The sequence below is a fragment of the Sapajus apella genome, unplaced genomic scaffold, assembly GCF_009761245.1.
Source record: "Sapajus apella isolate SASKATOON/1434 unplaced genomic scaffold, GSC_monkey_1.0 scaffold5, whole genome shotgun sequence".
In the NCBI taxonomy this organism is placed as follows: domain Eukaryota; kingdom Metazoa; phylum Chordata; class Mammalia; order Primates; family Cebidae; genus Sapajus; species Sapajus apella.
In genome coordinates this window covers 41,171,102-41,239,252 of record NW_022436945.1, presented here as the reverse complement: position 1 = coordinate 41,239,252, position 68,151 = coordinate 41,171,102, and the positions used below count along the sequence as shown (strand labels likewise).

General features: G+C 41.0%; 1 protein-coding gene and 1 long non-coding RNA gene across 5 annotated transcripts; both read left to right on the top strand.

The window, feature by feature from the left end:
* The first annotated feature begins 13,719 nt into the window (after positions 1 to 13,719).
* Positions 13,720 to 62,331, top strand: KDR (kinase insert domain receptor). Of its 4 annotated transcripts, XM_032274228.1 has the most exons (30): positions 13,720 to 14,082; positions 19,033 to 19,126; positions 21,404 to 21,600; positions 24,829 to 24,959; positions 25,198 to 25,366; positions 25,989 to 26,128; positions 26,766 to 26,943; positions 29,411 to 29,525; positions 29,613 to 29,776; positions 32,248 to 32,404; positions 33,320 to 33,443; positions 34,186 to 34,294; positions 35,127 to 35,468; positions 37,623 to 37,769; positions 38,102 to 38,233; positions 41,290 to 41,396; positions 41,822 to 41,957; positions 42,324 to 42,428; positions 43,844 to 43,957; positions 44,520 to 44,608; positions 45,222 to 45,375; positions 47,794 to 47,891; positions 50,399 to 50,521; positions 50,982 to 51,093; positions 51,317 to 51,416; positions 51,821 to 51,926; positions 53,062 to 53,213; positions 58,161 to 58,260; positions 58,753 to 58,838; positions 60,641 to 62,331. In XM_032274228.1, exons 1-30 carry the CDS (start codon positions 14,016 to 14,018, stop codon positions 60,861 to 60,863), a joined length of 4,071 nt encoding a protein of 1,356 aa, XP_032130119.1. In that variant the 5' UTR covers positions 13,720 to 14,015; the 3' UTR covers positions 60,864 to 62,331. The 4 variants fall into 4 exon arrangements, with proteins under 4 accessions (XP_032130119.1, XP_032130121.1, XP_032130120.1 ...); XM_032274230.1 differs by lacking the exon at positions 58,161 to 58,260 and having other exon boundaries at positions 13,957 to 14,082; positions 60,641 to 60,974; XM_032274229.1 differs by lacking the exons at positions 58,161 to 58,260; positions 58,753 to 58,838; positions 60,641 to 62,331 and adding an exon at positions 54,855 to 55,138 and having other exon boundaries at positions 13,957 to 14,082.
* LOC116548749 lies at positions 46,162 to 47,472 on the top strand. Its single transcript, XR_004267528.1, has 3 exons — positions 46,162 to 46,532; positions 46,590 to 46,657; positions 46,727 to 47,472. It is a non-coding gene; the product is annotated as an uncharacterized LOC116548749 (long non-coding RNA).
* Positions 62,332 to 68,151: the final 5,820 nt, after the last annotated feature.

Here is a 68,151-nt window from a genome sequence, read left to right as displayed (position 1 = left end):
CCTGGGTTCAGGCAATTCTCCTGCCTCAGCCTCCTGAGTAGCTGGGACTACAGGCACGCGCCGCCATGCCCAGCTAATTTTTTGTATTTTTAGTAGAGACGGGGTTTCACCATGTTGACCAGGATGTCTTGATCTCTTGACCTCGTGATCCACCCGCCTCGGCCTCTCAAAGTGCTGGGATTACAGGCTTGAGCCACCGCGCCCGGCCAGGTTCAAAAATTCTTAACAAAACATCAGCAAATCAAATCTAGCCATATATTTAAAAAAACAAAAGCACATTATATCTAAGTAGTTATTTTTCCAGCAAGGTTGACTCAACATTCAAAAATCAAGCAATGCAACCTGACAAAGCAGCAGATAAAAAAGAGCAACTATACAATTATTCCAATAGAGTCAGAAAAAGCATTTGACTAAATTCAACATCTATTCATCAAAACTTCCAATAAGTTAGAACTTCTTCAACCTGATAAAAAGTATCTATGAAAATCCTATAACATCATACTTAATGATAAAAAGCTATATAGTTGCTTCTCAAGCTCGGATATGAGCCAAGGATGTGCATTCTCGTTACTTCTATTCAACATTATATTAGAGATCCTAGTCTATGCAATAAGCCAACAAATAAATAAAAGGCATACAGATTGGAAAAGAAGAACCAAGACTGTCTTTATTCATAGTAACTTTATTACCTACACAGAAAAGGCCCAAATCTGTCAAAACCCACTAGAACTACCTTGTGAGTTTAGCAAGAGCACAGGTTACAAGGACAATATAAAAATTAATTGTATTTCTATGCAATAGCAAAGAACCATTGGAGATTAAAACTTAAAAATGATACATTTCATATTCTTTGATGTCATTGTAAATGACATCAAAGAATATGAAATACTTTGGGATACATCTATTAAAATATGATCAGGATTTGGATGTTGAAAACAATAATACACTAACGTAAGAAATTGTAATCAACTCCAAGAGGGCCCCAGTGGTCCTTGCCCCTGGTGTGAAAGTACTAGAATTACTGTTCTCCCACACTGAAGAGGGCTGAACTGTAAACTAATAGGATATTGTGGACATGGCAGTGTATGACTTCCAGGTCTAGGAAGGTGTGGCTTCCACCTTGCTATCTTGGGTCATTTTGCTGTGTGGAAGGCAGCTTTCATGTCATAAGGACACTCAAGTAGCCTTATAGAGACTCCCAATATTCGGTGAAGACCTGAGTCTTCTTGCCAATAGTCATGTGAGTGAGTCACACCAGAAATGTATTCTTCAGCCGCAGTCAAGCCTTCATATGACCACATCCCTCACTGACATCTTGACCGCAAGCTCATGAGAGACTCAGAATCAGAACAACCCAGTCAGACTGCGCTCACTGACCTGCAAAAATTCTGAGGTGATAAACTGTCATTATTTGAGCCACTAGGTTTTGGAGTCATTTGTTATGCAGGAATAGAAAATGAACACATGTTTTGGTACCTGGAAGTGAGATGCTGCCATAACAAATATTAAAAATATGACAGCATTTCTGTTCACGTTCTCTTACCCACCTGGGCAGATGAGATATTAATAAAGACACTTCCCAAGTGGAAAGAATGAGTGTGGTTTTAATGGCTCTTTTAAAATTCACAATTTTTATCATATGTTTATTATTTATAATTTTCAATTATAAATTATTAATGAAAATAATAATATGAAAGAATATAGAGTAATAAATGAAACCTCTTCCATCATTACTGCCCCATTCTGGTTCTCAGGAGTAATTAAGTTTCATGGGAGCCCATAAAAAGTATTATGTGATTCTTGAAAAAAATTTGAGTCATTCATATTTTTCTTATTGGGGAATAATCACTGCTAAATTCTGATGGGTATGTTTTTAGTGTGTATTCTGTACACAAGCACACACATGCAGATATTTCAAAACTTTTTGAAACACAAGCTTACAAAGAATTTTAAAGGCGGCTATAGTCTCGGGTACTCATTCTAGATCCTAATGAATTATTTTAACTGGATGGGTTAGATCTACATGTTACTCTAGTTTATTAGAATCTGACTTTTGATTTTAGGAGCTAGGAAGGTCAAAAGACGACACCACATATTCCATTATGTTCAGCAATATTTCTAGATCAAATAAACTGATTTAGATGATTTACCTTTCTTGAAACTCAATTTTGGTGTCTTCCTCCCACCCAGCCCCCATCAAGCAGTTCTTCTTTCATTCATAGTAGCGTTTAATAAAAAGCATAACTCAGAAAAAAAGAGAGCGTTGCCTCAGCACACATTAGAAGCTTATCTTCTTTTTGAAGCTAAGACTTGGAAAGCTGTAATTCCTATCAAAATGAATTATTAGTACCAGACTGTTGACTTCAGACTTTTTTTTACTTCTACTCTTTTTCCAGTGTTAGCTAGAAACATTTCATCTAGTCAAATATTAAACAGCAATTTGAAATACTCAAGAATGCTTTAAGAACTTGTTATAAGTGTCCTTACATGTGGAAGACTCACCCTGAATCACGCAAACACCTTAACAGTCACTCATATGAAACAGATTATGGGGGGTAAAAACTATTTAAAAGTATTCTTCATAATTTTGAATTTGTTAGGAATCAATTATTTTGCTCTTACGTGTTATGTTTTTCAAATTTATCATGTATTTTTGGTGCTCTTTGGAAAGCTCACTGCCGCTCTTGAACTCCAGGACAGAATCATCCTGAAGCTATAAAGTTTTTACTTCTAAATGTTGGAAAGATATTTCTGTCCTCATGAACCAGAGTTTAACATGATGTTTCTCTACTATGGCTGCACAGCAGAATCACAGTAGAAAACAAATAAACAACAACAAAATAATCTATTGATCAAATCTTCCCGCCCTCCTTCCCCCGCCCGCCCGGGAGATTTTGATTTATGGTGTAGGAAGATGCCAGGTACCAGGTTTTCAAAGCTACCCAGACCCTGCAGATTCTAATGTGTAGCCAGGATTGAGAATCACTGATTTCACATTAGTAAATAAATTATCTAATATATCTCAAATAAATAAGTAATAAAGTTAAAACTTAAAAATAAAATGATGCATATCTCCACCGGGCGCGGTGGCTCACGCCTGTAATCCCAGCTCTTTGGGAGGCTGAGGTGGGCGGATCACGAGGTCAACAGATCTAGACCATCCTGGCCAACATGGTGAAACCCCGTCTCTACTAAAAATACAAAAATTAGCTGGGCATGGTGGCACGTGCCTGTGGTCCCAGCTACTCGGGAGGCTGAGGCGGAAGAATAGCTTGAACTGGGGAGGCGGAGGTTGCAGTGAGCCGAGATTGCGCCACTGCACTCCCGCCTTCAGTCTCAAAAAATAAATAAATAAATAAAAAGCATATCTCATAAATACTCTAAGAAAAGGAACAATATATCTAGTGCATAGGTAATACTTTTCAAACATCTAAAATGCTGGTGTTTGCCTAGACATGTTATAATTACCTTGCTATTAGAAAGCAGGGCAGTGAATGAATAGAGACTGCTTAGCAATCTGCGATGTGTGCTCACGGAGCAGACCTCTGGCACTGTCGCAGGCTGCTGGGCACAGAGCGAGGGGTGAAACCTCATGGCGTGCCCCTGTCACAGTCACGCGCTGGGAGGAGAAGTTCTGGATTTCGAAGTGTGGTCGTGGAGAATCTTTTCAATGTCTCTTCAAGATGCTAATAATCAAGATTAATCTTTAGTGGTTGATGGATTCCTGACTGAAGAGAAGGCACTGGATTGTACAGTCTCTGAAGGGTTCCCACATTTAAATGAGTTCCATCTCAGAGGTGGACAACATCAAAGGGTCAATTGCCATGCTGTCCCATATGTCTTGTTGTCCCAAGTCACTATAGATGTTTAACCTCTGATGGTCTTATTTTCTTCTGATTATAGGCTGAAAGACGTTACACCTTTAAGATTGAAGATCAGGTCAGGAAGAAAAATACTGAGGCTAGGATTAGAGTTTGGGGTAAGAATACGAAATGGATTGATTCTTAAATATATAAGTCTAGAATTCTAGCCAAGAGATGGTCAGAATTTGAATGGTCAATTTAATGGAAGAATAAACCATAAAGGACAGATACATTGAAAGAAAGAATTGGCAAGATTGAGTAATAGTCTGAATGGTGGGCTGAAAGATAAGTAGCTTTTTAGTGATTGTTTTACCAGGAGATACGCTTTATTGAGATTAATAAATATAACCAGCTTAAGAGTCAGCTTCAGAGTGTAGACTTTGGATTCACATTGCTTTGGCTCAAATCCTAGATTCACAAGCTACTTGGGATTGGGCAAGTTACTTAACCCCCCTCAGCCTTAATTTCTGCATCTAAGAAATACGTAGGTTGATGGTGAGGTTTAAGGGAGTCAACACATGTAAAATGCTTACAATAGGGCCTGACACATGGTAACTCAATACATGTTAGCTATTATTACGATGATACTGTTGGATACAGGAAAAACTATTTCAGAAGAATGAAAAGCTTGTCATCAATTATTTGGAAGTTTAGAGAAAACAATTATGTAAACCACACTAAACTTGTCCTTCATCTCACAATATAATGAGAGAGACAGACACATCTACTCAAACCTGTTATAAGGCATAATATCCTGTAGGCCACAACAGATATTCTTGGAGCATGGGGAATATTGTGATCATTGATTGTTTGTCTCTTTAACATCCATTTCCCCCTGCTTCCTAGAAAAATACTTAGATTTTTTTTGAGGACTAGTTTTTTCTATTTTAATTATGTAGTTTTGCTGTTATTGAGCCTATTCTTAATTGCAAAGGTAAACTCTGATTGACATAGCCTATTAGATCCTTCCTGCCTCTTGGTTTAGAGATAAGGCAATGAGATGTAAGATGTGCTTAGGTCAAAGGATCTTCCCCTTTACTGCTCAAGAGACACTGTCTTTCTGTGGACAGTGTGGAGTGAGAATGTGCAGCCATTTGTTTTTCTATTATGAGGACAGCCTGAAAGCAGAATTGAGAAAATCACGAAGAAAAATAGCAGGATGACACAATGAGACTCTGGACCAAACTGTCTGAAGCCAGTCTGTAACTTACAGCAACATGATCCTATACATTCAAGCTAAAGTGAGTTGGTTTTCCTGTTGCGTACAACTTAAGGAACCCCAACTCCTACAGGCATGGAAAGAGTAAGTCAGAGGGGGTGAGGCGGAGGAGTAGGGATTCCAGAGATTTCTTGGGGCCTCGTTTTAAAGAGGGGCCAACTGCATATGGGCAGATATTGGAATAAAGCACATTCAAGGCATAGAGAATGCACTGAGCAAGAGACAAAGAAGTATAAAGCGTCTTCTGGAGGTAGCTAGTGAAATCTAGAAGGTTGAACTAAGAGTGTGTCCATGGTATACTGGGAGGTAAGTTGTATAAATAGGAAGCAGCAAAGAACAACACCTTTAAACACAAGGCTTAGAATTTGGGGCTTTGTGCCGTATAAATGGTCAACTGTCCAAGGTGAGGGACAGATGAACTTTGTGTTTTAGGAAGATAACTTTGGCAGTGGAGTGATGAATGGACTGGCAAATTCAAAGAAAAAGGTAAACTGGTCATGAGTCAAGGCAGTCTGATGAAGGAAAATAGGAGATGGAGATGAGGGAAGTAAAGAATGTAGATAAAATCAGATTTGAGAGGCAAAGAAAAGGCAGGGGAATACCATGGTTCCATGGAATGAAATATAAGCATTCAGAGGGACTTTCAGCTTGAGAAGGCTGAAGGAGGCAGGGTAGGTGTAAAGAGACAAAAAGTTCGGTTTTGGGCACTTTGAATTTAAGAAATGGGTGGAATATACACAGAGATGTCCAGGAAGAATTAGACATTAAAAGCTGGAGCTAGGGTAGAAAATCAGAGTTGGAGAGCACAATTTTTCAAGTTTTCTCCATAAGGAAGATAGTCAAAGGCAAAAGAAGAAATAAAATCCCTAAGAAAGTCATGGAAGAGTACAAGGGATGGTGACCAAGAATGGATGTGGAGATGCCTGTGTTTAGGGTTGAGCAAAGGAATGTCAGTCAGTGAAGGACATTGGCTGGTAGGTAGGAGTGTACCTATGAGTGTTTCGAGCTTCAGCAAAGACAGAGGTTCAGGAAGAGGGTGGACAATGGGATGGCTGTTGTGGAGATGCTGGCAGAGTCAAGACCAAGAAGTTATTGCCTCTGAGGAGAGAAGGTTCTTTATCTTTCAAGAACTTGTCTGAAGGAAAGGCCAAAGTACCAGAAGCAAAGTACCAGACTACTAAAGCTTGCTTTAGGGAGCAGTAAGCTCCACTTTTCTTAGGATAAGGAAATACATGCATTTTTGCATATACAAAGACCATTTTAATGATGAATATTTTTGATGTGGTGCTTTGTTACTAGAATCATTTTCTCCACAGCTGGATCTTCTATTTATATTATGTGATCAGATGCATGAAATGACTCCCTTTCAGCCTTTCATCTGCCTATAATCAGCCTGACCAATTTTGGATGATTATCAATTAGATCTAAAGCTGTATTTTTCATTTTATTTTAAAATTTCTCTTTGTGAGCCATTCCTTGGTGAATTTTTTATATTATTATTATGTGGAGCAAGGCAGTGATATATTAGAAATGAACGTTCAGAAACACTGCTCAAAGAAAAAAATTTTATTTGTGCCTCCAGGGACTTTTCACCAATGTTTTGGAAACTCTGGAGACTAAATTTAAATTTCAAAAAACATAAAACTTTTCTGCTGTCATTGACTTGCTATCAACACTGGTGAAGTAGTATCACTGGGAAACATTATCTTTAGTCCATAAAAATGTGAACAGTATTGCAAACTAATACAACTAACCTGGAAGTATATACATTCTTCTTGTGAGGGAATGGTCATCTTTAGCACTCCTCTGGGAACCAAGAGTATTTTTTGCACTGCAAATGACACAGATGCAACATTTCAATCACGTGTTTCGTACTAATCTTATCGATGCTTCATTTCTTTTTCTTCATTGTACTAAAAATCAAAAACAAAAATCTCCAGTCCCCACTGCTTAATAAATTAAGAACTAACTCTTTCACTCTGTTGCGTCTATGTTGACATTGTATTGTTCCATTTATTCCCACAAGTTGCTCTCTGTAAAGACAAAGGCATTTGTGAAGGATACCCAAGAGGCGTGTGATTCTGGAGAGAAAAAAAAAAAAAAGCAAAGAAGGAACAAAGAGCAGCAGAAATGGAAATGACAAAAATAACTTGGGCATCATTAATGTGCTGAGAGGTGTGTATGCAGAGGGACTGTGATAGGCCCTGGGAACACAAAATCAACGTGACCTACTCCCTGATTTGGGGAAGAAACCTTTGCACAAACGTGTGATTATGTTATCAGATGTGCATGAGTGCTATGTGTATACAACAAAAGGAAAAAAATTTCCTACTTCTGTGAATAACAAAATAGTCCACATTAATCTGTCAATGATAAAGTCTAAATTCAGTATAACTGGGTGTATTTATTAAATGGACGACTATTATCTAAATGTGGATTTAAGAATAGTCATATAAAGTACATTTTATATAGCTAGTACATATAATATTAACCCCAAAGTATCTTTATAGTAGTTTTATTTAATCAGACCTACCACAATAAGTCTATAGTACGCAAAATGGATTTTATTAGTAGGCATCATCAAGTCCTTAACTATTTTTATTAGACCTTAACAACCATCCTTCCAAACTTAACTATTTGCTCAGGTAAGATTTATCTTTGCCTATTTCTCCTAGGAGGGTCTGAATTGAGGAAGACAGCTGAATAAAAAACAAAACATATCACTTGGGACAGGTATTTGCACTGGGTATGGAAGGAGGTCCAGGAGGACAAATGGCAAAAATTCACGGTAGAAAAAAAATGCCCCAAATACGCAAGTGATTATTTGTATAGAAGCAACTACTTTTTTTCTTTTGGAGAAGATCTGTGGTTTGGGGGTTGGGTGGAAGGTGGATATCCAATCAATGTGGCTGGGATTCTGCAGGTGGGGAGGGCAAGATCTAATTACCTGCTTTACATTCTTTCATGGTCAGCCATCTCAGAGTGCCTCTTCTAAGTCACTCAGCCTTTCTTAGGAAAATGGAAGCCATTGTTATGGAGAGGCAGAGGAAGTCAGTGGCATCAATTCACTCATGCCTTGAATGAGATTAGTCCTCAAAAAAACAAAAAAACAAAAACAAAAAGCTATTTGTATGTGCTTGGAGGGGTCTGTTTTGGATGCTTAATACCTCTCTGTGTTTAAATCCTGATCCGACCACTTACAGTTATGGGACATTGGAAAAGTTACTTAAACTTTCTAAACCTCATTTCCCCACTGTCCTTAAATGGGAATAATTATAGTATCTTTTCTACTAAGTTATAATGAGCATTAAATAAAATAATCCAAGGGAAATACCTGACACATAGTAAGTGCTCCAAAAATCTACCCCTTCTTTTTATTATTATTGAAAAATGCAAAGAATGCCCTGCCTTTTATCATGTTGCTAATTAATGATGAAAAAACTTCATTGATTATTTACAGAGCAATATAACAACTTTTTTTTTGCAAGACTTTTAGGAAGGCAAAGGGCTATTTACTTAAATTAAGAATAAATATTTTTTCTTTTGCTCCTCTTCTTTCTAACGAATACTAATAGCGCTTGCCACCTCATAGGATGTTATAAGAAATGATGAAATGAGAAATAAAGTATTCAGAACAGAGCCTGCTCACGATGTGCTAAAAAAGCGTCGGCTCTTATTATTTTTTAGCATTCTTCTCTGGTGCTGTGTGGGCTTTCGGTTGATTATTTAAATTCTTTGCATCTTATACATTTAAAAATTATTATATCCATTCTTATGTAAGCTATTGCAAGAAACTATACGGGAGAGTTTGGGGCTGGAACATAGTTATACATATTTATAGTAACAGAGTTTTTTTTCCTTTGCAGGGAGCGAGTAATCAAGTTCTCTTCAATCTCTTTCATAAAGAGGATGGAGAGTTTGCTTTCTGTTTACTGCAATATAAGGCTTTAAAATAGAATCAAACACTGTTGGACACATTCAAGGCAGGCCTGGCTTTGCGGTGACCTATCAACATTCTTGTTGTGATGAGATATTCCATTCTTTTTCTTGAATACACAAATATATCTTAAGTTAAATGTATAAATCACGCAGGGAATAAAATAAACTTAGGCGTGTGAAGAAGGTAGATAATGAGAAGCAAAGGTCTGCTCATGATCTCCCAAGGCACAGCCGTTTTAAGTATGGATGGGCTGTGAAACCGAGCCAACATCTGGTGAGGTAGTCAGAGGCTCTGGTAAGTTGAAAATAAATGAATATGGAAAGTGAAATAAACACGAGAAAGTGTCATGCAAATATGTAATCAATAAATGGTCATATTTAAAATATAATAGCCCCTAGAAAAGAGAGTTGATCTCTTTTATAGTATTTTTTATTTGTAAACCTAATACTTTCTTGGTTTGAAAAAAATTATAGACGTATATGAAGCAAAAAGTACAAGTTCTCATCCCCCTGCCTCTGTGCCTCAACCACTTCCCAAAGGTAGGTATTTTTTTGGTGTGTATCCTCCTAGATATTTTCTGCAAAATTTTCTATTATGTATATATATCTCCATGCATCTCTTCTCTATTTATATAGCTATTTCTATATCGATATGTCAAAGAAAGATAGGAAATACTTTTTTTTTTTAGTCAGAGTCTCACTCTGTCACCCTGGGTGGAGTACAGTGGTGCCACCATAGTTCAGTGCAGCCTCAGCCTCCTGGGATCAAGCAAGCCTCCTGCCTCAGCCTCCTAAAGTGCTGGGATTACAGGCATGAGCCACCATGCCTGGCTACGAAATGCTTTTGAACAGTTGATATTCTTAATGTTGAAAACAATTTTCAGGTATGTGTGGAAGCCACCTGATTAAAGGCCTTGGTAACAAGTACTTTCAGGAAAAAAATTAAACATCTATTCACTCCTCATTACTTTTACAGTTTATAGAGCACTTCCATGAAGTGATCTCATTTGAGTCTCTTAACAGTCCTTGAGGTAGGCTAGGTAAGAATTATTTTCATTTACAAATGATGAAGCTGCTGCCTGAAATGACTGAAAGCTGCTCAAGGACATTCTAAATCCTTATTTTCACGATATCAAGGAAAAGACAATGGAAAAGTTAGTGTTATATTGGCCCGGGCAAAATGACTTTGATTATAGTCATTTGGAACAGATTTTTTTTTTTTAATTATGGAAACTTTCAAACACGTGAAAGTAGACAGAATAGTCAAATGAATTTTTAAGTACCCACTGTTCAACTGCCACAGTTGTTAACCTTTGACCAATCTTCATATTACTTGTTAAGTCATGGAGTCCAAAATACTGTTGGTAATGTAACCAAATTTGGACATCATGGAGGGTAATTTATGCAGTGTGCTTTGAATATGAACAATGTATATTATGTATGTACAAGCCCAGAAAAGTAACTGGAGACAAGAAGTGCTTAAAAATTAAATTAAATTCGTCTCGGGGAGGCTGTTACAATGATTCCTCATTTAAGCTCATCTTGCCATTCTTTTCACCATTGTAACCCCAGTTCCTGGTACAGCGCCTCGAATGTAGTAGATGCTCAAAAACTGTTGTTAAATGAATTAGCCTTCTTTGCAGTTTAGATCTCAGCAGCACAAAGAAGGCCATGCATTGTAGAATAACTAACCTTTGCAGAATCTTTCTTAATGTGTATCTGGTACTTACTGTGTCCAAGATCTTGTGCTTACTAGTTGTTGGGGCTTATTCCAAGTGCCTTACATCCAGTAACTTCTTTAATTTTTGACGGAACTCTATGAAGAAGGTATTATTATAACTTTTTGTGTGTTTCATAGTTAAGTTACTAGTAAGTCGGTCAAGATCACGCAGATAGTAAGTGGTAGATAAGGGAATAAAATCCAGGCAGTGGCCCCAGAGTCTATGCACTTAGCTACTACTCTGCTGTTCTCTAGTGAATGTATCTTAATAGCATCTGTGGAACATTCAACACGTTTGGGGCACTTTTGCTAGGTGGTTGCCGTACTGCTGGGTTAACTCACAAAAGTCGCTCCTTTGCAATGCCAGATAATGAGAGGTTGCTGCACATGGAGCAAACTAACTTTCTTTTTTTCTTTTTCTTCTTTCTTTCTTTCTCTCTCTCTCTTTCTTTCTTTCTTTCTTTCTTTCTTTCTTTCTTTCTTTCTTTCTTTTTTTCTTTCTCTTTCTTTCCTCCCTCCCTCCCTCCCTCCCTCTCTCTCTCTCTCTTTCTTTCTTTCTTTCTTCCTTTTTTTCTTTCTCTCTCTCTTTCTTTCTTTCTTTTAAATAGACTTTGCCATGTTTTTGTGAACCTAAGGTACTTCTAAGTGCTGTGTGGGAGGGAATGTGGTAGACTGATTTCATCGAAACCCTGCCAAATTCTGGCCTTGCATCCATCAAAGACTGCATCATTTCCTCCAAGACTTCTAAAGGGGGCTATTACCATGGGCCTGCAGGTTCTGGTTTGCATTCACAGGAGACACTATCTTCCTAAATGAGACATGGAAGAGGAAGTGTCATGAATTGTAAATAAGGCTGAGAGGGAGTTGTTTGGTGATGGAGATGGAGAAAAACTGCCTTCTCCAAACCGGGTTCCATCTCCCACCTCTTTGTCCAACTCTGCCAGAATCCATCCTGTTTTATTTGCTAAGTTTAACAGCAGGAAGAGAGGAGTTTCTTTAAAGATTCTCTCCCCTCCCCAAATAAATACCTCCCAGATAAATATGAGTACATCTATGCAGTGGAGCACCATGCCAACATTGAAAAGATGGAAAGATGGAGCTTTGTTCACAACCAGCTTGGGCAACATAGTGAGACCCTGCCTCTATAAAAATGAATGAATGAATGAATGAATAAATGATGGAGCTTTAAAGGCTGATGTAGAATGAATCTCCAATGTATATTATAAAGTGAAGACTGGGTAGGGTGGCTCATGCCTGTAATCCCAGTAGTTTGGGAGACTAAGGCAGGAGGATGGATTGAGTCCAGGAGTTGAAGAGCAGCCTGGGCAACAGAGTGAGACCTTGTCTGAAATGAATAAATCAAATTTAAAGAGAAAAAAGCCAAGGCTCAAACAGCATTGATATCAAGCAGCTGCGGAAAGAGGAGGGTGATATATCTACATACTTGTGTTTAAGAATCTGCTTGGGAAAAAAGGAAACACAAAAATACCTCTCCGAAAAGAAAGTCTTTTCACTCTAAACCGTTTTGTGTTTTTCCAAAATACTTTTTGCCATGCATATTCATTATATTTCAGACGGTGTTAAAATATTTCAGCTGTCAACCTGGCAAAGTGGAAGCGTGAATACAGTAAATATTTAAAAACAGATGAAGATAAGCAACAGGCTACATTAATTGTATACAATCAATCTAGTTTGAATTAGGTGTAGAGATAATAATTCTGTGTTTATCTTGGTGAAGGATGGTCCTTTAGGTTGTCATTAAAAAGCACCCCTGGGAGGTAGGAGACATAGGAATCTGGAAGATTCATATTTAATGAAGTTAGGGGACATTTGATGACACTCCCCAGGTGTGGGGAGATATGTACAGAAAACAAGAAGGAACGAATTTGGTCAGGAAGGAATTGGAGTTCCCCTCCAAACAGCTGCCTTAAATTAAATTTTGTCTGGGGTGAGACTGCCACAAGAAATCCACACACGTGGAGACAGTGTTGCAGTTTGGTCACAGAGTGTCCTGGCTGCTTTTGCTTCACTGCACCTCCACTGAAGCTTGCGGGCAGCTGGCCTCCTTCCCCTGGGCCTAAGGGTATCTTAGCTGGAAGCTCTGCTCGGAAAAGGGGCCTGGCCAAAATTTCACTAGGGCTCTTCTTTGAGGAACACGATGGACAAAAGCCCTCTCTCACGGAGAGCCTCAGGCCAGGGACGGGCCCTGTATACCTCCAGTTCCCTGGAGCCCTGCTACAGGTTTTCTGGCAAGAGCCAGGCAGGGGTCCCAAATGTAAATGCCTTCTTGGGGCTAGGCAGGTAACTTCAAAATATTTGGAGCCGCCAAATATTGCGGGAAATAGCAGGAATGTTGGCGAACTGGGCGAGTGCGTTTTCTGATTAAGAGCAACCAGATTCAGCTTTTTAAACTACGATTACGCTGGCCAAACAAAACACCCTAAAACAAACACTCTAATACAAAAAGCAAAACTGCCGGCTGGAGTCTCTGCCAGTTTGCGACCCGGCATACTTGGCTCAGTATCCGCTTTTCCCTCGTGGCTCCAAACTGCAGCAGATTCTCGGCCACTTCAGACGCTCGCGATGGCGAAGAGGGTCCTGCACTTTGACACACCTGGTGAGGGCGCGGTGTCCCTCGCTGCGGTCCCGATGATGCTCCCCAAATCTCGGGGGCTAGCAAGCGATTGAACCCTGGAGTGGCTCAGCGCCCGTTACCGACTACTTTTTATTTACACCAGAAACAAAGTTGTTGCTCCGAGATGTTCTCTCCTGGGCGACTCGGAGCCCGGCGCAGTCCCGGGCGTGTGGGGGAACTGCGGAGATGTAAATGGGCCTGGGGAGCTCTAGATCCCCGCTGGGTACCCGGGTGTGAGGCGGGGCTGGCCGCATGGGAGAGCCCCTCCCCTGCCCGGTCCCGCCCCACATGGCCCCGCCCCCGCACTCTAGAGTTTCGGCTCCAGCTCCCACTCGGCACTGAGTCCCGGGACCCCGGGAGAGCAGGCGGTGTGTGGTCGCTGCGTTTCCTCTCACCGCGCCGGGCATTACTTGTGCGCTGCAGAAAGCCCGTCTGGCAGCCGGGGTATCCTCTCCTACTGGCACCCGCAGGCGCCCCTACAGCCGCGGTAGGCGCCGGGGCTCCCTCGCCCTGTGCGCTCCGGGGTCCTGCGCTGCGCGGTGCCGCGCGTTCCACCTCCGCGCCTCCTTCTCTAGACCGGCGCTGGGAGAAAGAAGCGGTGCCCGAGTTCTGGGCATTTCGCCCGGCTCTAGGTGCAGGATGGAGAGGAAGGTGCTGCTGGCTATCGCCCTGTGGCTCTGCGTGGAGACCCGGGCCGCCTCTGTGGGTAAGGAGCCCACTCCCAAGGAGGAAGGTGGACAGGTCGGGTGCGGGCGGAGAGGATCTGGAAGCCCGAACTAACTCGGAATCATAGAGCTGGAGAGTTGGACGCGACTTGACACTTTGCGATCTTTCATTTACCAGTGGGGAAACTGAGGCTCAGAGACTGGCCCAAGATTACCCAGGGAGTCTGTGGTTGCCTGTGCTCTCTAGCCAAGTTCCTTTTCCAGGACTCTGGTCTCCGACTGGGACCTCGGCTGGAGCGCGTCTTGAGATGCCGACACACCCTCGGGCTGTCGGGAGGCGGGAGTGGGAAGGCGACCGGGGCTGGCAGGCAGGAGGTGCCTCAGCAGCGAGAACGGGCGGTGAAAAGTTGTCTGGCTGCGCGCAACATCCTAGTCCGGGCCCGGGGAATGTAACCGTGCAGGGACTTCAAGCCGGGTCTCCCGGATCGCACTGTACACTCGGTTCTGCCTCTTTGCGAGTAGAGCCGAGACCCGGCTCGCTGTTGTCTTCATGCCCGAACACAAACGCACACCCGCTGTGTGAAGTGGGATCTGGTGAGGAGAGAAAATTTTGTCCTTCCTTGGTGCAGGACACCAGTCTTCTTGCAGTGAGAAAAAGGGGGAAATAGGGACTTGTCCTAGGGGCTGAGACAGCTTCTCCAAGTGTCCCCAAGTAACAAGTCAACTGTCCTGCCTAAAGCATTGCACATCTTTCAAAGCGCTATGGTCCTTGGAGTAAGAAGCTCAAGCTCTGAAAACCTTTCCCGAGGGACTTGGTACCTAGGTTTAGCGCCATTCCTTCCTCTCCCTGCCACCTAAAATTTCTGTCTCTTTCAATTAGGAACACACAGGCTCTTGGTGCAATAGCTGCCGGTCTTGTCTTCCTCAGTTCCCTTTCTCTCCCCATCCCTTAGATAATTATTTCTTTTCTGCAGCCAGTTTGCTGATTTCCAGATTTCCACCCTTTGCAGGGCGAGAAAGGGGAAAAAGGGTCAGAGAAAAAAAAAAAAAAAGTCGAATAATTCAGGGAAAAAAATTCTTATTTCCTAAGACAAGAATCTTATGTCTTAAGAGACACTCACACCCACATACAGTACGAAGATCATCTGTCCGGGGTTATTGAATTTTCTTTATAATGACTTGGTTCATCGGGTCCAGTTCCACCATGGACACTCATTTGTCCCTGACAAACCCTCTCTCTCCCCCTTTATGGGAAGAGAGTGAAGGTCTGGAACATGTGGTTGCTCTGTATTCTACAAACAAGTGAGTTGCTTTCAAGCCTGGGGTGTTTCCTAGCGCAGTAGTAACGGCACTGGGGTTGCCTTGAATGTAATGGTGAACTTGCCCTTTTGGAGTGCATTACTTGCTTAATTGGATTGGGCTGTAATTGGTGCCATCAAATTCTGGAGACAGAGGCACTGTTGTTTTTCCTTCCCGTCTTTGAGCTGGAAGGGTAACAGTGCACAAATTAATTAATATTGGTTATGGGATTTGAACATAGAAGGGCTTTTTATTGAGTAGTAGCATATGTACCTCTTATAGTTATTTCTTTAGAACTTTCTGAAGAGTCCAGCTCAAGCTTGCCAATGAAAACTAATGAAGTTTAATGGAGAAAAAAAAACAAAAAAACCCAGTGTTGGTCTACAGATATGAATTTGAAGTTATTGAGAATCTTGTTGAATAGATTTTTGTTGTAGATGTGTCTCTAGAATAAAACATGAGATACAATTCACACTACAATCCAAATGAGAAAGAGCCTATTATTTGGCCACATTCTTGTGAGAAAAAAATGGCAGTAAAAATGACTCAATAAGCTATGAGAGTCATTTTAGAATAGTTTTAGTATTAATCTCAGCTTCCTATGAATGAAGGACATACCTTTTCTTTTCTTTTTTTCTTTTTTTTTTTTTTTGAGACGGAGTTTCGCTCTTGTTACCCAGGCTGGAGTGTAATGGCGCGATCTCGGCTCACCGCAACCTCCGCCTCCTGGGTTCAGGCAATTCTCCTGCCTCAGCCTCCTGAGTAGCTGGGATTACAGGCACGCGCCACCATGCCCAGCTAATTTTTTTGTAGTTTTAGTAGAGACGGGGTTTCACCATGTTGACCAGGATGGTCTTGATCTCTTGACCTTGTGATCCACCCGCCTCGGCCTCCCAAAGTGCTGGGATTACAGGCTTGAGCCACCGCGCCCGGCCTTACCTTTTCTTTTCTTTTTTGAGACAGTCTCGTTCTGTCACCCAGGCTGGAGTGCAGTGGCATGCTCACTGCAACGTCCACCTCCCGGGTTCAAGCAATTATCCGGCCTCAGCCTCCCGAGTAGGTGGGACTACAGGCGCGTGCCACCACACCTAGCTAATTTTTGTATTTTAATAGAGATGGAGTTTCACCATGTTGGCCAGGATGGTCTCAATCTCTTGACCTTGTGATCCGCCAGCCTCAGCCTCCCAAAGTGTTGGGATTACAGGCGTGAGCCACTGAGCCTGGCCACCTTTTCTTTTTAAGAAGATTTGTTACTTAGGAAAGTGTGTCTAGAATGTGACCTGTGGCAGTGAATTATGAGGGACCTTCAGGAGTTTCTCATTTTGGTAGCAGAGTGGGCATAGCATATTGAGAGTCATTTTTACTGCCATTTTTTTTTTCTTATAAGAAGTGGCCAAATAATGGGCACTTTCTCATTTGGATTGTAGTGTGAATTGTATATCATGTTTTCAGCGTCTTTCTCAACCTAGGGTTCCCCAGTCAAGTTTGAAATCTGTGTTATGCAAATGAATTGTTTTAATTTTCCTTTTCTTAGACAAAGTGAGACTCCATTACTGGAAGGTTTCTATTTTGCTTTTAAGCATTTTGGTTTTTTGTTTGCCTGTTTTGGGGGGCAGTTATTTGCTTCATATTAAAAAGCACAGTGGCTCATTGCTGTAATCCTAGCGCTTAGGGAGGCAGAGGAGGGAGGAACGCTTGAGCCCTGGAGCTCAAGAAGTGCTAGGGCAACATAGCGAAACCCCATTTTCTATTTTAAACTTAAATAGAACCCCCCTTCCACACACAAAGTACTATGCAAATTAACTAAACATGATCACCCAGACCAGCAGCTGTCCAAGAGTGGCCCATAGACCACTGGTGGCAGGGTAACTTGAAATGCTTGTTAAAATGCATCTAAAGTCGAAACGATCTAAAAGTCTCTAGATCTCAAAAGATCTAAAGTCTTAAGAACAAAACTGCCCCAAATGTAAGTCAGTACCAATGCCAACTAATTTCTGAGATATATTGATATCACTTAGTCTCCAGTTTTAAAAAAACCATGTTATTGATCAACAATCTATGGTTATGTCCGCACCCTGGTTTGCACATCTGTGCAGGTGTGTGAGAACACGTGCAGTCACTTGTTCATTCTGCCTGCAGTTGTTCACATTGGGGTCCACAGATTCAAAGCATTGGATGTTTGCACTGGATATTTATTTATACGCTCTCTATTTATACTGTCTCATACCTCCTTTTATTTGTTCATACTCTCTGTTATTTGCCCGACAACATCAATGCCAGTTTAGGCCTAGAAAGTCAGTTTTTCTTAGTTGATGTGACTTAGAAAGCTTGGGTGCCTGCCCAGCATCAATTACTTTTTTAAAGCTGGTATTTTCAAGGTCTTAATATGTGTTAAGACCCTAGCATAGTGGACAGGTTTTCTTTCTCTCATGCTTTTTCAACATCTCATAGCTCTTCACATTTAGCCGCAGAGAATTAAATCATCTTGCTGTAGAGTGACCCATGGTGAGGAATCTATGCCACAGTTCGTTCTTACTGCTTTTAGGTAAAGACAAGTTTCTTGTGTCTGAAATTTGGTGTCAGGATGAGCTCAGAGCGTTGATGAATAAGTTCAGATCTCTCAATGCTAATTCATTAGCATTACACTTAAAAATTCATACACTTTTTTAAAAAAGGGTAATGCTAATGAATTACAATAGAGAGAAAAGTATATTAATTTGCATGTATGTGTGAAATTGGGGAAATTTCACACATACAGAAAAGTATATTAATATGCATGGCTGGGTGTGGTGGCTCACACCTGTAATCCCAGCACTTTGGGAGGCCGAGGAGGGTGGATCACGAGGTCAGGAGATCAAGACCATCCTGGCTAATACAGTGAAACCGCATATCTACTAAAAACACAAAAAATTAGCCAGGCTTGGTGGCAGGAGCCTGTAATCCCAGCTACTCTGGAGGCTGAGGCAGGAGAATCTCCTGAACCTGGGAGGTGGAGGTGAGCCGAGATGGCGCCACTGTACTCTAGCCTGGCAACAGAGCGAGACTCTGTCAAAAAAAAAAAAAAATGCATGTATGTGTGGAATTGGGAAATGTTTTCTCTTTCTCAGTTCCTCTCCCTTGCTTTTAATGTACAGTCTTTATAAGCGTATTTCAGCTGTGGCAGTTTGGTCACCAGAGGAAGCGCACTAGAAAGTAGATAAAGGAAAATGAGACAAGGTCATAGATTCTTTCACTCTCTTCCAGTATGTACATAGATGAACTGTATAGAAATCCCTCTAAGTGGGATTCATTAATCAGCAATTTAGTCAAATGTGTACATCCTATGTTTTATAAGAAATGTCAGTGGGTCCTTTCCCAAGGGAGTGAGATCATCAGATGAAGGTTCATTTGGTTTCAATGTCCCATATCCTTTTGTAAGACCTTGAAGTTGGCAACACAGGAAAACAGGAACTCCACCCTAGCTCCACGAATTGCAGAACTGTTGTGTTGGTTTATGACCATCTGCCCATTCTTCCTGTTATGACACAGCTTGTGAACTTTTACTGTGAATAGTGAAAAGTAAATTCCCAGTTTTATACAATGAATTGCTGAGGAGGCCTTTTAAAGTATGGAGTATGCATTGTTGATGGAAGGTGTTTCCTATGAGGTCTAACTCAGTGGCAACTACATTCATTTGTTTAATTTGTTTCTAGGTTTGCCTAGTGTTTCTCTTGATCTGCCCAACCTCAGCACACAAAAAGACATACTTACAATTAAGGCTAATACAACTCTTCAAATTACTTGCAGGTAAGGATTCATTCTAGATCTAGATTTCCTGTGTTAAGTAACTCATTGTTTATTGAATGAAAATAATTTCCAGTAGAGCAGAATTGTAATAGAGCTTGTAGTAATTGTTCATAAGTGGTGAGGTTTCTAAGAAGTGATGTAATAATGAAAAATGAGAAGCATCTTCTCTCAAAAATTCTGTACAATTTTGCTGGTGTTTTTTATATTATTCTCTGCCAACATGCATACACACACACATACACATGCACACACACACATGCCAATAATCAGTATAGCCACCTGGCATATAGTAGACATATACTCAATAAATATGAATGAATAAATGAAGCTGCGGGCTATTCCCTTAATACTCCAGATACACATTTAAGGAATAGAGTTGAAGAAATTTGGAACCATATTTATTATGCTCAGTATGACTCTTGGACATCTTAGCCCTTTCCAAAAACCTTACTTTGTAATACAATTATTACTATAATTTTAATATTTAGGCAGTAATATTTAATAGCAATTTAACATTTAGCCAGTAATATTACTGAGTGCATAATCTGCATAAATAATGGACTTCGGGCTCTGCCTTGATATTCTGGAATGCCTCTTTCTCCACTTGCAGGCAAGAAGTCATGCTATTGATTTTTGATAACTGGAGAAATAGACTTCTTTGTCAGGAAGAAGATGTAAATTTTGCCTTTCAGTCCTTCCCCCAGAATGAAAGACAGAAGACTCTTGAGTTTAATGTAGTGATCACACATGAAAGGCATAAAGGTGTCTTGGGACCTGTGTGTTTTTGGCAGAGGCTATGACAAGCGGAGATGATGTTGCCTCCTGGAAGAGTGCTGGGGGTCCACAAAGGACCTTGGGTAGCTTATTGCCATTGCTTCATACTTGATGAATACTAAGCATTAAATAGAATGACACAGATCTATTTTAGACTGCAGTATAAAGGATACTGTAGTCCCCTTACCCATACCCAGCCCTTTGGGAAAAACACAGTAGCAGGTGCTGTTTCTCTAGCTTTACTAGTTCAAGACACATTTCCCACTAGATATTCCTTTTATCAACCCTCGATAACAAAGCTTATTTGAAATCCCCAAGGATTCCACTATCCCTTTTTTAAACACTGCATAAACATTTCTTATGTTCTGAAAAAAAAAACATGGAGTGTGTTAAAAGTAACTTGATTGATGTAGACAGAACTTCTTGGAAATTTCAAGTTCTTTGAATGAAAGGCCAATAACGTTACATTCTTCTTGGTGTCGACTATCTTCTCATCTTCCTTGGGGCCTTGTGGAGAAATGCTGCAGTACAAGCCATCTATGTTTTAATGTGAGGTCCTTACAAGGTCCGACGGAGTCTAGTTCCACCTCTTTCCTTCCTAACCTCACTTCTTACTCCCCTTTGCCCACTCTTACCTGGCTGCTCTGGCTTCCTGGCTCTTCCCTTAATTCTCCAGATTTGCACCTGTCCCAGGGTCTTCACATGTATTACTGTTCTTCGTGATGTTCATATGACTAACTTCATCAAGACCACCTCCTGCTAATTCTTTACCCTTTTCTTTGCATCTTCTATATTTTTCTCCATAGCACTAAACGCCGTCTTTCATACAATCAATTTTACTTATTTTTTAATTGCCTGTTTTCTCCAGTTAGACTGAGGTTCCATAAAGGCATTGATGTTTGTCAGATTTCTTCACTGCTCTTTCTCCAGTCCTTAACAAGTTTGGCGTGTAGTAGATGGTTAATATTTGTCGAATGAAAGAATGTATTAATTAATAGAAAACTCAGGAATCTCTGTAAGTGACTTCTGAGTTTGTAACTTTTCATCATATGTCGATCCAACTTTTTGTTGGTAGAAGACTTTTTTTTTAAAATTGAGATGGGGTTGCCTTGTCACCCAGGCTGGAGTGCAGTGGCATGATTTTGGCTCACTGCAATGTTCACCTCTCTGGTTCAAGCAGTTTTCATGCCTCAGCCTCCTGAGTAGCTGGGAATACAGGCATGTGCCACCATGCCCAGCTCATTTTTGTATGTATAGTAGAGATGGGGTTTCACCATGTTGGCCAGGCTGGTCTTGAGCTCCTGGCCTCAGGTGATCCGCCTGCCTCGGCCTCCCGAAGTGCTGGGATCACAGGCCTGAGCCACCATGCCTGGCTGGTAGAAGACTTTGACTATGTCTGGTGAAGAGCTTATTTAAGTTTGAGAACCAAAGTTTCTCTTTTCTTAGAAATAGCCTCATAGTCTGGCACTTCACTTTAATACGTCCTTGAAATTATTTTTTCAGGGGACAGAGGGACTTGGACTGGCTTTGGCCCAATAATCAGAGCAGCATTGAGGAAAGGGTGGAGGTGACTGAATGCAGTGATGGCCTCTTCTGTAAGACACTCAAAATTCCAAAAGTGATCGGAAATGACACTGGAGCCTACAAGTGCTTCTACCGGGAAACTGACTTGGCCTCGGTCATTTATGTCTATGTTCAAGGTAAGTGGTGAAATAAAATTCATTTCCCACGTCTCTTTACCAGTTATAAAAGACAATAGCCTCAAAGAAGAATTGAGTACAACAAAGGGCTTGCTCTAAAGGCTGTTAGTCAAGTGGAATACACAAAATTCTTCTCTCTTGAGGCTTCCTCTGAGAAATGAGACTCTTGATTGATTCCAGAGCTTAGGCAGTGTTACCTCTCTTCTGCCCAATTCGTTTGGGATTGATCGTTGTTTCCAAGGTAAATCTGTGTTCACTATTGGCCATTGAGACTTATAAAAGTCTTCTTATGTTTGAGAAGACAACCTAAAATTCTTGAAATTGAGGAATATTTGGGGGTGAATTATGAAGAGATTCCTGTGGAGAGACAAGTTATCTGCAGCAGAAGGAAAGATTTTCCCAAGAAATCATAGGAAAGCATTTTTGCCAAGACCCCTAGAGTTTTTTGCACATAGGAACTTTTTTTTTCTTACTAATACTTCATAAAAAACAATTCCCATATTCATGTGCAAATAAAGACATTGCTTCAAAGAGTCTTCTGAGGACAATGTTTCTTTCCTTTGCTTGTTTAGTCTGAGATCTTGGATGATATACCATATTTTTCTAGGATTTGCAACTTGGAGTTGATACCATGGAGGCTGATTTAACAACCATATAGTATAAAATAAATGTCACACATATTCAATATTTATAATGAGTTATGCATTCTCTTGTGTTTCAAAAATCTTATACTATCTTATATTTTTCTGTGAAAACCTGACTTAAATGATGAGATCCCTATGATATAAATTTGAGGAATGTAAGGGTTGCATCATAGTTTGCTTGGATGTACCAAATATTTTTCTTTTCAGTGACGACAAACAGACATTTTATGTATTCATGTATATGCCTCTTTACGTCCCAGAATATTTGAGACAGGTGAAGATGACCTAGACCTTTTTCCCAGAAACAGCTTTTACAGGGCAAGAATTTCATCAGCTTTGGGAAACACACTTGCATATATCTGCTTACATCTCAGTAGTGTCACATATGGTCAGTGCAATGAGAAAGTGGAGACCACATCAAAGTAACTTATGCCACTGGATTCATGATGTTTGAGAATTATTTTTGCCAGAGTAAGCACTGTGCAAGATAGAATGCTGTGCCCTCCTCCTCCCCTCTGCAGGATTTGAAAGAGACAAGGCTCAGATCTTGGAGAATTTCTGACTCCTTTTGATCTGGCAGTCTTGGGAGATGCAGCTCTGTCAGAAGAGTGCAAGGATTTCCTGCTTTTAGCCTGTCTGGAAATACTGCAAGATGAACTTCCCCTGTAATATCTCATTATTTACTTCTCCTTAAGTCAGGAAACTTGGAGACATGTGAAAATTCATTTCATGAATTTCAGTAAATATTTTATTTTGAGAGGATGGGTGGTTGTTTGGGTTTCTTTTGTTTATTTCCTTCTTTTGAGATACTGAAATAGAATTGATTTACTAAACAGGTTTACTCTTACGTCAAAGGGTTAATTTAACTTCCAAAGGCTTGCTCTGTAAGCAAGTTATGTAATATTTCATAACATGTGGATGAAAGCTAGGCAATATTAAGCAGTAGCAATCCTTAGCACTGTTTACTGGTACACTGCCTGTCTTTGGGTATACCATTAAATTCTGCTTCCTGTCTAAGCCTAAAGTTCTAGGAGTTGGGCTGTCCAAGATTTTGGCCCTGAAGTTAAACAATGGGAAAGGAAACACTAAAGTATTCTCTATGGATAGGTATTTAATGTCCCCTCCAATCCCCACCTTACTTCCCTAGTCTTCTGACCCCATTCTCTTCAGCAATGGATGGAGCCAGGAAGGGAGCCCTGGCCTTATAAGATAATGGCTATGGCATGTGGTGGGCTAGATTGGCTGCTTTTCTGTGCTTTCCAGCTGGGAAGGAAATCAAACTTCTGCTGTTGCAGGGAATTAGCTGCTTTTGTCCCGTGTGGTTTAATTAACTCTTTCTTCTCTTTGACTCACTGTTATGAAGCACTCTGAAAATGCTTGATCAGATGTGTTGGGCATAGCAATGTGAAATGTTAACTCTCTGAGACTTCAAGCATGACTCCATACCACATCATCTCTATCTCTGGACAATGGACAAGTTTTCCAGCAGTGTGTTAACATTGGATGAGTAATGTTTGAATGGCTTTAAAATCTTTTTTTTTTTTTGAGATGGAGTTTTGCTCTTGTTGCTCAGGCTGAAGTGCACTGGCACCGTCTCAGCTTGCTGCAACCTTGGCCTCCCAGGTTCACCTGATCTCCTGCCTCTGCCTCCAACATAGCTGAGATGATAAGCACGTGCCACCATGCCCAGCTAGTTTTTTTTGGTATTTTTAGTAGAGATGGGGTTTTGCCATGTTGATCAGGCTCGTCTCAAACACCTGACCTCAGGTGATCTGCTTGCTTCAGCCTCCCAAAGTGCTGGGATTACAGGTGTGAGCCACTGCACCTGGCCAGAATCTCTTCAGTTTTCTTCTCAGTCTTTGGAATGATAGCTTTTCAGATGTTTGCCATTGAAGATATCAATGACTGCTAAATGTTAAACAAAATGCAGTCACTATTAAACATGATTTTTAGAAAGAATCATATCCCTAGTGTCCAGAATCTTAAAATGCTCACATAAAAGGTTATCTTGAATAACTGAATTCAAAATTGTTAGTTGTTTCCTGTTAATCTAAAGATCCTTTAAGATCCATTCATTTATTTTCATGGCATTTACATTATTTACCTAAAGAGACAGCGTCTGAGTTTTTTAAGCATCAGTAAAACTTGTTGGTAAAGTGTATAGATTTAACTTTAAATTTTAAAGTAAATATTATGCTTCATTTTGAAAAAAGTATAATGATTCATCTTTTAAAATGTGAAATTCATAAAAATATATCCTACTTGTCAATAAACCTTGTGAAAGGAGTCAATCTCAATTGGGAGTTATTTCAAAATTTTTATATACACAAATATATACACATGCATGTGCAAACACACACACGCACACACACACACACACACACACACACACACACACACACCCTCCTGTAGCACATACTTGTAGCCAGGTGTCTATCAACAGAATAATCTGTGGATGCCTTTGCTTGTGTGAGGTGTTACTTCCAGTCATTCACTTGTCTGGTTAGAGTTTAGGAACCTGAAAAATGGCCAACTTTTCTAGTAAATACCTTTAACTCACTAATGGAACTAAATTTTCTTCCAGATTACAGATCTCCATTTATTGCTTCTGTTAGTGACCAACATGGAGTTGTGTACATTACCGAGAACAAAAACAAAACTGTGGTGATTCCATGTCTTGGGTCCATTTCAAATCTCAACGTGTCACTTTGTGCAGTAAGTTGCATCTTCTTCAATTGTCTCTTAAGTTTTTTTAATTTTAAGCTAATATTAAGACGGGTAGGCTGTTTGTAATATTTACAATGAGTTTTAAAGATCCTTTAGGAAGGGTCAAATACAATGAATAAAATGAATTGGTATTCTTAAAAATAAGATGAATTCTTCAGCAGTCGTTGTACATGGCTCTCATTTTTGGTACTGGATTAAATATTTGGTATTTCTTTTTATTACCCAGAGGTATCCAGAAAAGAGGTTTGTTCCTGATGGTAACAGAATTTCCTGGGACAGCAAGAAGGGCTTTACTATTCCCAGCTACATGATCAGCTATGCTGGCATGGTCTTCTGTGAAGCAAAAATTAATGATGAGAGTTACCAGTCTATTATGTACATAGTTGTGGTTGTAGGTAAGAGGACAGTTCCTTTCCATATCATTAATAACAGACAGTAAAGAGTAACTCCCTGTATTAAGATCTTGGAGATTAAGATGTACAATGAAGAAGGATATTGAAAAGTATAAGAACTCAGGATATGGTGCTGGGCAGTTCATCTGCCCTTCTCTGCCAAGTAAACCCATGTGCAATTGAGTTTGTCTCTTTTCTTGCCAAGATCAAGAATGAAAAGGAATTTTTTTTAAAAAAGGATGAAAATGAATAGTATTACTGAAGCACATTTTATGAAAAATCAATGTTCAGAACATTGCTTACTACCAATGATCTTAATTATGCCTATTTTATGGAAAGTTCAGCAGTTTGCTAAAGCTAGCCCTACTGACCTAGGGCTACTGACCACTGAAAGTTTACTACTTTTCTATCCACTGGGTTACAATATCTTTGTGGTCTCTGAAGACAGTACTTTGTAAAGCTCTGCTGGCCTTTTTGCTGGGAGCTACCAAGTATTGGTGAGGCCTGCAGGGAAAAATAATGTGTCACATTTTAAAGTTGCATTACTTTAAAAAATAACTTTGTGCAAAGCTATAGGCTTACTTTCTCTCTCATCTTCTGTTTTTTTTCAATTTTCTTGCTCTAGGATATAGGATTTATGATGTGGTTCTGAGTCCATCTCATGGAATTGAGCTATCTGTTGGAGAAAAGCTTGTCTTAAATTGTACAGCAAGAACTGAACTAAATGTGGGGATTGACTTCAACTGGGAATACCCTTCCTTGAAGGTAGCACTAATGATTCAAAGCCAGACCTCCAAATACTTAGATAATAAGCCCCAGTGAAGTTTGCTTGAGAGATAGGGGCCTCTTTAGCTAGATAAAATATAAGAGCCTTAAAACACACACACACACACACACACACACACACACACACACACACTTTAAGGGAATTGCAGAAGAGATAGCACCCACAAAAAGGTGAAATACCAGGAATTTTGTCCTATTCTACAATAGTCAGGCTGTGAATATTAGTTTTCTCTGGGTGATTACATCCTTCCACATTCTATCATTTCTCTGTTCTCCAAAGTTTTTTATTTACATTCCCTTTAAGGGAATTTCCCTTTAAGAAGTGGCATGAGATATGCTGCGCCTTAAACATTGGTCACATTTGCAGGCGTTTCTGCAGTGTATATCCATCTCATTTTCACCATGTGAGGTTTTAAAAATCATAATTCAATTTGTTCCATTTATTTCTCCTGAAATCAAATATATTTCTTGTCTGCACGAGGTTGAAAGTTCTGGTGTCCCTACTTTTAGCATTAAATAATCTTTACCAAAGGCTAAGATTAAATTCTGTGGGTAACTAGAAGCTATTGGTTAATGTGATGCCATGCTTTGGAAGTTCATTCAACTCTTTTTTCAGCATCAACATAAGAAACTTGTAAACCGAGACCTAAAAACTCAGTCTGGGAGTGAGATGAAGAAATTTTTGAGCACCTTAATTATAGATGGTGTAACCCGGAGTGACCAAGGATTGTACACCTGTGCAGCGTCCAGTGGGCTGATGACCAAGAAGAACAGCACATTTGTCAGAGTCCATGGTGAGCTATGGTCTCCTTGGAAATTATTCTGTGCCTTGACAAGTGAGATAATTTAAATAAATGTAGGTCACTTAGTGATTCCTATTTTGTTCATTTGGAAGATACTTTCGAGTTCTTCTTGTTAGGGAGGCCACATGATCCAGAAGTCAAGAGCATAGCTTTGTCGTCAGGAACTTGGGTTCAAACCTCAACTTTGAAGATGAGACATGCTGGTATATATTAAGTGCTCACTTAGTATTACTTGTTATAGTTGTTGCTGCTATTAGGTTACTATAATTAGTATTAGCTAAGGTAGTTCTAAAATTTTCATTTTATTGCAAGGCTGAGAGGCCTACTTAAATAAGCATGATCTTTGCAGACTGGGGAAACATTTAGCAACATACAGTTGATCTGTGAATAACTCAGGGGTTGGGAAACTGACCCTCTTTTGCAGTCAAAAATCCATGTATAGGCTGGGCGCAGTGGCTCACGCCTGTAATCCCAGCATTTTGGGAGGCTGAGGTGGGTGGATCACCTGGGGTCAGGAGTTCAAGACCAGCCTGGCCAACATGGTGAAACCCCTGTCTCTACTAAAACTATAAAAAATTAGCTGGGTGTGGTGGTGGGCATCTGTAATCCCAGCTACTTAGGAGGCCGAGGCCGGAGAGTTGCTTGAACCCGGGAGGTTTCAGTGAACCAAGATCATGCCATTGCACTCCAGTCTGGGCAACAACAGGGAAACTCCTTCTCAAAAAAAAAAAAAAAAAAAAATCAAGGTATAACTTTTGACTTCCACAAAATGTAACGAAGAGCCTACTGTTGACTGGAAGCCTTACTGATATCATAAATAGTCAATTGACACATATTTTGTTTATTTGTATTATATACTGTATTCTTTCAATAAAGCTAGAGAAAAGAAAATGTTTTTAAGAAAATCATAATGAAAAAAATATATTTACTATTCATTAAGTGTGAGTGGATCATGATAAAGGTCTTCATATTGAGTAGGCTGAGGAAAAGGCGGAAGAGGAGGAGATGGTTTTGCTGTCTCAGGGGTGGCAGAGGTGGAAGAAAATCTGCATGTAAGCAGACTCATGCAGTTCTAATTTGTGGTGTTCAAGGGTCAACTGGAATTGAACTGGAACTAAATTGAACTGGCTTTGAGTAAATCATCTTAATTTTTTGTTTGCTCTCTTTCATTTACATAAATATCTGAGTTTACCTGATAATTTGTGTGGCATCCTACTTACAAGGCTTGGAAAGGATTTTGGATTTTAGGAGAATGCCTCAATAAAATGAAAATTTTAAAATACCTGAGATAATACTATTTATTCCAGTTATAATCATAGAAGTGGCAGTAACAAGTATGATTTAGTGAGCACTTACTTTATTAGCTCATGTCACCTTTGAAGTTGACATTGGAACTCAAGTTCCTGACTACAAAGCTGTGCTTTCGACCTCTAGGTCATGTGGCATCCCTAGCAAGAACTTCAAAGTTTCTTCTGAATGAACAAAATAGAAATCACTGTGTCCTAAATTTATTTAAATTATTTCACTTGCCAAGATGCTCTTGTCAAAATGCACAGAGAGAGTCATGCTCTGGCTTATGTTTTTATAGAATTACTCTTGTCCTCCAGAATACTTTAGGGAAATAGGGGCAGAAATAAGGAGGTCAGTTGGGAGGCCAATTGAAATTATCCAGGTGAGAGTTGAGGGGTGGCTTGGACAAGGGTAGCTGAGGTAGAGGTAGTGAGAAGTGGCCTGATTCTGGATGTGTTTTGAAAGTAGAGTCAAAAGGATCTGCTGATCAATTCATTGGTTGTGGAGTATAAGGGATAAACGGTGGAAGATGACTCAATTGTTAGCATGAGCAACTGAGTAAATGGTGGTGTTGTTTACCGAGATGGCAAAGGCCGAGGAGGCAGTGAGATTTAGGGAAATAGTGTTAGGTGTGTTTACCTGGAGATGCCTGTTAAACATCCAAGTGGAGATACTTAATATATCAACCTGGAACCCACGGGAGTCAGGGCAGAAGATACACCTTTAGGAGGTACATGAATGATACTTTAAACCTGAGACTAAAGGATGGTGTAGATAAAGAGGAGGTCTGAGGCCTATGAACACTTGGTGGAAGGGGTGTGTGGAGGGTATCATGGGAGCACAGGAGAAGGAGCATACAGGCATCCCTGGGGCACTTAGAGAAAGCTGCACAGAGGAACAGGTGTTTGAGCTGAGACTTGAGAAATCACTAGGCTTGTGTTGAGAGAAAAGCAACACAAACACAAGAGATGTGGGAGAAACTCGAGAGGTGTGGGAGAAGCGCGGGAGGCGGGGGAGAAGCTGGACTGTGACCCACAGGAAACCTTGGAACTGAAACTGCTCAGATCTTCGAGGTCTTTGACTTCTCACTTAAAATAAAAAACGAAACCAAATGACCATTTGCAGGAACTTGACATTTATGAGAATAATTATTTTTATTTTCTTCCAGAAAAACCTTTTGTTGCTTTTGGTAGTGGCATGGAATCTTTGGTGGAAGCCACGGTGGGGGAGCGTGTCAGAATCCCTGTGAAGTACCTTGGTTACCCACCTCCTGAAATAAAATGGTAACTACTGGAAATAAATGCAAAGCGTCATTTCTTGTGAGAATAAATCCTTCGACTGTACTAATTCCTGAGAATTCTTGTTCATAGGTATAAAAATGGAATGCCCCTTGAGTCCAATCACACAATTAAAGTGGGGCATGTACTGACGATTATGGAAGTGAGTGAAAAAGACACAGGAAAATACACTGTCATCCTTACCAATCCCATTTCAAAGGAGAAGCAGAGCCACGTGGTGTCTCTGGTTGTGTATGGTGAGTCCATTCAATTTTCCTCTCTGCCCAAGATTTGTTATGATATGTTGTCTTCCTAATCAGCCAAGCCACCATTCCCCTGCCTCCTGCTGCTTCGCTCACACCATGGCGGGGCCTTTGTACAAAAGTCATCTGGGGTGGTGAAGCTGAAATGTAGGACCGTGTGTTCTGGCCATGTTTGTTTAAGATGCCATGTAAATGAGCTTCATGGTGGTCAAATGCAAGATTAAAGTAGTGATACCCTCGACAATGAAACGTTGTGACATAAGAATGCCCATAGGGACAGTTGTCAATCTAAGTTATGCTACCATTGTTCCCCTCTCATGGAATTGCCCACCTGGTACGCAGATGTGTAAAACCCTTCTCCTTGGATTTTGTGCAAAGCTTCTAGTTTGATATTGTAGTTGATGTATCAGTGATGTACAGGTGGATTCCAACTCTGAAGGCTTTTGAAGTTGACACTGTTGGCTTGGTTGGGATCTTGTTTTCTTTTTTGATGGGAGTTCAGGATCTGATTTTGAGTCTATAAAGGAAAGCTGGTAAGTTTTTGATTTAAAGATGATTTGAACTTTGTTTTCGGGAACCAAATGGTACAGTGTTTGGAATGGAGTGGGGAGAAGGGTGCCATGGTCAAGTGAGTGTGAGAGGTGCCAAGGTGATGTGTAGATGTTGAACACGTTTCTTCATTGCAGGACTTCTCAGAACCTAATGCATATTGGTGTTCTCTAGGAGGAGAGACATAGAGAATTCAAGATATAACAAACCTATTTGTCCCCAGAGCAAATTCGTTAATCTCTCACTCCAAACAGTTTGAGAAATGCTTCTCTGCTGTAATTCTTTGTTCTCCCTTCTGGTATGACATATTAAAACTTCAGGATGATTTCCCATGACATTAAGGTGCTTCCATACATGTTCTGATACTCCTCTCTATGCCTGCTGAGCTTGGCTTTATTTAGTTTTTCAGGGAATATTTTAAAGATAACGGGTTCCAGAAAGGTTGCTTAGAAGCAGTGTAGGCGTAGGGTACTGGGGAGAGGAGGAACTGGGAAGTGTATAAGTAGGATGAGAGGAGGAAATGAACAAGAAATAAAGACAAAACATGGACAGCAAGGGGCCCATTTTATCAGTTTACAAAGCCACTAAATATTTGATTCACTTTAGCATATACTCTGCTATATGAAATAAAGATAAATAAGAAGTCAAATCTTGAAAGCATCATCTGAGGCTTTAGGTTGACAGTAATAAGGAAATAGTTTTGACTTTGCAGCCAAAAAAGACAGAAAGGAGACGGGGCATGGTGGCTCACACCTGTAATTCCAGCACTTTGGGAGGCCGAGGCGGGCATATCACGAGGCCAAGAGATCGAGACTATCCTGGCTAACATGGTGAAACCCTGTCTCTGCTAAAAATACAAAAATTAGCTGGGCACCGTGGCACGTGCCTGTGGTCCAAGCTACTTGGGAGGCTGAGGCGGAAGAATAGCTTGAACCCAGGAGCTGGAGGTTTCAGTGAGCTGAGATTGCGCTACTGCACTCCAGCCTGACGATAGAGCAAGACTCCGTCTCAAAAAAAAGAAAAAAAAAAAAAAAGACAGAAAGGAAAAAGGGAGTGAAGGAAGGAGGACTGGAGAGAGAGGAGAGGAAGAAAGGGGAAGAGGGAAAGGGAATGGAAAGGGAGGGAAGGAGGAAGAGAGAGAATGAAAAACTCAGATGATGGTGGCAGGAATGCATTCTTAGACCTCCCTTTAACATGAGGTGGTTTAAGCATTTGGGTTCAGAAGTCAGAGTGTCTAAGTTTCTTCGAGGTTTTGCCGCTTGTTAAATGAGTGACCTTGGGAGAGTCATTTAACTTTTCTGTATTTAATTTTTTCTCATGTATAATAAAGCTGGGGACAGTAATAGTGGTTGCGAGGATTAAGTGAATGAATTCATGCAAAGCGCTTTGAACAATGCTTGGCACATAACAAATGTACTAATTGTGCTATCTCAGCTATTTTCTGTAGCCTTGCCTTGATCTTGTGAACTTGAGGGGGCAGAGAGAACTAGTTCTGTAATGCAGATGAGAGACACAGGATTTCAAGTCTTGCATGAAGCCATTCAGCTTGTTAGTTTATTATTATTATTAGCTTATTGTAATTTTTATTTTAATTTTTTTCTAGAGATGGGATCTCACCACGTGGCCCAGGCTGATCTTGATCTCCTGGGCTTAAGCAATCTGCCTACCTCAGTTTCCCAAACTGCTGAGATTACAGGCATGATTACAGGCATGAGCCCTCATACCTGGCTAGTTATGGTTTTTATGAGTATTGCTAGAACTCAGGTTTCTTGTTTCCATGTTTAGGTGTTCTTTGAAAAAGAAAGTGGAAGCAAGATCATTATACTTAAACAAAGTCAGCTTTAGCTCCTGAAAGCCTCTGCTTCCCATTCTTCAAAGTTGATTGACAATTCAAAAGTTATTTTTCCTAACTTCAGTCCCACCCCAGATTGGTGAGAAATCTCTGATCTCTTCTGTGGATTCCTACCAGTACGGCACCACTCAAACGCTGACGTGCACGATCTATGCCGTTCCTCCCCCACATCGCATCCGCTGGTATTGGCAGTTGGAGGAACAGTGTCCCAGCAAGCCCGGGTGAGTGAAGCCACACGCTATTTGCTTTCCTGCCATCTTGCATTTCTTACAGCTGGGCTACGATATGACTCCATCCTAAATGGCGAAGCCTAAACCAAAGAAAGCCTTCTCTCAAGGGGTACCCTGAATCTATCCATCTTCCTCTGTGTCTTACATTTTAGGAGATGTCTGCTTACAGTATCCTACTTTGGGATTAGCTAAGCTCAGCCTTATTAGGTCAGCCCAGAGGTGCATTTCTCCAAACACGGGCTATTTGCTCAGTTTGCTAATTGCCAATCTTTGGTTTTTCTCCCAATACCAATCAATTGGTGAACACCACATCGCTCTTTCTTATCTGTGAGATCTATCTCTCAGAGGACGTGCCGATAGATGAGAGGCAGTGATTGACCCAGCCCCAGTCCTCAGGGTCTCAGGCCCAGCTTATCACGATCGGACACAAGTCCAGACATCCTTAGGGAAAAACACAACGGCAGCAGCCAACCTACCAACACCCTAAGCAGTCCACTTCCTGTTGTTGTTTTTGAAATGGCCACTACGAGCTTCTTCCTCAGCTACTGATCATTTCCTTCACAGAGACCATCGTTCCAGAGAAATTACTTTAAGGAGCCCAATGGCTTCTAAGTTTCCTTGCCTTCCTTTGAACTAAATTAACTTGAATTGTCTTGTTGGTCCAATTTATGAATGAAGGTTTGTTCCCAGAATAGCTGCTTCCCTCCTGTATCCTGAATGAATCTAGGTAGAATCTTTTCCTTGTCAATGCCTATTTTTAAGTGGCGCCAAGTCTTCTGCTATGGTAGGCTGCGTTGGAAGTTATTTCTAAGAACAGAGTAACCAAAGTCTGAATCTTTTCCTTACTCTTGATGTGAATGGAGGAAAAATTAAATCATAACACGCTCTGTTATCTCTTTCTCATAGCCAAGCTGTCTCAGTGACAAACCCATACCCTTGTGAAGAATGGAGAAACGTGGAGGACTTCCAGGGAGGAAATAAAATTGAAGTCAATAAAAATCAATTTGCTCTAATTGAAGGAAAAAACAAAGTGAGTTTGAAGTTTTTAAATTTGAAAATTTGTCTCTCTTTAATGGAAGGATGGTACAGTCATGTGTGAGGCATATTGGAGATTAATAATCAAATAGCCTGGATGATAAAATAATAGCATGTGAAGTCACTTTGAAAATACCATTGACTTTTAGTAGTACCGTTAACTTATTAGTAGCTTATCAGAGAAAGATAAAACATCTATGACATTAAATCTATGCATCTGTGTAAGGTGATTCTGATTTTGTAAACATAAGAGTAAAAAAATGTGGATCGTGTCATATTAAAACACATCATTAGTTTCATGGTTTCCAAAGCACTTTTTATATGTGTGAGCTCCACAGCAGCATAATTATACAAATTGAGTAAATATTCCAAATCTGAAAACCCAAAATCCAAAACGCTCCAAATTCTGAACCTTTTTGAGTGCTGACATAATGCTCAAAGGAAATGCTTGTTGGAGCACTTTGAATTTGATTAGCGATGCTCAACTGGTAAGTATACAATGCAAATATTCAAAAATCTGAAAAAGTTAAAAATCCAAAACACTTTTGGTCCCAAGCATTTTGAATAAGAAAGACTCAACCTGTAATTGCATAAATTCAAGAATGTCCAATCAGTGCAGCAGTGGGAATGGCACAGGCAGGTTGGAGTGACTGTGGAGACTGCTGGACTTCAGTCTGAGTGCTTGTGCACAAACAGCCTGCATTGTTTATGGCCTGGGATTTGTTTTTTCACTACAGACTGTAAGTACCCTTGTTATCCAAGCGGCAAATGTGTCAGCTTTGTACAAGTGTGAAGCGGTCAACAAAGTCGGGAGAGGAGAGAGGGTGATCTCCTTCCACGTGACCAGTAAGTACTCTTCTCTGGAGGGTTGCGTTGGATCACTCACACAGCGGTTACTAAGCTGCGTAATTCCCTCTTATTTTTGCCATTCATGTGAGTGGCATGGCATTTAGAAAAAAAGGACTTGGACTGGTCATTGATGGTTTCATTCATGAACCAAAACTCCTCAGGTATCTCCTGGGTTTATGTGAAGTCAGTGCATCCAACTTCACTGGAGAGAGAATGGTTTCACAGATGCTTTAAACCATGTTTACGTCTCAGTCCTCAGAGTCTGATGCAGTACATGACTTACTGAGTTTCAGTACATATTGATGGGCCTGCTGTGGAACAGTTAATGAGGGTGGGCTTTCCGGAGGCAATTGGAATGAGAGAGGGGCAGTGCCCTTCCAATGCTGCTGATTTTGCCTGTGCATCTTAACTTTATGGATAAGCTTTAGCTGACTCTCCTGAATGGAATATTTTAGTTAGGGCGAATTTGTTGGCATAAATGTAGCTTTCATGTCGCTGAGCGTTAGTGTTGATTAAGACCTAATTGTTAAAATTCTTTTAGGATTAGAGATTTTGCTTTGTATTTTTAAAATCTTAAACATTGCATAGAACTCATAGTGGAGATGTGGTAAATATCTGAGGAATTTATTTACATTTTCAACTAATATATTTTGGCCAAATAAGATATTTTGGGACCTGAATTGTCTAGTTTGTCAAGTTGTAGTACATCATCTGGGACTGACAGAGCTTTATTTCTCTTGGTACTTTGTATTAGTCCGAAAGCAACAAGATGATAGTGAGCTGTACCAAGTTAAATCACCATTCAATAACTCTGGCTTTTACATTTTAGGGGGTCCTGAAATTACTTTGCAACCTGGCACACAGCCCACTGAGCAGGAGAGCGTGTCCTTGTGGTGCACTGCAGACAGATCTACGTTTGAGAACCTCACGTGGTACAAGCTTGGCCCACAGCCTCTGCCAGCCCACGTGGGAGAGTTGCCCACACCTGTTTGCAAAAACCTGGATACTTTTTGGAAATTGAATTCCGCCATAGTCTCCAACAGCACAAACGACATTTTGATCATGGAGCTCAAGAATGTATCCTTGCAGGATCAAGGAGACTACGTCTGCTTTGCTCAAGACAGGAAGACCAAGAAAAGACATTGCGTGGTCAGGCAGCTCACAGTCCTAGGTAGGGAGACAATTCTGGATCACTGTGCAGAGGCAGTTGGAATGCCTTCAACGTAGTGCAATTCAAGTGTGATGCAAAGGTTACTGTCCTCTAGGAGATTATGTTGTAAACCGGTGCACACTTCCTCACCAAAAGTCATTGAGGCAGGAAGAAGCTAATAATAATGAAATGATGTATTAAAAAGAGAAAATAACATGGTTCTTTTCAACCATGGTGATGGAGTAATTCACTAGTATATGTAAGGGACTAGCTTGAACCAGGAAAATGTCTACTTTATCTTGGGCATCAATTTATTTAAGTAGACACATATGTGTGGAATGCCTGCTGTGAGCTAGGAGAGTGTCAGAAATTCACAGTGGTGAACATGAAGGACAGGAGGAGAGCACAGGCAACCACTGGGAAGTCACAGCACAGTGAGGTCGCTGTGTCCATGAGGACAGAAATTGTTCTCTCTTTTGCTCCCTGCTGTAGCTCTAGTCATAGAGCATAGCAGCATACACTAAGTGCTCAAGAAGGGACCTGCTGCATGAAGAGTGGGATGATGGGCTGAGTTTAGTACCTAGAAGATTCCATGAGAAGGAAGCTACATTCACTATCTGTACCTCTGGGTTGTCCCACGTGGTTCAGCATAGCCTAGGGTCAATGGGATGATCACTTCAGTGAGCAGATAGCTCTGTAAATTCTTCATAGAGGCACTGTCTACCTCTTGTCTAACCTCATGTCTTATGCAAAAGCTGGGCAGCCATGGCTCTGTCTGTGGGAAAATCCCAGGGCAAATTTGGAGAGCGTCTCTTTGTGCCACTTCTCTCCACCTTCTCCTCCTTTTGGTGTGCCTTTTCAATTCCTAGGATGTATGTGCCCTCAGTTTTCTTACTGTTAGGAAGGAAATTGCCCAAGTAAATTAATCTACACCACAGTTTTAGAGGGATAACGTCGTCATCAGAGGCCTTGGCATATTTGAAGAGGTACCTTCTGGCAGACACTAGCATAAAGTTTGCTAGTTTTAGGACTCAGGTGTTATAAGAAGAGATACTTTGGGGTCAAGTCATCCCTGGGACCCTTTTAGTCACACCCCATAGATGACCATGGATTTTCTGTTGGCTGGTCTGGCTTCAAGGTTATGGAAGAATTCAGAAAAAGATGTGAAGTAGGCCCCTGGCCTAGCTGTGCTCAGAAAATATGTGCTCACAGTTAGCTGGTTTGCTTCCCTAAGGACTCCTAACTTGTTTTCCTAAAATCTGTTCTTAGAAGTAGGCTGGAGTCCAGTACATTTGCTTAGACTTCAATGTAGTACGCTGTTGAGGTAATCTCATTTTGCTAAGTGTTGAAGTAGATTTTTTCAGCATGATCCCTTTTGATGTTTAGTTGGTTTGGACAAGATATTTCCACAGCACTTTAATAATTTGAAGAAAGAATAAATCTAAATTTTTCTTGTACACTTAAACAAATACTCATGGGCTTCATTTTCTTTAAAGCCATGACTTTCCTTAGGGTATTGTTGTTTTATTTGTGTTTCAGTGGAAATAGCACTGAACTGGTCTTTTAGCCTCACTAGATTCAATAACAGTTCAACTGTTTACTTAGTTATAGGGACATGGACAAGTCATTTAATGTCCCTGAACATCATTTATTTCATCTGTAACATAATCCTAATAGTCCTATTCTGTTCATTACATAAGATCAATGTGAGGCACACAAATTGTAGCAATGAGTTTTATAAGAATTGCCAAATAAATGCAAGGCATTATTTGTTGAATGATAATAAAGTTTGGCACTTCCAAGAGAAATATGAAGGGATTCTACTGTATTATTGACTAGAACTTTCATGGGATGGGAGTATTCCCCTGGAAAGGCTATGTCTGATTAGAGGAAAAATCCATAAAGGTGACTCTGAACCTTTCTTTTGTGATGGGATTACCAGCTAGTATCACTAACATGAATGTTAAAAGCCATTAATCTGTTTGCAGTGTCCCGACTGACTTGTTTCACTTAACTTTACCCAGTGACGAGTGGTCCTGTTATCAACTTCTGCGTATTTTTAGCTTAATAAACCAACAAGTTCCTTTTCACTAAACTGTTTAAAAGTTTGCTGACACTCGAACCATTTCAAAAGTTATGACCACATGTTCTGTGATTTTCTTTTTGTATGTTTAGAGCGCGTGGCACCCATGATCACAGGAAACCTAGAGAATCAGACGACGAGTATTGGCGAAACCATCGAAGTCTCATGCACAGCATCTGGGAACCCCCCTCCACAGATCATGTGGTTTAAAGATAATGAGACCCTTGTAGAAGATTCAGGTAAATAGAACTTGGCTACCACTCTTGGGTGGCAGAACTTTCCCAGGTTGCTATCTAAAATGCCATATTATTTCTTGATGTAATGTAACAAAAAAGCAGTATTGGTGTCCATGGCCTGGCTCATTTCACAGACTTAGAATTGGAATATGGGGCCTTGTTGAATTCTCATGAAAGCCTTATAGGAGATTAGTCAGCAATATATCCCACATGACTTTACAGAGTTAGATAATAGACCAAGATGAAGGGCGGCATTTATATTTGCTAAATTTCCTGGAAAAACTTCACAGACCACATAATCACAAATGAGAATGATCATTTTCTTCCTCTCTTAGGCATTGTATTGAAGGATGGGAACCGGAACCTTACTATCCGCAGAGTGAGGAAGGAGGACGAAGGCCTCTACACCTGCCAGGCATGCAGTGTTCTTGGCTGTGCAAAAGTGGAGGCATTTTTCATAATAGAAGGTCAGTGGGATAAAGAAAATGTGGTACATATATACCATGGAATACTATGTAGCCATAAGAAGGAATCTGATCATGTCCTTTGCAGCTGCATGGATGGAGCTGGAAGCCATTATCTTCAGCAAACTAACACAGGAACAAAAAATCAAACACCACACGCTCTCGCTTATAAGTGCGAGCTGAACAATGTGAACACATAGACGCAGGGAAGGGAACAACACCCACTGGGGCCTGTTGTGGGGTGGGCAGAGGGAGAGCATCAGGAAAAATCGCTAATGCATGTGGGACTTAATACCTAGGCGATGGGTTAATAGGGGCAGCAAATCACCATGGCACATGTTTACCTATGTAACAAACCTGAATATTTTGCACATGTAACCTGGAACTTAAAAGAAAAAAAGAAGGTCAGTGGGAGGTCATAGATACATCCTGCAGTTTTTAAAGATTAGTTTATATCTTATAGACACACATTCACTTTGAGCAGGGCAACTACAAATGATTTTTAATATTATTGGTACTTTGTAAATTTTCTCAGTAAGCATGTATTCTTTTAACCAGCAAACGTAATTAATACTGTTATAATTCTGCTTCATCACATTTACTATTCCTGTAGTTCTTACGGTGGAAAAATTCGTAGCCAGGCAGAATAAATAGCCTCCTCTCCCTGATTCTGTTTTTGTGTGAATGGCTTGATTAACTTATAGAAATGATGCCTTTATATTTATTTGGAAAAACATTAGAATTGCCGCCTAATCTTGGCAGTCAGTGCTATCCAGATAGTCACAAGAGTTCAGAGTTTTAATTGAACTAGAGATAATTAAGATTCACTTGTGAACAATCGACTATTGTTCTTCTGACATGGAAAAGTTTTGATTTTTATCTAAGTATGTGTGTATGCAGGAGTGATGTGGAATAGGAAAAGTAATTTTAGCAGAATATTTTATCCTAAGAAGTACATTCCTATGGCTTCTTTTTAATAGCCCACCAGGGGAAGAATAAAAAACTGTGGCGTGTGGGTAAAGGAATGGTATTCAAGGGTAAGAAAGAAGTATGGTGACAGAAGGGAGAATCGATGGATTTCTATGAACTCATTCTAACTTGTCTCTCAAAGCCTAGATTTTGGTCTCTTTACTCTGCCAAATCTATGATGCCAAGTATTGCATCCAGATATGTTGACATATTTTCAAATGTATGAGCTTATTAGCATTTCATAAACCTCACTTGCAAATAAAGATTTCAAAGATCGTGATAGTTCTGTCATTTCCAAAGTGATTCATGTTTTAGGGCAAATCCGCGGAGTGACCTCTAGATCCTCTCTGATGCTCTGCATTCTCTCTTGTTAGTGGTCTGCAGCTGGTTACAGATGCCTAACTAGACAACACTGACACAGAGATAGTAGTTACTTGTTACCTGGAGTGAATGCTAAGAAAGGCAGAGCTAGATATTTAATACTCCTGCTAGGTTCCCAAATGTTATGTGAGAATATTAATATACAAACACATAGAATATAGACTCTTGGATCTTTTCATCCTCTGTATACAATTGGACTTTTAAATCTGTGTGTATAAATAGAGAATTACTTCCCTAGGACCACCAGAAAAACAAAATCTACTCCAAGCATACTTGTGCTTGCTCTCAATGGTTAACTTAACTTTTATTTTGCAAACCAATGTATTACTTATTTTGCAAACCAGTTTATCACTTGTCTTCTGCTCTCTCTAGGCTGTAGTGGGCCATCTGCACAGCTTGTGGCCCGGTTTGATTCACCTTGCTCTCTTCTGATGGGAGGCCTCAAGTGTTGATTGCTTTCTTATCATCTCTTTGCTAATCACTCTTGGTGGAAAGCCTGCTTCTGCATTTTGTTTCTCCCCCTCAGAGCTGTTCTCTGAAGCCCTGAGCATCTGCAGCTTTCCTTGCTGACCTCTAGTTTTCTCTTCTCTTTCTTTCATGAGTGGTTTGAAACTCCCATTACCACGCTCATCTTGGCTGCTTCTCTTTTCCTCACTCAGGCCCCTGACACAGGGACGGGGTAGTGTAGGTAATAGTTAGCTCATGTTGGACAGACCTCTTTATCTCTTGACTGAACCATTGACTAGCTATGTGCTCTCAATCTAGTCACTTAACCTCTCTGATCTTCTGTTTCTTCATCTGAAAATTGAGAGTTGTCAGAGATTAAGTGGAACGGCATATTTAAAGTGATGAGTGCATAGTAGATACGTGGTCATTAGTAGCTCTCGGGTCAAAAAACTTGGTTTATTTCCCTATTTGGTTTCTTACATGATCCTTTTCAGACATCGACTATCAGTTTAAAAGCAGACTTTTGTTTTCTTTAAATACAATTTTTTTTTCTCTGTAAAGAATGACCTGTTTTCTTTCCATCAAAGACTGCTCTTCCTCTAAACACTTCCTAAATTTGGCTCTTAAGACATTACTACTCCCATGCTTAATTACTTTAGAATTGTATTGTTGTAAGTTTTCATGAGCAATGTTTTGCAAGCTTTAAATTTTTCACTGACAATTCTGTAGGCCAGGTGTGGTGGCTTATGCCTATAATTCCCGCACTTTGGGAGGCCAAGGCAGGGGGAAGGCTTGATACCAGGAGTTTGAGACTAGCCTGGGCAATGTAATCAGACCTTGTCTCTAAAAAAATAAAAGAAAAATTAGCTGAGTTTGGTGCTATGCACCTGTAGTCCCAGCTACTTAGGAGGCTGAGGTGGGAGAACTGCTTGAGCCTAGGAGTTGAAGGCTACAGTGAGCTATGATTATGCCATGGTACTCAAGCCTAGAACATAGAAAGACACCCTGTCTCTAAAAATAAATAAATAAATAAACATTAGGTTTTTTTTTAAAAAAAAGAATTCTGTAGACTCCATCCAAGTTAGGGGTGTGTGACTATTGTCCTCTAGGATTTTTCCAAGTTGGCAAGCTTGAGATCTTGCTTTAGTGCTAAAATTTGTCATCTTACCAAAAAGAAAAAAATATATATCTATATCTATATATTATATATGTATGTATGTAAGTTTCCACTGGTTGATACTCATTCAGTTGTGTCTTTCCAGGTGCCCAGGAAAAGACGAACTTGGAAATCATTATTCTAGTAGGCACAGCGGTGATTGCCATGTTCTTCTGGCTACTTCTTGTCATCATCCTACGGACCGTTAAGCGGGTAACAAAATAATTTTCCTTCTGCCCATGTCCACTGGTTTTCATGATTAATGAAAACTGACTGGGGTTCTTTGAGTTGTTTCTTCCCATTGTTATTGGCTCAATGGGAACATTTTTATTTCAATACAATAACATTCTTGCCCACTTTCTTTTGGCTGGATCTCAGGGATTTAATTGATAGAAGCCACTAGAGGGGAAAAGGGCTTGGACTGTCTAGTGTAATTAGGCTTTAAAAACTTAATTCTGAGCTCCTTTGGGGGATAAGGGGACACCAGAAGCAGGGTTATAATAGGACCACTCTCAAACTCCATGAGTTTTATAGGAAAATAAGACAGGAATGAGGATCCAATAAACAGCAATAACAAGCCTAGAAAACAACAGCCAAACAACAGTGTGAATATGACTGGAAGGATTGATGCTTTCCAGGCCAGTGGAGGGGAACTGAAGACAGGCTACTTGTCCATCGTCATGGATCCAGATGAACTCCCTTTGGACGAACATTGTGAAAGACTGCCTTATGATGCCAGCAAATGGGAATTCCCCAGAGACCGGCTGAAGCTAGGTGCATTTTCAGTTGCTATTAATTTGATGTTGTGTTTACCAGGCCATCTCTTCCTCCATTAGAATGATGACAAATGTGGTCTATTCAGATGTTGGATTCTGGTTTAGAAATATTAATTCCATCTCTTGAATTTGGATAATCATTCATTTAGCCACTTAGAGGTAGGGTCCCTGTGTAGTCATCCGAAGCAGGACATTTGGCGAGCGAAGGAGAATTATTAAGTAATTAAGCCAGGACAAAGGAGTAAACTGGATTATCCATGTTAAATTGAGATGCATGGTCACCCTATCTGGTTGACACCTCTGCATATCACTTTGGTGGTATAATAATCCAAGTCCGTTTTCTTGTTGCTATTGTTGATTCTAGGTAAGCCCCTTGGCCGTGGTGCCTTTGGCCAAGTGATTGAAGCAGATGCCTTTGGAATTGACAAGACAGCAACTTGCAGGACAGTAGCAGTCAAAATGTTAAAAGGTAAAAACAAAATTATATGGTGCTCTATCTGTTTTGTCTAGGCTTCTATCAGGAGCTTTGTGCTTAGGTGGGCCTACTAGCCTCACATGCAGCCAGCCTAAATAATAACCTATGCAAACTGGAAAAGATCTTCTTTTGTAGCTTTATGCCAGGGTGCACGGTCTGGCAAGCAAAGTTGGGGACGGGTTTCACCTCCTTGCCTGGTTACCCTTGTGCAGGTCTCAGCCAAAACAATTGTACTTAGTGGTTCTGGTGACAGGAAAAAAGCACTGTGATTATATTAAAAAGGTTTCTTAATATATTGTGGAATCAGATAATTATAGACCATCTAGAGACAGGGAAAGGAAAATAGTGGAATGCAAAAATAGCATGTTCTCTAGAATTGGAATATGTAAAAGAGGTTCATATGTAAAAGATAATTTGCAAAATAAGAATGGTTGTGTTAGAAAAAAATAATGGGTTATATTTTTAAAATTAAAAGCTTTATAAATAATTGTTAATCCTAGTAGTAATGGAATTCTGTTCTGGCCATTTTCATTTCAGGATGTTAGACAATAAAGCTTCTTTATTCTTTGACGAAGACATGCCACTGACCCTTTGCCAATAGGTTTTGTGCATTTCAAAGCTATCTTTCTCCATTCTCCTTTTTTCCCTTGTGGCCAAGGGAGTATGTAATTTTGAGGTGGCTCATCAGGGCCTGAGATGTGGACTGTGCCTGTGAATTCGAGGGAAGTGTAGCAATTCATACAGGATCAAACACATAGTCTTAGTGCCATCAGCCTCATGTGCCAACTGGCCTTGCCAGCTGGCCCTGATTTGCTTACACAGATCGGCACAGATTGGCTGGAACATTCAGGATAGCCTCTAACACGTGAAGATATTTAATACATGGTGTCACTTCCTTATGAGGAAGCACTAAAATGATAGACCCTAAGAATCATAGTGAACCTGAAATGCAAAAATCCAGTTTTGTAAAAGAAGAGAATCTGGGCATGACTCCATTGCAGATGTATTCTTCACTTTACAAAAGATTTCACAATGGATTCTTTTAAATATCAAACATTCTGGCTCACTTAAAATGTGAATTTTATGGCTGGGTGTGGTGGCTCACACCTGCAATCCCTGCACTTTGCTTTTGGGGAGGCTGAGGCGGGTGGATCATGAGGTCAGGAGTTCAAGACCAGCCTTGCAATCATGGTGAAATCCTGTCTCTAAAATACATATATATTAGAAAATAGAATTTACACTTAACTTTTGACTTTTGAGGAAACACGTATGGTCTGTAAACTAGGTCCAGCTGTGTTACCCCCGGAGGGTAAGCCGTACAGTCAGTGACATGCAGGGAAGGAAAGACCCCCAATTATCTGAAGGCAATGTCCGCACCTATGATTTCCCTCTTTGTACTGTATTTGTAGAAGGGGCAACACACAGTGAGCATCGAGCCCTCATGTCTGAACTCAAGATCCTCATTCATATTGGTCATCATCTCAATGTGGTCAACCTTCTAGGTGCCTGTACCAAGCCAGGAGGTGAGTAACTGTGGATGGTTTTTGTCGCCGTTTTAACATTCCTCTCTGCTAGTCTTTGAGGGAAAGCAGTTAACTCCCATGGGCTTGATTTTCTTAGCTTAGAATACTGTGTGGATTCCTAGGAATAAATATATTTCATGGAGGTTTAATTAGCACTAGAATTAAATTGTTCTAAAGCTTTCCCTGAATTAAAAAATGTCATGCCACTGTGATACAGTTTGCTACCTGTGTAACAGATGTCCAGAGAAGAGTAAACTTCCACAAAACTTGAAAGCTTAAGGGTAGTTACCCCCCAAATGGAACCATATTAAGTGATTGCACTGAAAAGCAAGTAGATGGGTGGGTTTTCTTCTGAAATTTTGGTTAATCTTGTGAAAATGTCTTCTGGAAAAAAGAAAAACTACAATATAAGGGGATTGGGACCAGCTGATTTCTACATCGCTGTCCCAGTGAAAGGTTGTAGCCTTCTTCTAAGGTATTTTTGGGTTCATCACTCTATTAAACACTTTAGTGAGAAACATGCATGAAAACCCATTTTCCTTCCTTGACATGCTGTCTACAGGGCCGCTCATGGTGATTGTGGAATTCTGCAAGTTTGGAAACCTATCCAGTTACCTGAGGAATAAGAGAAATGAATTTGTCCCCTACAAGGTATGTCATTTCCTAATCCCGCTCTGGCCATGTTATAAAATGAAGGGAAACTCAAAATGGTACAGGTTAGTTTTGAAATTTTATGAAGAACTTGTGAGGAATCTTCTCATATTACCTCCTGGCTGGAGTAACTTCCTCTTTTACCTTCTGGGGGCCATATGCTTCTGTTTATTTTTTTTTATTTTAATCTACTGACCCGTTACAGAGCGCAGGCATGGGGGAGAAGGTGGTATGATCGAGGAGAGGGGAGGGCAGAGGGTGGGACAGGACTGGGTTATTCTGTCTTTCCCCTAGCCATATTTGGCCACATGGAGTGTAAATCTCTCTGTGAAAAGCACCCTAATGCTGAAAGTGTGTCTGAATGCAACTCGAAATGTGGCATTTGTTTCTTTAAGCTAAAGAAGGAGCTAGGCTTTGTGGAAGAAACCCTATTATGCACAAAATTGCCCCATATTTCAGCTCAGAGATTGCATAATCCTGAAATTGATGCCCTTTTTGTCTGCTTTTTAGTAGTTTCAATTATCTCCATGGTTTACTACATTTTAAAGGTTGTAAACTTTTAAAGACCCATTTTATATTGAAGGAATTTGTTTGTTCCTTTGCTTTTTTATAGACCAAAGGGGCACGATTCCGTCAAGGAAAAGACTACGTTGGAGAAATCCCTGTGGATCTGAAACGGCGCTTGGACAGCATCACCAGTAGCCAGAGCTCAGCCAGCTCGGGATTTGTGGAGGAGAAGTCCCTCAGTGATGTAGAAGAAGAGGAAGGTACTGGCCAGCACGCTATGGCGTGCTCTTATAGGAGCAGACAGGGTGATAGAGTATTACAGGAAATTTGATCATGGGAAAAGTCCAGCACTACCTCCCAATTTGAAAGATACCTGAATTTCTAAATAGAATGTCTCTATTCTTTCTCCGCAAAAGTGAAGTGTGGAAGCCCTAGACTGGGAGGTGAAGCAGGGCTAGCCTGAGAAATCTTGGTGGTTCAAGTGGGCTAAGCAGTCAGCTACAATCATAGCAGTGTTCTTAAAATACTGGTTGAACATTTATTAGAGGAAGAGGCTACAAGCTTTCTGGTAGTTGACTAATTGCTCCCTTGCCTTGGAAAGCCCCAGAGTGGCCCAGCCCCACGTTGCATGCTTTACCTGTGCAAAGGTCTTTCTGTTTGTTATACCTAACCTTCTGCAAGGCAGTTGAGGAGCCATCTGTTGTTTCTATCCTACCCCAAGTGGCTTATCAAGTCTTCCAACCATCAAGACTCCCTTCCTTCCAAGGGAGTCTTGATAAATATCCTGGCCTTTATTAAGTTATATTTCCAGTGTTTGTTTATTTATTTATTTAACTCTTGAGATGGAGTGTCTCACTGTATTTCTTAGAAGAGCACGATCTTGGCTCACTGCAACCTCCCCTTTTAAGTTCAAGTGATTCTTGTACCTCAGCCTTCTGAGTAGCTGGGATTACGGGCATGCACCACCACGCCCAGCTAAACTTTTTTGTATTTTTAGTAGAGATGGGGTTTTACCATGTTGGCCAGGCTGGTCTCAAACTCTTGACCTCAGGTGATCTGCCTGCCTTGGCCTCCTAAAGTCCTGGGATTATAGGTGTGAGCCACCATGACTGGCCTCAGTAATATTTTGTGCTCTTTATGGTGGAGCTGTGGTCCCAGCCTAACTTGCAGAACTTCAGCTGTCTCCAGGGCACACTGTCCATCTGCTTCCTTCAGAAGGAGCAGAGACAGTGCCATGGATGTAGTGATGGGTGACAGGCTGGCTCCCCTTGAGACATGAGTCTAGAAGATTAGTGGAAGAAATCCACTCTGCTTCCTTTGACATGAGGCTACAAAGAGAACTTGCCTTTAACTCCTTTTCCTTAGAAGCTGAGAAGGTAGTTTGAGGTTGGGACTTGGTCTAGAAGCACATGGGGAGGTGGTCTAGGAGCACACGGGGAGGTAGTCTAGGCTTGGTCTAGGAGGACACGGGGAGGTGGTCTAGGCTTGGTCTAGGAGGACACGGGGAGGTGGTCTAGGCTTGGTCTAGGAGCACACGGGGAGGTGGTCTAGGAGCACACGGGGAGGTGGTCTAGGAGCACACGGGGAGGTGGTCTAGGAGCACACGGGGAGGTGGTCTAGGCTTGGTCTAGGAGCACACGGGTAGGTGGTCTAGGAGCACACAGGGAGGTAGTCTAGGCTTGGTCTAGGAGGACACGGGGAGGTGGTCTAGGCTTGGTCTAGGAGCACACGGGGAGGTGGTCTAGGCTTGGTCTAGGAGCACACGGGGAGGTGGTCTAGGCTTCACATAGCTGGGCCCACACTGAGTGGTGCTGACTCTACCCTGTTCTTTCTCCTTCAAAAAACAGTGGCCAGTGAGCCAGAAACCTGAGATTGAGTTGTTGAGGAAAAGGCTCACAGCCTTTTTAATACTTACAAGGTTATTATTACAACTAAGTTTTTGTTTACTCTGGTATTTCTCTCCAGGAAAGAAGCCATAAGTCTTATCTGACCAAAGAGATGATTTTGAAACACCCATTTAATGTCTTAGCGTTTATTTGTACCAGTTGCACTGAAGTAAATACCACTAATTTATGTAAATTTATCTTTCCATGCTTCTGTTATCTCTCAGGAAAAAACATCCTCCCAGGCCAGATTTAATGTTGTTACAGCATTTTTAGGTTTGAAAATGAATTAAATATATTTCTAGTATTTTTAGTTATTCATTGCAGATTATAGTTGGACTTTTGGCCTTTGTCCGAGGACAAAGCCTGGAGAGAAGAGATTCAATGACCCTGAATATTATTGTTTTATTTTTAGAGCTCTTGATATGAAACTATTGTTTATCCCTTTGGGTACATGAAAAAAAAAAAAAAACAGTGTAAGTGGCACATTTGGAAAAGTCCTCTTTCTTTCCCAGACTATCTAGGTCAATATTACTTTATTCTACCTCCTGGATTTACTGGTTCAATTTGGCTAAAATGGGAAAAAAACCAGTATTGTTCTTAAGGGGTATGATGAAGGTATATGATACTGGGCATTCAGGAGATTTACAGAAGATAGAAGCATTGACTCTCTGCTTCTATTTGCTGAAAATGTTACTCCCAAGTCTTAAAAAGATTATCGCTCTAGCAAACTTAGAAACAAATCACACCAGCTGGCGGAAATACTTATCTCCATCCTCCTGCCTCTTTGGACAGCTCCTGAAGATCTGTATAAGGACTTCCTGACCTTGGAACATCTCATCTGTTATAGCTTTCAAGTGGCTAAGGGCATGGAGTTCTTGGCATCGCGAAAGGTAAGACAGGTTGAGGGGAAATCAGCTATCTTTTCAGATCACAGGTCCCGTGTCAGCCACTGGTGCTTGTTTGGGATTATAATTCATTCACCACTTCTGTGTCTCTTAGAAGAGCTCTAATGGGGAGGCTCTGTTCCTGCTAAGTAACAGTGGTTAGAGAGTTCATGAAATTAAGCTGTATAATAAAGACTTGTCAAACATTAACTAAGTCTTCTGAGCACTGAGGATACTGTGGTGAACAGAGAGGCCAAGCTCTTCACCTTCATGGGGTTTACAGTTCTAGTAGGTAGAGCAAACAATAAGCAATATAAACAAGTAAAATGCATTGTAGGTTAGATGGGAGTAAATGCTATGGTGAAATAAAACAAGAAGGGTTGTAGAATATACGGGAGTGATTTATTTGTGTATGTTTATTCTGTCCGTTGTGTACATTCATTTTAAACAAGATAAACAAGGAAGGCTTTACTTTATTGACATTTGAGCAATGACCTGGAGCGGGGAGGGACTGAGCCTTACACATACCTTGGCATGAGAGTCTATTTTTAATTTATTTTACATTCATCAACATCAATCAAAAAGTATTTGTTAGGAGTATAATTAGAAGCCAGGAAGGACAGGCTTCAGATGAGGGCGATTAAAAGAGCTAAAATTAGAAAAATAGGCCAAACAAAAGCTGAGGTAGGGACGTGACAAGTCACAACTATTCCAAAGGTTGTAAACACCAAGCGGGAACAGGCTGGTGGCAGTGACTCCTCTGGAAATAGTAAAATGTGTAATTTTATATTAGATAAGAAAACTTCCAGTTAAGGATCAGGAAGAACTATCAGTTGACAGAATGTATTCCTGCAGCCTAATGAAGACAGAGAGACTTAAGTTATGCATTTTTTGGTTTTTCTTAAACTAGAGTGAAATCTTCAACCCATGTTCTCCCCTGAAGTTTAAAGCTTCTCACAGCATTCAAGGCTGCAGGCTCTTCAAAGTTTCTGCTAGTAGCTCTTGTGTTCGCTCTCCCAAGGGGAAGGGGGAGAACTGAGGATTTATAGGGTTTTCCCAAAGAGAAAAGCCCTTTGCACTTCTTAGAGATTATGATTTATTATTACTATTTTTTAATGGCCAGAATTCGCCACTTAGGGTTCCTTTTGCGGACTAGGAAAAGAATGGGCATGAATGTGGGAATCCTTTAACCTCCCTTACACCTACCAGACGATGTCTTGAATCCATTTGGTTGTTGAGTTAACAAAAGGAAGTTTTTTTGTTTGGGGGGAAAAGTCAAAAGTACTGTCTGTTTTTTGGAATTCCTGGTGTTGCTCTATTGTGCTAGAAAATGTGCTTTGAATATGCCTTGTTCAGAGGAGAGTGCCATACAGATTTGAGGTATGGGAAGATCAGCAATGCCCGGTTTACATGATCACAGTGACTTAAGAATTGTCCTCTCAGCCAGGCGTGTTGGCTCATGCCTGTAATCCCAGCACTTTGGGAGGACAAGGTGGGTGGATTACCTGAGGTCAGGAGTTTGAGACCAGCCTGGTCATCATGATGAAACCCTGTCTCTACTAAAAATACAAAAATTAGCTGGGTGTGGTGGTGCACGCCTGTGGTCCCAGCTACTTGGGAGGCAGAGGCAGAATTGCTTGAACCTGGGAGGTGGAGGTCGCAGTAAGACAAGATTGCACCACTGCCCTGCAGCCTGGGTGACAGAGATTCCTTCTCAAAAAAACAAAAAAGAAAGAAAAAAAAGAAAAGAAAAAGTTTGATTCATTTCTTGTGCTCCCTAAGACTCATTTTCTTATAAAGTATCACGTGGAGTTAAAGCTGCCGAGTAGTAGGAAGTTAGATGAAGTTTAGAGGATACACAGAAAGGGGAAACGAAGAAGCTAAAAGGAAGAGAAAGAAAGCCAAGGTGAATCTCATTTTATTGTTAGTGCTCTAGAGAATCAACCTGACTCTTGTTAGGCCGAAATTGCCTTAATAGACCTTTATGATAACGCAGCACTTTGAAATCAGCGGAAGCCCCACTGGGAAGTGTTTATCAGAGCCAGTTGGGCTTCAGCTTCATACAGAAGGGGGAAACCAACAAAGAGCACTAAACCAATGAGAGCCCCTTGTTTCTGATTTCCGTGCATTCATTCAAATAATAAATGCCATTCTGGGACCTCCTTAGAATAACACGTTTTTAACCAAATATGGGGCCAGGCAAAAGGGATGTGTGGATGTGACCAGAAACACATTTTTAATTGTGTCCTACAGAAGCCTGTTTATGATTCCATCATCATATTATAACTTAATTATTTAACTCCAAAGGCTGGGGCTGTTTATGGAATAAGCAGATGTGTGTCTCAGCAAAGCTCAGAGAGTTTTTTACTTCAGTGTTGATAAAAGGTACTAACCCAGTCCTTGTTAATCAGTTGGCTTTCTGATGTGGGATTTTTTTTGAAGCATGAGATCACAACAGATGTGAAAGAGATCAGCTGTGCTGAGAACTAATGCACACACAATTCTCTTTGCAGTGTATCCACAGGGACCTGGCAGCACGAAATATCCTCTTATCAGAGAAGAACGTGGTTAAAATCTGTGACTTTGGCTTGGCCCGGGATATCTATAAAGACCCAGATTACGTCAGAAAAGGAGATGTAAGTTTCAAACATGAACCCAGTGCTCTGTTAAGTAACAGAATTAAAACTACTGGCTGGGTGCTGTGGCTCACACCTGTAATCCCAGCACTTAGGGATGCCAAGGCAGGCGGATCACCTGAGGTTGGGAGTTTGATACCAGCCTGACCAACATGGAGAACCCTCATCTCTACTAAAAATACAAAATTAGCGGGGCTCATGCCTATAATCCTAGCTACTCAGGAGGCGGAGGTAGGAGAATTGCTTGAACCCAGGAGGCAGAGGTTGCAGTGAGCCGAGATTGCACCACTGCACTACAGCCTGGGCAACAGAGCGAGACTCTATCTCAAAAAACAAACAAACAAAAAAAACAACTAAATTTCTCGTAGTGAGCTTCAGGACCTGTGTTCAGGAACAAAGGAAGTTTTTTCTTCAGATATTTGCTTATTTGGGTTCTGAGTCCTTGTCTTCTATCCCGTAGGCTCGCCTCCCTTTGAAATGGATGGCCCCGGAAACAATTTTTGACAGAGTGTACACAATCCAGAGTGATGTCTGGTCTTTTGGTGTTTTGCTGTGGGAAATATTTTCCTTAGGTGAGTCATTTCTCTTTGTCCTTCCATCCAGACTCCAAAGAGAATGACAAAATTTGCCTTTTTCTCTCCTGTACTTCACATCTATCAGGTAAAACTTCCTGGAAGCTTTGAAAACAAACAACAAAAAAAGATAAATACATAGGTGATGAGGATGTGCAAGACTCAGGCTCAGGGCTTTCTATAAGAGGAAATCAAAGAATGGCTCCTCCCTCTTTTATTCTAGGTGCTTCTCCATATCCTGGGGTAAAGATTGATGAAGAATTTTGTAGGCGATTGAAAGAAGGAACTAGAATGAGGGCCCCCGATTATACTACACCAGAAATGTAAGACTTTAAGAAGTATTCCTCTGTTCTCTTTCTTTGCTCACAAGTTTTCCTAGCCTGGAAGTCTTTCCATTATTTAAACCTTCTTCATGGCCCAGTTAGTGTCCTGCTTTTACTTTGAGGCCTTTCTTGATAATTTCAAGCATGGAGTCATCCCTTCTTGAAAAGAATTTTATTATTCAAAGCAACCAGTTAGTTTTTACTAGATGTTGCTTTTAATGTTTTCTTTTCTATACACATTGAGCCTCTGGAGTGTGGGGCTCTGTGTCTTACACAGTTTTGTATCCCTATTTAGCATCTCAACTCGTGGTGGGCTCTTTATAAATGTGTATTCATTTAAGTGCTTATTTTCAGCATCCCGGAAGAAAGAGGCATTTAATGAAATCAGTGTTTTGCTGCTCTAGGTACCAGACCATGCTGGACTGCTGGCATGGGGAGCCCAGTCAGAGACCCACGTTTTCAGAGTTGGTGGAGCATTTGGGAAATCTCTTGCAAGCTAATGCTCAGCAGGTTTGTCACCTGTATCCAAGAAGCTTCTACAAAAACTACTTAGATGTCAAGGGCTCCCCTACTGCCTGAACTGTCATCTCATGGCCACCATGTCATCCTCTCAGCACTGAACAATCTACTGTGCTCTTCTTCATCAGAGTAACAATGCTTTTCTAAAAGCTGTAATGACCCTTTTAGACAGACAGGATTCTAATTTCTAACCTGGGAGCAGACCACTCTGATTTCTACCTACTTATCTCTTTGTTATATCTTCAAATGCTCTTCTAAAGTTGAAACAAACCAACAAATATCCGGTTGATCCACAGAAGATCAACAATGGAAGAAATTTCAAGAAATTCTAATAAATTCTGCAGTCAAAAATACATCTAAGCTATGCAAAAGAGATGGTTTCTGCCTTGGTACCATCCCAGGCTCTTATAACTTCCACTGGAAGGTTTTGGAGTTGTAGTCTTTGCTACCAGAACGTTATTTAATCTCCAGTCAATGCCTTTTACTGCAATGGAAGCCAATTTCCTCTTTCTTTTCTTTTGAACAGCTGGGGGACACTAGGTCAGCTCTATTTTTATCAATAAACCTCCCAAACATTTACAGGTATCCAATAGCCCTTTATTTCTTTTTCTAGATGCAATACTATTTCTTTTTCTAGATGCAATACTATTCAATTGTGCAAACTTTTCTCAGAAGACCCATTTTCTTACCCATTTATTGCTTTTCTTTAGACTGTCATCACTTTTTCCATTGCCTTGAAATGTGGAGGCTAACACTGGATACCATGCCCTCTGAAGCGCTTGCTTGTGTGGTTAGGGCTTTGTGAAGGAGCGATTTTTTGTTCTCCGTAGCTCCGTGTGTTCTGTTGTTACCTCTCTGACCACAGCCTGCGTTCTCTTCATTGTAACTGCCTTCCCTGTGGGCTCCTTACCCATCTTGTTTTTAACTCTCCCCTGTAATATACCTTCCATTTCAATGCCCTTTTGTTTCTGATGCATGATTTGTAACGTTGTCTTAAAGTTCTGTGTTCAGATATGAAAGCCACACACCCTATGTAGCCAAGAAGCCCCCGTGGCCTTTGTTTTTCATGAAAAGGCACTTGAAGAACAGAAGCCATAACAACAGTCTTCTGTGTTTATTGTTTCAGGATGGCAAGGACTACATCGTTCTTCCGATATCAGAGACTTTGAGCATGGAAGAGGATTCTGGACTCTCTCTGCCCACGTCACCTGTTTCCTGTATGGAGGAGGAGGAAGTATGTGACCCCAAATTCCATTATGACAACACAGCAGGAATCAGGTAGTGTATATGGCCTAACATCCCCTGGGGGAGGGTGACTTCAAGGCCATCTTGGGGAGGGGGATTGGAAGTGGAAGGAAGACCTTGTCTAAGGCTACTGCATTATCCCACTTCCACGTAACCTTAGCCCTGAGGCTAACATAATGGGGAATGCTCCTGCAAGAGGGCCTGGGTAGGTGTGCTTCCTCCCATCTGTAGCCCACGCTGCTGCCACAGCATTGCCTTTAAGAATTTCAAGCCCTGCAGCTGCAATAGCTGGAATGCCACAGTTTGTTAATCTCCAGAATAAAGAGACCAGTTTTACAAAGACATCTGCATTTAAATTATCCCCATGTACGCTTTTATTAATGTGAATTAAATGGCTTAGGAGAGATTCAGAAGAGAAGAGTTCTGTGCATGCATGAGAACATACTTATGGCTCTCTGGCACGGGTACAGAATGCCATGGGTCTGTGTCCTGAATTAGACTGGACACTGCATCTCAGAAGCCCCTCCCAAGTCTGAGTTTCAGCATTGTATTTGCATAATGGGATGTCTGGGCTTATTTAAAACACATGCACCGCAGTCCTTTCCTGATTTGCAGAGGGGTTCTGAAGGCAGCTTTCTTTTTTCTCTCTCCCAGCACCTGTGCATAAGGAAAGAGTTGGTGTGGTTTTCTACAATATGATATTAAAATTGCCTTTTACTAAGGCTGAGACTGCTTCACTTTGCTTTGTTTCTTTACCAGCCCCTTTGGGTGTTTTCCTTCGTTAACTGGAGCCCCTGACAGCACGGGTCCAGCCTGCCAGCCTGAGTGTGCCGGGCTGCAGTGAGGGCAGGGAGCTCTCTCATGTCCAGAACTTGGCCAGGTTGCCACATGGCAGGGAATGCTAAGGGGAACTCGTGAACAGTTTGCCCCCTAGAGTCATGCGGGGCAGCAGGAACACTGATGAGGAGGAAGAAAGCTTAGAAGCCAGCAAGTGAGCTGACCATTCCACCGAAGCCAAAAGCATTAGGCATATTTTTAAAGAACTTTGCCATGTGTTATCAGATGCTGCCCATATCGAAACACTCAGAGCCAGGCAAGGTAGAAACAATGATCTTTTTTTTGGATGTATTGTCGATCACGAGGCTCAATTCTATTACCTGAGGGCAGTATAAAATTGTCGTTAAAGATGAGGTATTAGAGTCAGATAGAACTGAGTAGGACCCCCGAGTTTGCCTTTTAGCAGCTGTGTGACTTGGGGTGAATTATCTAGCCTCTCCCTCAGTTTCCTTATTTGTGAAATGAGACAAGGCCAGTGTTGCTATTTGAAATGAATGTTTTGAGAGTTGTAAGATAAAATCTATTTCTAAGCACCTCTCCCTTGAAAGCACTCAGTAAAAGATCCTATTAAGCGAGCCGCTTAAAATCACATCCTTGAGATGAATCCAGTTCCTCTGATGCCTAAGTCCGTGCTATTTCCTCCCATGCCAAGGGGGGCCCTCAGAGAGAAACAGTAACAAAATGAGACTAGGGTTCCACTCCTGTGTTTACACGTTTCCAACGCAAGTTCAGCCGGCCTTTTGGTGTGACAATTGTTCTCACACACTATTATTGCCTCCCCCTTTATCAGAAAGCCATTTGATCATGAACTATATTCCATGTGTTTTCTGTGACCAGATCGAGTGATGATCTGAGTCGGCAGCCTCCTGGCTCGCCGGGTGCTCTGCATATGGTGCTGAGCAGGAGATGAAGTCATGTTTGGGTAATGGAAGCACCGAATACGATGCTGGATCTATAAAAGGACTGCTAACGTTTATCCCCAGAAGCGTGGACAAATGTGACACCGCACTGCCAGCACAGGCCTGGCTCCTATTTTCTGTGATTTTTGAATTGGTTTTTCCAGTCCAGTTTCGCTTTTATCCAGCCATAATTTGAAAAATAAAATGGAAATTAGAATCTTTTGTCTGCATCTCCTCTCAACCTCCTCCACCTTTATTTTTTCCTTAAAAATAAAACTCACGGTCACATTTTAATCATCTGGTTTCAAAGAAAAGCAGATAGAGGCATTTGCACATGGCATGCTTCATTCTGTTCCTCTCCTGGGGTTCTGCGTCTCTGGGGAGAAGGAGTTGAGGCTGGGGTACTTCTCAGGGGGCTTGTTCCATCCTCTTAGGCATTTCTGGCCAAGTACAAAAGCTGAGCAGTCTTTCTCACTTGCTTCCTCCTTCTAATTTTCAATTCCGTTGCGTTATAAATAGAGCTGGACAGAGATATCACTGTGGGAGCTAGCCTCATGATTTGTTGCCCCTTTAAACCATATGAAAAATATTTACTTAGCATTTATTTAGAGAAAAGGCTGATAAGTGTGTGGGGAAAGACCACTTACGTCTAGACTTAGCTTTGTCTCTAATTTCCCCTGTGGATCAGCTCTGGTCTCAAGTTTGCATGCTTCCTGCAAGAAAGCACATACCCACTGGGCTCATCTTTCTTTGAGGGCAGTTTGGGGACCATCTACCATTGCTCTGTCATTTTCTCTGGGAGTTTCACCTCCCACATCAAGCAGCTTTTCGGAAATTTCTTTGCAGTTCTCTTTTAGAGAACTGGTTTTGGTCTTGGTGCATGCCATTTTCTCCATTTTGGCTAATTGTTGGTGATGATTAAATGCCCCTTGTAGATTGATGCTTGGGATAGCCTGCTAGCTAGGTATTCCTGAATTTGACCCTGCCATTAGACTGCTTGAAGTGGGACTGTCCTTTCTGTACTTTTTGTCTGTTTCATACCTGACGCTTACACCCCCCACCCTGCCCACTGCATGACAAGAGAACAGCACTGTGTACATACTGGGTGCTTAATAAAGGCTTGAACAATCGTGTCTGCTGTTTTCTTCTTCCTTTTCCTCCTGATACTCTTCCAAGGGAGTCTGTATGGAGTAGAGGAAAACAAAACAGAAAGTTCACATGGGCTTTGGTTTCTGAAGGTCAAAGTTTGAGTCCCAGTTCTGCCTTTTATTAGCCATTTTCTCCCTAATCCTTGGCTCCCTTATCTGCAAGGGGGAAATAGTTAAAAGATCTATTTCTCTGTCTTATGAGGAACAGAGGCATCCATTGTCCGTGGATATGCTTTGTCAATCGTGAAAGGATCATGCCATTTAAAAAATTGCTGGAATCAGAATTTAAGGAGCTGCCCTTTCTAAGGCAACTGAATTATCATCCAAACTCACCAATTCTAGTTGATTCTATCCCCTAGATATCTCTAGAATGAGCCTACATCACCAAACCCCATGGGCATTCCGTTTTTCTAGCCAAGCTCTCCTGAGGAAGTGCAGTATCCCTCTCATGGGCCTTACACCTCTAGTCTTACCCTTTCCAATCCAGAGTCAACTCTCTACACGGCAGATCTGATCTTGTCAATCCCATGCTTAAAACCCTTCAGTGGCTCCTCATTGCCCTCAAAATAATAATTCATACATTCCAGTTATGTGCTTTTGGATAAGTTCCTCAACTTTTTTATGCCTCGGGCTCCTCATCTGAAAAGTTGGGATAGTAATACTCACCCCTAAGAGGTACCGTGGTAAGCAAGATATGAGATGCTGCTTAAACAGCATCTGGCAGAGTGCTGGGCATGTGGCAGATTATCAGCGGGGGCTTCCTGAACAAGTGAATGAAGGAATGATTGACTACGGTACCAGTCGTTTTTGATAACCATTACTTTTAGGGGCTGGACTTATGAGAAAGCAGGCTATCTTGCACCCTGTATATCATATCCTCTAACTTGTGGAGTATTCTGAGTGAGGATGTCACCAGTAAATCTCATTCTCTCTTCTCTGTATAGGGAGGAGCCAGCCTCTTGGGGTAGGGGAGAGAGACTCAATTTCCATTCTTCTCATTTGGCCCAAGGTCTATGCAACATGTTCCAGAAGGCTGCTTGTACTGGGAAGGAGGCTGGTATAGGAATGAAGAGTGTATTTTCTGAGTTGGTGGGTCTTTCACTCTACTTGGGCTGTAAGCGATTTTGATGGGATCACCTAGACTCACCCAAAGCCAAATGACCAGGAAGGAGCACTCCCAAGAAGGAGAGGATCTGTTTTCTGACAAGTCTTATTCTTTGGACTCCTGAAGGAAGCTTTGGAATTCAAAGGAAGAAAATGAGCTTTGTTTGAGAATCATTATTCTTCCTTAGAACAATAAGCGCAACGTTCTCCATGTCGCTCATCTTCCCAACATCCCTGTGAGCTAGGGTGGGAGTGCTACTGCCAACACATCTTACAGATGGGACAAGAGGGGCACGGAAATATTCATGACTTTCTCAAGTTTCTGCAGTCAGTGGTAGACTCTGAAATAGGCAAAATATCTTGTGACTCTCAAACCACTGCTCTTTCCTGAGACAGCAGCTCTAGAGGCTAAAACCAGGGGACAGTGAGACTCAGCCCACCTTCCCTTTGCACACTAAGCTTCTGTTACATGGAGGAGGAAGAGATTGCCTTCAAATCACTGCTGGGTTCAGTATTCTTTAGGAGACCTTCAGATGTTTCCTCTGCCCATCTTTCCTTGAACAGTTGCTCTGTGAGCATTATCCAGAAAACCTTTCCCAGGAGATGGTCAGACAGATGTGAAACACTCGGTAATGTATCCAGAGCCCACTGGAGGAATCCCAGGCAATCAGGAAGCCAAGTAGAAGGCAGTTGATCACTCCATCTGCTGTTGTTGTCTTCAGTCCAGGGCTGGACCTCAGAAGTAGAATTCAAAAGAACAGGCTCATCGAGACTCTTTAGTTATATTATACTTTTAAATGGAGTTTCTCAGGAAATTAAGCTTTCCATGTGTGCTAGCAGAGAAAGATTTTTATTTTGTTTTGTTTTTCTAAAGGATGTTTTGAAGGTTGCTATTAAACTTGTGGCTGAAAGATAATGAACTTATGTATCACTTGTGGTATCTTGTGGCCAAATATACCACCAGTAAAATATAAATATTTGTTCTTTTGCAGTCAGTATCTGCAGAACAGTAAGCGAAAGAGCCGGCCTGTGAGTGTAAAAACATTTGAAGATATCCCATTAGAAGAACCAGAAATAAAAGTAATCCCAGATGTAAGTACACTTTTAAAAATAGTCTTAGAAATAATACAAAGGATGAAACACTAGCTAGATAAATATTAGCCTAAGCATTAAAGTCTTGGGGCCTCATTAGAAGGCTGTCCTTGAGTGTGTGTATTATGGGGTCATTACGAGATGGAACTTTGGTTTTTTTGTAAGTAAAGCCCCTGGTACAAGGTTCAAGACAGTGTAGCTTTCTGACCAATTTCACTAAAGTGGAAGTAGTGTCACGGTGAAGAGAGTGATGGTAACAGGCGTTCTCAGCTGCTGCTTTGTAAATGTTCTCTCCTCCCTGGCCTGTGTCTACTCATAGGAAGCAGTTGCTTCCTTTTGTAGCTTGGACAATTTGTGGCTATGATACCTTTATGTTCTTCCACAGGACCTTATCTGATAGACATGATAGATGGGTTGAGAAATCAGCTTAATTAAATAGTTGGTCATTGTGTACGCTCAATTAATTGTGCCATCTCATTGTCTCTTAAAAAGGACAGCCAGACGGACAGTGGTATGGTTCTTGCCTCAGAAGAGCTGAAAACTTTGGAAGACAGAACCAAATTAGCTCCATCTTTTGGGTAAGACTCAGCCACATTAAAAAGACAAATTTCAATAAAAATTTTTGGCAGGAGCTTAGGACTTTCAATGTAAGTGCAGAATTTTCCCTCTGGGGTCTTTGTTGGTTGGAGAAATTAGCATCAATTTAACAAATAAAAAATGGAAACAAACCACACAATAAAATTAAGTGACAAATCTAAAAATAATCTTAAATAAATTAAAGGATTTGGTCAATTTTTATGAGGATTCATGAATACTAGGGAATTTCTGAGTATATTTACTGTGGTCAGTAGTTTGTATGGTGTTGACTAAATGAAAAGGTCATTGGATGTGATCCCTAAAGCTGTCAATGTGATTAAAATCTTAGTGGACTCAAGAATTTTTAAGCCTGTATACAAATGGGTGCATCTGTGCTTAAGAAGTATGACATATAAATGAGCCAATATCTATTTTTTGAGACATTTAAATATTATTGTCTGAATTAGTATTTAATTATAGTGAAAAGTATTAAAATTGGTTTTAAATATAATCTCCACTCTGTGGTTCAGTAGGAATTTGTAGTTGTCTTGAATACATGCATGTGCTCTTAATATAACAAATAAATGAAAATTTATATTTATAAGAATAATAGGATAAGAGTAGTTATTTATTTGCTGGAGTTTATTTGCTAGGGTATTCTTACCTACAGGTAAGAACAGGGAAGGTTTTGATTTGCTTATAATCTAACTTTTATATAAAATGGGAATACTTACGGGATTTTGAATAATGCTCATACCAAAAAAAAAAAGAAAAGAAAAAAAGCCCAACACATTAAAATGTGCCATTGTGCTATTTTATTGTTTTCTTTAAGGCCCGAGGTAAGAAACTGTGAAAGTCAATGATATGTTTCATTCATTGATTCAAAAAATGTTTATTCAGCAAGTATGTGCCAAGCACCATGCCATTGCTTAAGACACCTGCAGTAGTTTTATTGGGGTTGAATTGAAAGAAAAAATTATATTTCTCATTATTTGAAGTAACTTTTAAACTGTATATAAACGTGGATTAATAAAATTTCTTTTTGCAGTTTTTAACATCAAGAATTTGGGTAAAACACCTATTACCGGGAAAAAACACCTTAGAATGGCTTGTGAAAGTGTAAATCCTCCAGTTTTAGATCAACACTGCCTACATTTCTAAGCTTTGACATGATTACCGTCTGTCAGTATTCCATGCCATTGAAAACATTCTCTGGTTGCTGCTGAGTGACTGGGGTCCTCAGCCCTTCCAAGGAATGTGATTTTGATGAGTAAAAAGCAGTATTTGACATATCTGGCTTGATTGCACACATGCTTCAAGTTATTAAAGCTTAAAGTTGCTCAAGAGCTTTATCACCACCATACACATGCCCCCTAGTTCCCAAATTGCCAGAATGGGAAAAGCACAAGTGAAATGTCAGAACATCCCAAGTTCCTTGAATATCATGCTAGTGGCCCTTTGGCTTCTGTCACTGTATACAAACTCGTCAATCTGCGAGACCATAAACATGTTCCATGGGTTGGGGCCTTTGCATAACTCAGGAGAATTGCCTTTCATCTCATCCGAGGCTTGAAAGACTTGGACCTGAATAAGAGGACTTATCTGCAACTATTAATTCATGCGAGTACCTGAAAATAGACCTTATCCCTGTAAACCTGATATGCTGATTAACAACTGGGAAAGATAGGCGGCTGGGGTCTCCAGGGAGATGGCAGCCCATATGGAGTTGGGAATGGGGTGAGTGTAAAAAGCAAAAGAACTGTCCTCTCTCTGCCAACTCATTTGTTTGCTATTTCTTCCGCAGTGGAATAATACCCAGCAAAAGCAGGGAGTCTGTGGCATCTGAAGGCTCAAACCAGACAAGCGGCTACCAGTCGGGATATCACTCCGATGACACAGACACCACTGTGTACTCCAGTGAGGAAGCAGAACTTTTAAAGCTGGTAGAGATTGGAGTGCAAGCCGGCAGCACAGCCCAGATCCTCCAGCCTGACTCGGGGACCACATTGAGCTCGCCTCCTGTTTAAAAGGAAGCACCCACGCCCCCAACTCCTGGACATCACATGAGAGGTGCTGCTCAGATTTTCAAGTGTTGTTCTTTCCACCACTAGGAAGTAGCCGCATTTGATTTTCATTTCAACAACAACAAAAAAAGACCTCGGACCGCAGGGAGCTAGTCTTCTAGGCATATCCTGGAAGAGGCTTATGACCCAAGAATGTGTCTGTGTCTTCTCCCAGTGTTGACCTGATCCTCTTTTTCATTCATTTATAAAGCATTTATCATGCTCCCTTCTGTGGGTCTCACCATGGGTTAGAACAAAGACGTTCAAGAAATGGCCCCATCCTCAAAGAAGTAGCAGTACCTGGGGAGTTGACACTGCTGCAAAACTAGAAGATAAACCAGGCAATGTAAGTGTTTGAGGTGTTGAAGATGGGAAGGATTTGCAGGGCTGAGGCCCTCCGAGAGGCTTTGCTTAGGATGTCGGTCCCAAGCCAAGCCTTAGTGTGGAATTTGGATTGATAGAAAGGAAGACTAACGTTAGCTTGCTTTGAGGGAGTACTGGAGCCTGCAAATGCATTGTGTTGGCTCTGGTGGAGGTGGGCATGGGGTCTGTTCGGAAATGTAAAGGCTTCAGATGGGGTTTCTGGTTTTAGAAGGTTGCGTGCTCTTCGCATTTGGGCTAAAGGACAGTTCCTTGTGCTGTTTCCGACTCCTAATGAGAGTTCCTTCCAGACCCTTACGTGTCTCCTGGCCAAGGCCCAGGAAGGAAATGATGCAGCTCTGGCTCCCTGTCTCCCAGACTGATCCTTTATTCAGAACACCACAAAGAAAGGACATTCAGCTCGAGGCTCCCTGCCACGTTGAAGAGCTCTGACTGCACAAACCAGCTTCTGGTTTCTTCTGGATGAATACCCTCATATCTGTCTTGATGTGATATGTCTGAGAATGAATGCGGGAGGTTCAGTGTCAAGCTGTGTGTGGTGTCAAAGTTTCAGGAAGGATTTTACCCTTTTGTTCTTTCCCCTGTCCCCCACCCACTCTCACCCCACACCCCATCAGTATTTTAGTTATTTGGCCTCTCCACTCCAGTAAACCTGATTGGGTTTGTTAACTTGCTGAATGATTATTAGCCAGACTTCAAAATTACTTTATAGCCCAAATTATAACATCTATTGTATTGTTTAGACTTTTAACATATAGAGCTATTTCTACTGATTTTTGCCCTTGTTCTGTCTTTTTTTCAAAAAAGAAAATGTGTTTTTTGTTTGGTACCATAGTGTGAAATGCTGGGAACAATGACTGTAAGACATGCTATGGCACATATATTTATAGTCTGTTTATGTAGAAACAAATGTAATATATTAAAGCCTTATATTATATATAATGAACTTTGAACTATTCACATTTTGTATCAGTATTATGTAGCATAACAAAGGTCATAATGCTTTCAGCAATTGATGCCATTTTATTAAAAAAACATTGAAAAACTTGAAGGAATCTTTTTGCAAAGTTGCATTACTGTGTCTATCTTTTCTAAAATGGGGGAGGGCGGTGGCTGGACATAGTGGCTCACACCTAAAAACCCAGCATTTTGGGAGGCCGAGGTGGGAGGATCGCTTGAGTCCAGGAGTTCAAGACCCAGTCTGGCCAACATGGTCAGATTCCATCTCAAAGAAAAAAGGTAAAAATAAAATGGAGAAGAAGAAATCAGACATAATTTCCATGTGGTTGTTTATCACTTTTACTGGTTTCCTTATTCTTCTTATAAGGGATATTTTCATAAACTGGTTATATACTTTATAAACCAATAAATGAATTTGTAGTACAAAGCATGAAGGTAAAATATCACAACTATTTTGAGGTTAAGTATGTCTGATTTAAGGTTTAACTGCTCCTTCCCTCCTCTTCTTCATTGCAAAGAATTCATACATGCACAAACACACATACACTCCCCCACACCCACACCTCCTGGCATCCCAACCCCTCTCACACTCACACCCACACCTCATATCCCCCAAAGCCCCCTTACACACACACACCCCCACACACACCCCACCCCCCACCATCCCCCACACATACCTCCCCACACCCACCCACATACACACAGCTTCACACACACACACCCACACCCATCCACACACGCACACACTGACACACCCAAATCCCCCCCCACACCCACACTCCACACACACATCCACACTTCACACACACATCCACACCCCACAACTGTACCCCACATACACCCACCCACATCCATCCACACGCACACACTCACCCTCCCCCACACTTCTTCATACTCTATTCTGGGCACTTTTGAGACTGTTAAATCATAAAGATATGTGATTCCTTGGCCCTCCAGTGAACCCATGTCTGTTAGAAGAGCCAAACATGAAACCCAGGGGGTGAAAGACCCTGAGACAGGTGATCAGACCCGTGACAGTGCAGGGAGGTATGGACCAGATTTAGAGTCTCTGCTAACATTCTACTCTACACTTAGTCCGCCTAGAGTCAGAACATAAGATCCATTACTGCCATTTTGAATGATTACTTTCGCCCGACTTCAGTAGGTACAGTTATTTAATAAATCATTGGCCCCAATAAGTGACCTTATTTTTTGTGATTTTTTTAATACAAGATTTTGAAATGTTTATCTAGTCAAATATGCCTCTCTCTTTTTTAAAAAAATGGTTCCTAGGGGGCCGGGGAAATGGCCTGCATTTGTAATCCCAGCACTTATTTATATATCATACTTCTTAAGCACAGATGTACCCATTTGTATACAGGCTTAAAAATTCTTCAGAGTCCACAAAGATTTTAATCAAATGAGGCGGCAGATCATGAGGTCAGGAGATTGAGATCATTCTGGCCAACATGGTGAAACCCTGTCTCTACTAAAATACAAAAAATTAGCTGGACGTGCTGGTGTGCACCTGCAGTCCCAGCTACTAGGGAGGCTGAGGCAAGGGAGTGGCTTGAACCTGGGAGGTGGAGGTTGCAGTGAGCTGAGATCGTGCCATTGCACTCCAGCCTGCTGACAGAGCAAGACTCCATCTCAAAAAAAAAGGTCTTCAAGATTTAAAAAAAATTTTTTAAGGAAGATTATTCCAATTCTAAATTTTCTTCTCTTATTGCATTTAAATCCATTCGGGATTATTTTCATATATGGAGTGAAGTGAAGTAGGAGTCTAACTTTATTCTTTTTTTCAAGCAGATTGTCATCCATGGCCAGCGCCATTTATTAAATATCCGTTTTCCCTGTGGTTGGCAACAACCCTATTGTATCATTGTTCAAAACTATCCTGTCACTGAGATGTTCTGCACAGCTTTGTGATGAAGTGTGAGGCTGTGGCTTGTATGTTCTTGGGAATGGCACTTCCAGATCAAGGATGAGAACATCAGGGTCTCCTGCCGGACACTAGTAGACAGTGGGTCAGGCTAGCCCTGTAGAGTTCCTCATCTGTTCCTGTTGTTACAGTCTCTTTCAGTAAATGAATGGAAGAGTCTAAGTTATTTGGGATGGAGAAGACCTTCTATAAAAACACAGGATTTTCTTCACTTTAAGAAAAAGAGAAGATTTTTCTCTCTCCTAAGTGGCTCCTGGCATTGCTTCCAATGCCAGAAATTTGGATTCAGCTGAAACTTCACACTTTATTAAGAAATGCTTTCAGCGCCTCAGGCAGAATGATTAGGAGGTGAGGTTTGGCCTTCTTCCTCTCTTTTCTGTCTTCCATGCCTCTTGTTCTTAGCTCTCTCTTTTTTCTCCTCATTTGCCCCTGTGTTGAAGAAAACTTTGTGGTTTTTAAAAGTGCTTCCTGCGGGATCTGATTTTCAAAGCTTTCCTTGGAGGCATTTGGCGTGTTTTAGGTGAGGTTACTGCTTCTCCCTCTGGCTCCTGCCCTCCCTCCTTTGCTCCCTTGATCCGCTTCTGTCCTCCCTCCCTTCAAACCCTCTTGTCTCCTCACCTTCCATTTCTCTCTCCACTCACCTTCTTCTCCGCACCCCCGACCCCATCCGGAGAGGTGAGAGCTGTGGGGAGGTTTCAGTTCATTACCCCTGGATTAGATTTTCCTATCAATGCACATTCCTTTGCCCTCTTCAATAAAAGGAAAGAAGAAAAGCAAAAAAACCCCACAAACCCACAACTTTGCAGTTGCTGACTTAACACGATTTTCCCGTCCCCGCAGCATGTCTTCCTTTTTACCTCTGACTCCGATTAGCAGACGACAAAATGCAGGCCAACCCAGAAAGTGAAAGTCTTTGAAAAAAAAAATAGCTGTTCATCCACATCTTTGCACATTTGCATGTCCCTTTCCCTTAGGGGAGACTGGGAAAGTCCATTGCATTCTTGGGTACCCAGTGAACACAGCTCAAAGGGGCTTCTAACGCATTTTTATAAGATTGCATTTCCTAAATGAATCTCTTCCATTTAAGGGTTTAGGCAAGTAAAAATCTGTATAGTTTTTGTGAAAGCAAATTTAAATTTTAACTCTTGGAAAAGTTACAGACTGCTCTTAGGCGATAAAGAAATTAAAATGGTACAATACGGTCTACTCTGTTTTTGGCTGAAATGGAGAAAAGTGGCAGAATCTGAGAGGAGCAACCCAGAGAAAAATTAACAGTCAAGTTGACCTGAAGTTCTGGTAGAACATACCGGCCCCAGGAGAGGTCTGACTCAGAGATAGGGAGTTATCTGAGTTAGGAAAAAGTATTCTAATGAAGACTACTGATAAGACAAGGTTTACGGTAAACTGTGGTTGATACCAAGTGAATGTTACTCAGAAGACATCAAATTGCACCTTAGACTTTATCTGCTTTATAACACAACATATGACTTTCATGTAACTACTTAACGGCTTTAAAACAACGTTAAATTCAGCAGTTTCGTGAATTTTTTTGTTTAAAAATGAAAAGAAAATATACGGTTTAATTTTTTAATTTTATACTCACCTATTGTTTATGCCAAGCACTTTAGAACATCTAATCAGTGTACTTATCAAAAACTGGTGACAGTGGACCCTCATACCGTAATTGTTTGAAGCTCTTGACTTTTAGACATTGCAATAAAAAAAGCGTACAGGATAAGAAGAATGGTTTTTGCTCTAACTTTATTTAATTTTTTGCTCTGTTTGCCTTTTCCTTTCTTCAGCAAATAATATTTTGGGAAAATAAATTCAGGAAAGACACCAATTCAAAAACAATTCTTATTACATATTTACTCTTCAGGGTAAATTTATATGAGAGCTTTGATTATCTCTAGGGAAAATAAACGTGCAGGGACATGAAGAGCTAGACACTTGCGGCCACATTTCCTTTTAGTTATATCTCTGGAAATCAACCCATTATTTTCCTTTAGCATAATAAGAACAAAGAAACCCATGCCATCAAGCCTCACTGACTCATAAAATTATCCTTTCTTAATCACATCGTTCAGGACCAACACTTTCAATAATTCCAAACTAGCTTGTTTCCTTTATTTTTCATGATTTCAGATTTTAGTTAGAAAACACATGTGTATTTGTAGAAAGGGCCTCTTGTGGTTGAGTTCTTCAGTTCAAGGTACTCTCACAACGCCTGCCTCTGGGTCTATGTGCAGCTCATAGGACCCAGGCATGGAATGACTCACCAGGAGCCCTCCCAACAAACGTTACCAGGAGAGGTTTAATGAGATCCTGGTGCTATGCACAGGAGATCTCTTTAAGCTGAAATAACTTACCCTGACAAAGGGGATTGAAAACATTCCATTCATTGCCACAGAGAGTACATAACTGGGAATGAAAACCCAGATACAAGGCACAGAACTCAAGCTAGACAGAAAGTGAACAGCAATATCTCATAGTCATTCCCCAGGTTAACAAGAAAACTGGCAGATATCCCAAAACACGCAATGGAGAAAGCAAGGCCTGCCACAGAAACAAGGTGTCATATTCAGATTCAGCCCTTAATACTAAACTTTAAGTGAATAATATTTAATTTATATATATTTATTTGCTTATTTTTAATTGTATCTATAAAGGGCTTAAATGTGCCAGACATTCTTTTAAAAAGTTGGTTAATGCCAGGCACAATGGCTCACACCTGTAATCTCAACACTTTGGAAGGCCGAGGTGGGCAGGTCACAAGGTCAGGAGTTCGAGACCAGCCTGACCAACATGGTAAAACCCCATCTCTATTAAAAAAGAATACAAAAATTAGCCGGGTGTGGTGGCACTCGCCTGCAATCCCAGCTACTCAGGAAGCTGAAGCAGGAGAATCGCTTGAACCCCAGAGGCGGAGATTGCAGTGAGCTGAGATCAAACCACTGCACTCCAGCTTGGGTGACAGAGTGAGACTCTGTCTCAAAAAAAAAAAAAAGTTGCTTAATATGAATTCATTTAAGTAATTGGGACCCTAAGCAAGATGTAGGTGTAACAGTGTAGGCCAGGTGGGTAGGCCAGAGTAGGATGCGCAAAATGAGCCTCATTAATGATTTCCACAAGTATTTGTTAAGGATTTACTATGTGCCAGACAACCTGTCAGGCAGCGGTCAAAATTATTTCCTTAGCATCGTGGGTTAAGGTTTATCAGGAGAACCACGGAGAGGAGGAAGGCCACTCTTATTCCAGAGCAGCCTAGATATCTTTATGGTCTTACCTTGATGAATCACGATAGTTTTCACTATCGGCTCACTTCTTTTTTATTCAGTCATTCTTTTTTTTTTTTTTTGAGACGGAGTTTCACTCATGTTACCCAGGCTGGAGTGCAATGGCGCGATCTCGGCTCACTGCAACCTCCGCCTCCTGGGTTCAGGCAATTCTCCTGCCTCAGCCTCCTGAGTAGCTGGGATTACAGGCACGCACCACCATGCCCAGCTAATTTTTTGTATTTTTGGTAGAGACGGGGTTTCACCATGTTGACCAGGATGGTCTTGATCTCTTGACCTCGTGATCCATCCACCTCGGCCTCCCAAAGTGTTGGGATTACAGGCTTGAGCCACCACGCCCGGCCTATTCAGTCATTCTTAAGTAAAGATCTGAGTTCAAGAACTCTTTAGGTGTTACAATGCTTAGATTCACCTTGGAGGCACCTAAGCCGATTTTAGAGTTAGGGAGCTCATGGGAAAAACCCAGGTAAGAACCCTCTTACATAAGGCTGAGGAAATTAGATTTATTTTGTCTGGTTCACCTCATGTTGCAAAATTTACATTTCATTTGCAAAGCAAGATGAGATTGTGCTGGGCTCTGGAAGAACTCTGTGTTGACCGGGACTAATGGCAACACAGAAGGAATCTTTGGTGTAATAGTAAGTAATGCTGTATTGTCCTTTACATTACTGTT

Bases quoted from the DNA above. Each gene is read 5' to 3' on its own strand.
- KDR (XM_032274228.1), top strand. From the start codon at position 14,016: ATGGAGAGGAAGGTGCTGCTGGCTATCGCCCTGTGGCTCTGCGTGGAG. The intron at 24,960-25,197 runs GTAAGTTGCATC...TTTATTACCCAG, and splicing joins TCAACGTGTCACTTTGTGCA to AGGTATCCAGAAAAGAGGTT. The intron at 42,429-43,843 runs GTAAAAACAAAA...CTGTATTTGTAG, and splicing joins AGCAGTCAAAATGTTAAAAG to AAGGGGCAACACACAGTGAG.